At 43.8% G+C, this 67,035-nt stretch overlaps 1 protein-coding gene and 1 pseudogene across 2 annotated transcripts; both read left to right on the top strand.

Moving 5' to 3' along the window:
• Positions 1-20,449: 20,449 nt before the first annotated feature.
• rasgrf2a (Ras protein-specific guanine nucleotide-releasing factor 2a) lies at positions 20,450-66,694 on the top strand (the record flags this gene model as incomplete). Its single annotated transcript, XM_083638119.1, has 27 exons — positions 20,450-20,716; positions 33,197-33,303; positions 35,424-35,571; positions 36,393-36,482; positions 36,597-36,850; positions 36,986-37,065; positions 38,349-38,542; positions 38,634-38,743; positions 38,835-38,953; positions 41,254-41,426; positions 42,262-42,328; positions 42,456-42,592; positions 42,799-42,881; positions 43,932-44,180; positions 45,450-45,937; positions 48,071-48,196; positions 53,530-53,619; positions 53,749-53,855; positions 55,719-55,831; positions 56,167-56,227; positions 57,132-57,235; positions 64,860-64,944; positions 65,679-65,876; positions 66,007-66,086; positions 66,188-66,305; positions 66,396-66,464; positions 66,599-66,694. The coding sequence occupies 27 exons, from the start codon at positions 20,450-20,452 to the stop codon at positions 66,692-66,694; spliced, it is 3,813 nt and encodes a 1,270-aa protein (XP_083494245.1).
• LOC310778719 (carbohydrate sulfotransferase 6 pseudogene) lies at positions 59,328-60,551 on the top strand (annotated as a pseudogene). The gene has a single exon. The product of its transcript is annotated as a carbohydrate sulfotransferase 6 pseudogene (transcript).
• Positions 66,695-67,035: the final 341 nt, after the last annotated feature.

The following is a 67,035-nucleotide window of genomic DNA, read 5'->3' as shown; positions in this document are numbered from 1 at the left end:
GAGGGAGAGCAGGGGGATTGTGAGAGAGGAGAGAGCAGGAAAAGGGGGGAGGTGGGGAGGGAATGGGAAATGTGGGGGAGGATATACTGAACAGATAGGATCTACTGTGGGGGAGGAGAGAACAGGGAAAGGAGGAGATGCCAAGCTTTAGAATAGAATGGGTGCCATGCTTTAGAATAGTGGGGGATTCATACTTACATTCTATTGAAACAGAAGAATGGGTAGAGTTTCCCAGTGAAGTTGTATTCAGATACAGTATAGGAGCCGATAAGAGCTGCACCTTCTACATCGTAAAAGACGAGCAGACCCTCCTCATAATCCACAAACACCCCCCATGTTGACATTGTTGGACTAGCGGTATGTAGGGTTGCAGACCAGTGGTCTTTAAATCGACACAGTTTGTTCGTGCACATCAGATTGCACACTCCCCAAAGAACCATTGCACCCTTGACCTCGTAGTAAAATCGTACTGAGTCGACGCTTTGCTTTCCTAACACACAGGCAGTGGGGAAAATGCTAGGTTGCCAAGTCACATTCACTGCATACTGCTGAGCCCTCTTCAGCGAGGGCACAAGTAGACGGCCATAATCAGACAGGATGTAATGAGAATCCCAAATCTTATTCACTGCACACTGCTGGGCCCTCTTCTGCTCAGCCACACGTAGACGGCAATGATCAGGCAGGCTGTAATAAGAATCCCAAGGCACATTCGCTGCAGACTGCTGGACCCTCTTCAGCACAGGCACAAGTAGACAGCCACGTATGATGATGACGACGATGACGATGACGATGACGATGACGATGCTTATTATCTGGCAGGTGCTGGCTTTGATTTGAGCTGACTTTCTCAACTGAGTAGCCATCTCTTTCCTCAGAGTCTCCTCCAGCTGAGCCACAGCTCTCCTCACAGAGCCCTCATATGAGGAGTGGACACTGACCTCTGTCCAGTCCTTGATGTGTGGAGGAATGTTCAGGGATGGGAAACTTTTGAGGAGGTGGAAGTGGTCTTCAGTGCGTGAGAGCTGCTGCATCTCAGCGGTTCTCTTTTCCAGCTCAGAGATTTCCTTTTTCAGCTCTTTTATGTAGCCTTCAGCCTGTTCCTCCGTTGTTTTCTGCTTCTTTTTAATCGTCTCAATGAGCTCAGCCTGGCCTCTCCTCACAGAACGCATCAGAGCAGTCTGTGAAGAGAGGCCTGTCTGCACAGACTGTATCAGATCCAGGAACGACTCGAGCCATTTTGGTCTCTTAGGCGACTGCCTATACGGCCTACGCCTTGAGCCGGCCTTGACCAGAGCGTCGAAGACCTGCACACTCTCTGCTCTCTCTCTGTCTGCACCTTTGTTGCTGAGATTTACTGAGTCGTTGAACTCCTGGATCTTCACTTGTCTCTCATGGATCTTCTGGAGAAATTCAGCCAGCATTTTCTCCACATTAGCCTTCTTTTCTTCGTATTCTTCTTCCAGAGAAACAATATCATGTTGCTTGTGGAGTTTAGTGCAGAGTGGACACACGCAGATCTGGTCAGTCTTGCAAAACAGCTGGAACAGTCTGGCATGCTCTTTACATAGCCTGTCTTCCCAACTGTTCTCAACAGGATCGATCAGCGTGTGTTCTTTCATTTGTTTGATTTTCTGATGACGCTCCAGGTGAGTCTTACAGTAGGAGGCCAGACACACCAGGCAGGACTTCAGTGCCTTCAGTTTGGTCCCAGTGCAGAAGTCACAGGGAACTTCTCCTGCTGTGGCTGTCAGCTCAGCTAACTTCCTGGCCTTAGCAGCCTCCTCATTTATCAAAGTATTGACATAGAGCTCAGGTCTTGTCTGGAAATGGTGATTACACAAGGGACACTGACACTGGACATGAAGATCCCAGTGCTGTGTGATGCAGGCTTTGCAGAAGGTGTGTCCACATGGTATTGTCACTGGAGCAGTGAACACATCCAGACAGATGCAACACAGATACTGGTCTTCGGATTGGAGACTGCTGGCAGCAAACATCTCTAGACACAAAGAGAGACCTGAAGTGGAAGTGGAACATGTCAGCAGTGTAAATACAATTCTTGAATATTACAATATAAAAACATCAAAGTTAGATCATTGGAATACTAGCAGTTAAATTTGTCAATTGCACTTAATGTAAACCTTCATTTGACTATCAGTTCAAAATTAAAACGGGGAAACATCCTATCTCTGCTTAAACACAATCAATATTATTTGCGGTACTCACCTGTGTAACCCTAGTTTTTTTTTTCAAGAGAAAGAAAGAGTCTTCTGCATCAGCTGACAGAGGGTGACGGAGGGTAATGAAGTGTTCAGGCCTGCTGAAAAAAAACAGAAAGAGAGAGCAGTGTTACTTTCAAGGTCCACTTCAGAAATGTGACGTTGAAACTGCTCTGCCGGTTGTCACGATACTAGAATTTCTAACTTTGATAGCGATATTCAGGAAAACATCGATACTCTATACCGGTTCACAAACCTTTCCATTAAGGCCCCCCAAATAAAAAGGTCTGATGAAGGTCTAAGGCCATGTTCAGACTAGGAGGCCAAATCCGATGTGTGAACTTTAGTGACCTATTAATGACTTTATCCAGATTGGTTTTATGAGTCTGGACGCTCCAAGTCTGATTTGTGTCACTTTGTCCCAAACCACATATGGAGGTAGTTTCCAATCTGCTTCAAATGTGCTTTCGACTGATGTGTCTTCAGTCCGGACGAGCAGATCCACCAAATCTGATTTGAATGTCACTCACAACTTGTCATCAAATGCTTCTGCGCAGGAAAACCACGTCACCAACGTACGTATTTACTGACATAGCAACCCATGCAGATAGGCTGTTTAGGTCTGGACACACAGATCCGACTTGAGAATCAGATTTGTGGCAGTGCGGACACACTCCCAAATCAGATTTGGGAAACCAATCAAGATAATGATGATTAATGACTTTAGCAGCAAATCGGATTTGCCTGTAATGTGAACATGGCCTAAGAGACTGAAAGCTCACCAAATAAAAGTGAGTCTTTTGCACAAATTTAATTTTCTTTTTATTACTTATTGCTTCCACCTTAACAAAGACTAAGGCGGGTGGAGCGGTAGTTTTTCCCTGCATTAGCCTACAGGGGATTTTTAACAGGTTTAGTTGTTTTTGTCTTTTTTTAGGGATCAAAGTAATTGAATGTGTTGGGTAGGCTATAGATCCAGTTTTGAATGCCTCTAAATATACTTCAGTCAATATATAGGGGAGATTATGTTAATGTATTTCTATTTTTCATAATATTTAATTGGAAAACCATCTACACCTGTAGGCCACGGGGACACCTCGGCATTCCGAAATGTCGGCACTCCGAAATACCGGCATTCCGACAAAATTCTAACCCTAACCTCGCCATTGCGAAAGAACCCTCCCCCAGACCCTAACCCTAAACCTAACCTCTCCCACCCCCCACGCCTAAGCCTAACCTAACCTCTCGGCGAAACATTTTTTGGAGATAAAAAAGGGCCGCCTCTCCGAAAGCATAGAAGTCAATGATCGGAATGCCGACACTTCGGAATGGCGAGGTGTCCCCGTAGGCCACAAGGTGAACCCGTTTTTCGTTTCATCCCGTTCCGACCCATGTGGCACTAAATACTTTTTACTTAATTCGAAAGATCTATTGGTTCTGAGTGTGAGAAAAAAAGTTCTCCACGTGAAATCTGGCACGTTTGCGGTCGGCAATAGTCCTTCCCTCGCGTAGTTACATTGTTGATGAGTGACAAGGCTCGGCGTAATGATCCGTATCACGTGCTTCCCGCTAGACCAATCGGGTGGCCGCTTTTCCGAGGAGTCAAAGTAAATAGACAAGATGGCAGCCCCCTCATCCATGCATTGAACGGGGAAGAAGAGGAATGTCGAGCGCATTCCATTCAGGCTGCTGGAGGGTCGACGTCACGTCCGGACGGGTCGCAGCGGAAATTTTGGAGGGAAATCGGACTGTCACGGTTTCAGTTTAATTCAGGGGCGTATGCAGAAATTGAATTATAGGTGGGCCTGGATCAAATTGGGTGGGCCTGGATAGGAAGGGGTGCAGATGCCCGGCCGAAGGCCGGCCGCCCGAAAAATTTGATGTGTTATTTTACTAAAAATAATGCATTTGACCATCATTTCAAGTAGAATGATACCACCCAAGCAAGAATATTTCAAGTGTTTCAAGTGCTTTACTGAAATATTTGGACCATATAATGATAATACAATTATCTCAACCTTAAAAGGTTACATATAGGTGCCAAATGTTGCATACATGAATGCTTATACTTGTGTGTATACTGTTACTTTATACAGAAATTAGAACCACTGATCCATATACTGCTGTGAGTTTAAAAAATAACAACACTGAGGCTGCTTCAAGTTTGAACAAGACGCCCTCTGGTTTATTTATCCACAGAGAGAACAAAATTCCTAGATGTCATGAAGTTGTCATGCATTAGACTCTGGAGATGATGTGCCCTGCGTTTTTACAAAAGTAACAAAACCATTGGCTAGCAATGCAGCAGCAAGTTTGCCTCTAAAAAACAACCCAAAAAAAAAAAAAAAAAAAAATCTTTTTTTGGGTGGGCCAGGGCAAGAAGTGGGTGGGCGTGTGCCTACCCAGGCCCACCCGTAGATACGCCCCTGGTTTAATTTAAGAGATAGCTATTAAACAAAGGACGCGAACTGCTGTTTTGTTAATGGAAGAAGATGATGAAGGTGGGGGGAGTGGGGAAAATATGAAAAGTAAAGGGAAAGGAAGGAAGCTTTCGAGCGATTCAGAAGGAGGGGCAGAAGGGGGGAAATCTAGTAAGATGATGAGAAGGGAAAACAGCCAGGCAGAAGAGACTGAGTTTAAAGTTATCTTTAAATTAAAGGAAGGGCAGTCAGGGTTTTGTTCCTTCAACCCTACCCTATTAAGCTTTCTAAAGCATTGAAGGGAATGCTGCCACTGTTAAAACTATAAGTTCCTGGAGGAACCTTTAGGGGTTCTTCAGCTTGTCACTGTGGAGGAACCCCTAGGTGCTTTGAGGAACCTTCAAGAAAAGGTTCTTCGAAGAACCCATTATTGGGGTTACTTGAGGAACCTTTTGAAGCTCTTTGAAGAACCTTTAAAATTTCTGCTGTAATGTTCTTAATATATTATTATTATTATTATTATTATTATTATTATTATTATTATTATTATTATTATTATTAATAATAATAATAATAACAATAATAATAATCATCATCATAATAATAATCATCATAATAATATAATTGATGGTGATGAAACAACAGCTGTCTTTTAAGCAAGGTTTTATTTTTTAGAATTGTAATAAACTCAATAAATACACATTACACAGGGATAAGACACTAACAATTATGTCGGGGATAAAATACAATAAATTATTTTGTCAACAGAAACATTCCAAAGTGACACTTTGTATAGATTTTGTATGTAACAGGGTGGTTAAATGAAGGGTTAAGTCAACCAATGAAGCACAGCTGTTGGTGACCATAACAACACTACTGTATAACCTTATCATGGTTATAGTATGCCTTATATGCACCAGTTCCCAGGGAAGGGTAAAGCAAGTGGACAGTTAAGCTTTGTGCAGATACTTTCATCAAAACCACTTCAAAACCCAGTTTACACCAGGTGCAAAAATATACAAACATTGCACACTGTAAACATAAATAACCACTTTAGAACACATTTTAAACTCATGTCTAGCTCCCAAATCACATCATTTGAGTCTCTCATGGGTCTTGCTGAGAAGAATGCAGATGGTGGTGGAAACAAATGGCAAACAGGACTTGCCATTCAAGTGAATTTTTCAACCAGTAGCTTCTTTCTCAAATGACCCCGCAAGCCCCCCCCCCCCCCCCCCCCTTCCCAACACACACACACACACTTCCTCTGGTGCAACATTAGAGTCTTTCTCACAGTCTCTGGATACTTCACTCCAAAGATGAAGTAGATCCCCAGTAGGGCACCAACTCCTTTTGAGATGTCATCTGGCCTTGCAAAGTCAACTCCATCCATGTGGAGAGAGATTTCATATTCGGCACTGAAGGGGTTCCCACTCAGCAGCAGCACAGGTGTAGGAGCCTTCACCACCTATGAAAAGAACACAACAAATACAGTATGTGACATGTGATTTAACAATGTGGTGTTCAAGCACCTTTTTGTGTGCAGTTGCAGTTTAAATCTTGTTTCTATTGCATATTAATTGTGCAACCGTGCAATAATTGTAAGTCAGTACAAAGATACAAAATTGTACACCAGTGACTGTATGCACGTTAAATAATTGTAAGCTAGCCTACCCATCTTATATATATATATATATATATATATATATATATATATATATATGTATATATATACATATATATATATATACATATATATGCGTGTGTGTGTGTGTGTGTGTGTATGTGTATACACTATACAGTATATATATATATATATATATATATATATATATATATATATATATATATATATATATATATATATATATATATATATATATATATATATATATATATGCTATATATCGTTTACTAACAACTCTGGGAGCATTATAAGTAGAGAATTGTTTGATGGTGCAGAAAGTTGGGACATATTTGCTTGAGGGAGACGTTTGGCTGGGAGGTACAGTAATGCAGGGGACAAGTAGGGAACTTTAGCTAGATAGATTAACCTCGCGTCACCAGGCTCTTCTCGGCGAGAAAGAGCCTGGCTCCCGCCCACAATTGATTTTGTCACCCTACTGGTTCCAGCCTAGAGCCCGCCCTAGACCGGATGGCAGCGTTTCTAGCTCGTCAACTTTCACGTTAACTTGACAATTTGACCCAAGTATCAGAATCCTCTTTCACCGTGTGTCAGGCGGTGGTGGCAGAGATGCGATATTGCATGAACGTTTTGTTTTATGTAACGCTAGCTTTGTTTTGATCAGACTCTAGTTTAGGTAACATCACCGCGTCAAGCTAACGGCAACAAAGACGTTGTTAGGCGCATTGCCATCCGGTGTTAATTCTGGGTCCGGGGTTTACGCCCCCATGACAAAAAGCGGGGTGGAAGGTGCCCAGACTAAGATAGATGGCACTACCACTGGCCTAAGCTAGTCCCACCCACATTAAATGGCAAACTAAATTAGCTGCAGAAAAAAGGAATGATAGCAATGTTACCTGCCGGACCAGTCTATACCATGGCCGTAACTAGCTATGAGGACGGGGAGGTCCGGACCTCCCCTAATATTTCAGAGATTTTTTTTTTTTTTTATAAAACAATCTGCATGGAAAAGCATGAAAAACACGGGATCGCTTTTATTTTGAAACGAAAGGCAGGTCAGGCAGGAAGTCATCTGACGCCGCGTCCGCGGTAACTTGATTCCGAGAGAGCAGCAGCATGGTGGTGAGTGATGACTGTCTGTCTGCCTGGCGAGATAATTGAAGGTGAGCGAGCTGCGAGACAGTGAGCGAGTGAACGACAGACAGTGAGTGACACTGACAGATTTTTTAGCAACAACCAAGAAAGTAAGTGTCTAGTCTGTCTCTTAAGTAACGTTACCTGTGTGACACGTTGGGATGCTACTGGCTAATCATGCATGATGCCAAATGCCAAGCTCCCGAAGTCAGGTATGCAGGTGGCTATATGCATGGTTTCAGTTTCATGACCCAATAAGTAACAAAAAGAGGTGGTGTAAAGTTAAAAACAACATAATATATTTTATTTTATTTTTCAATCGTTCCTATCAGGAATAAATAAATGTCCCTCTGTATGTTTTTTTTTATTATCGATGATGACTTTGTGTGTTGTTTACGGCTTGGGTTGTGTACCTGTGTTTGTAGGTGTCATTTTGATATGAATTTGGCTAAAACAGTTTGTGTTTGTTAGTTACAATTATGTTGACAGGAGAGCTGAGCAGGTGGTGACATGAAAGAGAATATACTGAATAATGACATCACAACAGTATAATCCTAATGTTGATTTAAAATGATATATTACTCTAAATATGGCTAAAAAAGGGGGGAAAAACCCTCAAATTTTTTTCGGCAGCGCCCTTGCGGGCGCCACCGAATCCGCCTCCCCTTGCTGGACCTCCCCTATTTCGGGACCCTGGTTACGGCCCTGGTCTATACATTAGCCTTTTCAACTTAAAAGGGAAGCTAGATAGCTAATGTTAGCGTTAGCTAGCTAGCTAACGTTAGTTAGCTAATGTCCATTAATTTAGCAAACAAGTGGGGGTTATTTTGCGACCAAACGTGTGGGCGACGTAACGTTTTATCCCCATGAAGGTATTGTTTCAGACGGAATGAAGACAAAACTCAACTTCAAACGTTTTAAATTAACCTCTGCCTGTCTTACCGTCCTGCCTTGTCTGCTCTGCTCTTCAGTGCTGCAAAAGTGAGAGAGAAAAATACATCCATGGCTGGCTCGCGCTGCTTTCATCCAGAAGCTATGCGCTTCTTCTTCTTTTGATTTGATTGGCAGCCACTTACCGGACTGACAGAAAGAAAAGCCATGTCTGAAAGCCAGATCAGTCCCCATTAATCGAGGAAATATACTGTAGTTCCTTCACATTTGCCAGTTTCATGACCAAACCAACTAGTGTATATGGCAGTGTTGGGGGTAACAAAAGTAACACATTACATGTAATATATAACTTTTAGCAGTGACTCAGTAATATAACTTATTACTTATAGGATTTCAGTAATATTATATAGCCTACAAGTTACTTTGTCAACTAACTCAAGTTACAAATTGATTAACATTTTATTCAATCAAAGCACATATAAAAAAAAGATGCAATCATTTCCTAATCAAACTGTGTTTTTATTCAAATAACCACTATAGATTACATAATAATAATTATTTTTATTTTTATTAGTTTGTATAGTGTTTTTCAATGACCCGAAGACATGCTTGGGAGACGAAAGCCTTTTCAGAGCAAAGTTTGATTTCAGTGAGATAAATTCAAAAACATCCTCACAGTATGACAAAGATGGGGACTAGTCACATGACTTGAGACTTGGCTTGAGACTTGTCCTCAAAGACTTGTGACTTGACTTGGACTTGCAGAAATTACTTGTGAGCATCTCTGGTATATATACCATCATCTACCATCTCTGGTATATATACTATCATCTACCACCATCTCTGGTATATATACCAGAGATACTCACAAGTCAATATACATAGCCTATCTTTAGGCTACTATATTTGGATATCATATGATATCAAAATATAGCCTAAAGAGCCTCCAGGAACCTTAATTCAAGTTGGGTTCTTTGAGGAACCATATTCATACTGCGTAAAAAGTAAAGGTTCTTGCAGGCACCTCTGAGAGCATTGAGGAGCATTGAGGAACTTCTGAGTTCTTGGGGGAACCCCTAGGTTCTTGGAGTAACCTAGAGGTTCCTCAAGGAACTTGTAGTTTTTACAGTGTGGGAGACATTCCAAATGCGAGCATCTTGGCAGATGGGAAACTGCTGGTGTTTTGCAGGTCTGCAGCTCAGTTAACAGGTGCCAAAGCTGTTGCAATGTCGGCGATAGGGAAAAAGCCAGTGGAAAGCTTTATCCCAGGGAGAAGGGCTGTTTGTTTGAAAGGGGTTATATATGGGGTTTCACTTGAAACCAGCATGGAGGAGCTAGTAAGGGATGTTGGGCTTGGGGGTGCGAGGGTCGCTGAGGCGTCTCGCATTAGAGTGTTTAGGGAAGGAGCTAAACGTGATTCAACCACTGTGGTCTTAACTTTTCAGGAAGAGCATCTGCGAGTGTTTCTAGGATGTCTGTCCTTTAAAGTTCATCTGCATAGGAGGCCACCATTGAGGTGTTTTAAATGTCAGAGCAGAGGTATGGCCATATTGCAGCTGCTTGTCGAGGAGTTAGAAGGTGTGGGAAGTGTGGGGGTGAACATGAGATTTTTGACTGTAAGGAAGTGGAATTGAAGTGTGGAAGCTGTGGTGGAGGGCACATTGCTGGGAATCGAGAGTGTGGGCAGTATAAGCAGGCTATGAGGGTGCAGCAGTACAGGGAGGTAAATAAAGGGGTGTATTATGCTGAGGCTCTTAAAAAAACTGAAACATGTGGTGAGGCAGGTGAAATGAGAGAAAAGGCAGTAATAGCGCCTCCTCAGGTTGCATGTGTAGCAGAGGATTCAGTGGTGGTGAGCAGGGTTAATTTCCTGGCGTTCATTGTGGAAGTGATGTGTGAGATGAAGAAGGCCAAAAATAACTCTGATGTGGTGAGATGTGTGGTGCAGGCTGCTGAGAGGGTTCTAGGAATTGGAGAGGTGGATCCATCTGCTCTCCATAACCAGGTGTTCTCAAAAGACAGAAGAGAAAGAGTCAAAGGGAGGATGTGGATGATGTTTAGATTATTAATAATGTTTTATATCCTCCAGTGGAATGCTAGGAGTTTGATAGCGAATGGACAAGAGTTAAAGAGGTTTGTGGATGCGTTTAAAGAAAGGCCAGAGATAATATGTGTTCAGGAGACGTGGTTAAAGCCTATTTTGAGTTTTATAATACTCTAATAATAGTATGCTTGCATAAGGAAAGATCGAAATATTGCTGGGGGAGGGTGTGCAGTGTTTATTAGAGAAGGAATACAGTATAGGGATGTGAATGTAGATTCTGATCTGGAGTGTGTGGCCATAGAGGTATGGAGTGTGGCAGGAAGATTCTCTGGTTAACTTTTATAACCCTTGTCTCCAGTTGGAATTGGAGAAGTTAGATCATATAATGGGTCAAGTTCGCCCCCCAGTGGTGTGGGCAGGGGACTTTAATGCTCACAATCCTTTGTGGGGCAGTAAAAATAAAGATAAGAATGGGGGGATATTAGAAGATTTTTTCGATAAACATATATGCTTGTGGTGTTGAATGATGGGAGGCCAACAAGGTTTCAGGTTGGCAATGGGAGTTTATCATGTTTAGATTTAACTTTTGCTTCAGCTGAGTTAGCTAGATGTGGGGAATGGGATCTTATGGATCGTTACACCATGGGGAGAGATCATTTTCCCATTTTAAGCCGGTTTGTTAGAGTGTTGCAGGTGGAAGAGGAAAACACTGAGAGAAGGTTTAATTATGGAAAAGCAGACTGGGATAAGTTTACAGAAGAGCTCTCGGCAGATTTGGGAAATGTGATGAGTGAGGGTGGTGTGGATGAATGGAATAGGTCATTTTGTTTTGTGGTGTCAGAAGCGGCTGGAAAGGCAATTCAAGTTAAGGAGAGTAGGAAACCGAGGAAAATAGTAGTGAGGGCTCGCAACATTGCATATCGTCAGCTTAGGAGGAGTCCAATTGAGAGTCATGTTATTGAGTATAAGAGGTTGCGAGCAAAGGCTAGGAAGGTTATTAATGGTGCTAAGAGAGAGAGTTGGCGCAGGTTTTGTGGCACTATACTGTAGGTACAGACACAACTGTAGGGCAAGTTTGGGGCATGATTCACAGAATGGCTGGGATCAAAAGGGGAGTGTCCATTCCTGTGTTGGTGGAAGGGAGTAAAGAAGTGGTAGGTAACAGGGAGAAGGCTGATTTACTAGTCAGGACCTTTCAGAAAGTACACAGTGTAAGTAATGTGGGTAGAGAAGGGCAGCTGAGGAGACAATTAATGCTTGAGCAAGAAGGATATAAACTTGAAGTAAACTTTGATAATAGTGATGTAATAAATCTATTTGTTTCTATGCAAGAGCTGAAGAGGGCAATAGGACGAGGGAATAATACCTCGCCTGGGAGAGATGGCCTGGGATATGAGATGTTTAAGCATATGGATGATTTGGCATTGGATGAGATGTTAGCGTTGATAAATACAGTGTGGGCACAATACAGGACACTACTGGCCACTTCCTAGAAACAGGATTTGAGCAGTGCACCTAGACCCCTCCCCCCGGCTGTACAAGGAATTGAGAGTAGTGTCGCAGCTCAAAGCCGGTGAAACATGCACACACGCGCGCAGTCACGCTCACACACATGCACACACACGTACACGTGTACACACACACACACACACACACACACACACACACACACACACACACACACACACACACACACACACATACACACACACACACACACACACACACACACACACACACACACACACACACACACATACACAGTGCCAGAGGGGGTGTGGGGGAGAAGGGTCTGACTTGCGCAAACATGCACCACTTCAATACCTGGGAGTGATTTATCAGACTAAAAGTCATCTGCTTATTTCATGTTTTTATTGAGGGTGGGGGGGCACATGGTGGGTTAATCAAATAGACTACACTATAGCCTACATGACATCCTTGCTCCTTTATGAATAAACATTGGAGAAAGGAAATTTGATGCATTTGATTTTGCATGAAATCTCATAAATCCAGATTTTTATGGGATTTTGGCACTTAAGGGGTTCATATCTAAAAATGCTCAAGGGTGCTCACCGGGCACCCTCCTGTATTTTGAATAGGTAGCCTACCCCCAAGGTACAAGAATCAGCAGAGAAAAAAACTTTATCAGACGAAACAAGGTTCATCAAAAAAACAGCCTTTGGCTCCCGGACTACAGGGGATATAGGCTACTGGTCGGCGGTGCTGGCAGCGAGGGCTGGAGAGCGTGTGGTGACCGAAATGCGTACGGGTCGGACTTCCCTATCTGCCAAGAGCATAGACTGGAGCAGCTGTCCTCCTCTCCTGTGGGCACGGGACACAAGAACGAACTCTCCAGCAACCCCGAACGAATGGCAGGCTCTGCTCGAGTCTCACCCCGGTCCCATCACGTCAATCACCCCAATCAACGTGTCATTGCACATCACCACACACACCATCACCACACACACCATCACCACACACACCATCACCACACACACACACCATCACCACACACACACACACACACACACACACACACACACACACACACACACACACACACACACACACACACACACACACACACACACACACACACACACACACACACACACACACACACACTATTGTAGCCTACAAAAATGGGCAGACAGACAGACAGACAGACAGACAGACAGACAGACAAAACACATAATTTTGGTCCATAAGACCCTGAGTCGACTTACCAACTGTACTAGAAGGTAGAAGCACACAGTCCACTTGCTTGAAGCCGCAGTACTATCATATATGTAAACTTTCTTCACCTGTTTGAAACCAGCGTCACAGACAGTGAGCAGTGTTACTTGTGATGTTGAAAGAATTATTTTCTTGTCTTGGGGGGGGGGGGGGGGGGGGGGCGTTCCTTGGGTTGCTGGCTATCATGCAAGATTTTTTGAAGCATGTCCGGGCCTTCCGATTGAATGTATCAGTTCCTCTCTGCTTGGCCTTGGTCAGAGCAGCTCAACTGAACAGATAAAAACAAGAGCTGATAGAGAGGACTGTGGAGTATCAGAACCAGCCAAGAACTTACTGTATATCCAGCTAGTAGTTTACAACCAACTAGTGATGACAACAAGACTTCAGACTCTTCTGAACCTGAGGACAGTGACGATAAATGGATGGAAACGAGTGAACCTCAGTCAGGTTTAGATTCACAGAGAAACAGTGAAGTTCTTGAGCAGAAACACTTGAGTTGCTCAGTTTGTAGTAAACGTTTTGGTCAGAAAGCAAAGTTGAAAAGACACATGATAGTCCACACAGGAGAGAAACAATTTATTTGCTCATTCTGTGGTAAAGGTTTTGGTTAGATTTCTACTCACTATTTTACAAAAAAGAAAGACACGACAGAGCTGGCTTTGCCTTTCAACGGCATACTGTATACAGTGGAATCTGCTGATAGTGATCACGGTTATAGTGATCAGTGGATCAAAAGGCTTGGTACAGAATCATTCCTATACACATCCTGTTTGAATTATTCGCTTAAGCCTTACAGTAATTAGGAGTCCGCTTACAGTGAGTAAGTCACTTTGGGTCTTCTCATACATGAGAACAATGGAAAAAATGTACAACAGTAATTCTATATCTTTTATAAATTACAAACTGTCAAAAAGGAGCCACTAGCAGTGATATTGGTAGGCTACATGTCTGTCTGTATCGCAGCTTCTCTGTCTTTCTATGCGAGACTGCTGTGTTTGAAACAGCTGGAGACCTATAGGCTAACTTACTGTATAGTGGTAGACCTATAGGCTAACTTACTGTACAGTGGTAGGCCTATAGGCTAACTTACTGTATAGTGGTAGACCTATAGGCTAACTTACTGTACAGTGGTAGACCTATAGGCTAACTTACTGTATAGTGGTAGACCTATAGGCTAACTTACTGTACAGTGGTAGGCCTATAGGCTAACTTACTATAGAGTGGTCGACCTATAGGCTAACTTACTATAGAGTGGTAGACCTATAGGCTAACTTACTATAGAGTGGTAGGCCTATAGGCTAACTTACTGTAGAGTGGTAGGCCTATAGGCTAACTTACTGTAGAGTGGTAGACCTATAGGCTAACTTACTATAGAGTGGTAGGCCTATAGGCTAACTTACTGTAGAGTGGTAGGCCTATAGGCTAACTTACTGTAGAGTGGTAGGCCTATAGGCTAACTTACTGTAGAGTGGTAGGCCTATAGGCTAACTTACTGTAGAGTGGTAGACCTATAGGCTAACTTACTGTACAGTGGTAGACCTATAGGCTAACTTACTGTATAGTGGTAGACCTATAGGCTAACTTACTGTACAGTGGTAGGCCTATAGGCTAACTTACTATAGAGTGGTAGACCTATAGGCTAACTTACTATAGAGTGGTAGACCTATAGGCTAACTTACTATAGAGTGGTAGGCCTATAGGCTAACTTACTGTAGAGTGGTAGGCCTATAGGCTAACTTACTGTAGAGTGGTAGGCCTATAGGCTAACTTACTGTAGAGTGGTAGGCCTATAGGCTAACTTACTGTAGAGTGGTAGACCTATAGGCTAACTTACTGTACAGTGGTAGACCTATAGGCTAACTTACTATAGAGTGGTAGGCCTATAGGCTAACTTACTGTAGAGTGGTAGACCTATAGGCTAACTTACTGTACAGTGGTAGGCCTATAGGCTAACTTACTATAGAGTGGTAGGCCTATAGGCTAACTTACTATAGAGTGGTAGGCATATAGGCTAACTTACTATAGAGTGGTAGGCCTATAGGCTAACTTACTATAGAGTGGTAGGCCTATAGGCTAACTTACTATAGAGTTGTAGGCCTATAGGCTAACTCACTGTAGAGTGGTAGGCCTATAGGCTAACTTACTATACAGTGGTAGACCTATAGGCTAACTTACTATAGAGTGGTAGGCCTATAGGCTAACTTACTGTAGAGTGGTAGGCCTATAGGCTAACTTACTATAGAGTGGTAGGCATATAGGCTAACTTACTATAGAGTGGTAGGCCTATAGGCTAACTTACTATAGAGTGGTAGGCCTATAGGCTAACTTACTATAGAGTGGTAGGCCTATAGGCTAACTCACTGTAGAGTGGTAGGCCTATAGGCTAACTTACTGTAGAGTGGTAGGCCTATAGGCTAACTTACTGTAGAGTGGTAGGCCTATAGGCTAACTTACTATAGAGTGGTAGGCCTATAGGCTAACTTACTATAGAGTGGTAGGCCTATAGGCTAACTTACTATAGAGTGGTAGGCCTATAGGCTAACTTACTATAGAGTGGTAGGCCTATAGGCTAACTTACTGTAGAGTGGTAGGCCTATTAGGCTAACTTACTATATAGTGGTAGGCCTATAGGCTAACTTACTGTACAGTGGTAGACCTATAGGCTAACTTACTGTACAGTGGTAGACCTATAGGCTACTGTAACTTACTGTACAGTGGTAGACCTATAGGCTACTGTAACTTACTGTACAGTGGTAGGCCTATAGGTTAGTAGGAGAAGGAGAGCCAGCACACAAAATGTCCTTTCGTTAGATTTATTCCAGTTTTCACCAGGTACAACACACGGACGTTTCAGCCTGAACGGCCTTCTTCAGCGTGTTGCTGTGTCAGGCGGAAATGACGTTTAAATACACTGAGACCGGAAGTCCATTCAATAAATGAAATATCAAAATTCAGTTACAGTATATAAAGAATTCAAGAACCAAGTAATGCACAACACACAAGTTCCATTATCAAAGAAAAACAAAATGTCTACATACAACAATGTATGCATTTATAAATAACATTAGTTTGGTCAGCCCCACTGTGTGGGAGAGCAGAACCAGGCCTAGGTAGAGGCCCTGCTGTGTTCAAAGTGACAGGTAGGGGGGAGTGTAAGCCAGGTCTGGACTACAGATAGATACAACAAAATACAAAATACAATAGAAATGTTTTAAAAAAAGAATTATGCTTAAATAATTGCATGTTTCCACTATAATGGCCTAGAAAGAGGTCCTGCTGTGTTGTGGTAACAGACAGGATAGATTAAGCTAGGGCTGGAATGCATATTACTAAGTACATAAAAAATAGACAATACAAATATATACAGAATTGTACATTCAAAGAAAGCAGCCTAATAACAGTTCCTCATTAAGTCCTTTCGGATGCTCTGTCTGAAGAGTGTGAATCCAAAAGGCCTCTCTCTGTAGCAAGGCCCTATCTCTATCCCCACCCCTTTTCAATGGACTAACAGTTTCTATGCCCTGGAACCTCAGGGTGCAAACATCATGTCCCATATCGTTGAAATGTCTCGCTACAGAAGATTTTTCATCCTTATTACGAATTTTACTTTTGTGCTCGGAGATGCGGGTTTTGAGTTCTCTACGAGTTTTCCCCACGTAAACATTTGAACAAGGACACTTTAACAAGTACACGACGAATTTAGATCTACAAGAAATTTTACTTTTAATGTTGTACTTCTTGCCAGAGTGTGGGTGAGTGAAGGATTCACCTCTGATCATCGCATTACACTGCAGACAGCTCGAACAAGGAAAATTACCATTAGGCAACTTGGATAAAAAATGTGTAGGGCGTGTATAACAATCTGCCCTCTCAGGTTTCGAGCCCGCTTCTGAGCAAAAATGGGGGAATTTGTAAAAGCGTGTCCCACCAGGGGGTCACTGCACAGAATATGCCAGTGGCTGAGAACAGCGTTTTTTATTTCATGCGACACCGGAGAAAAAGTTGTGGCACATACAATTTTAGTGCCGTGGCCTGAGGGAGATTTGGGAGTGAGCAGGTCATTTCTGTTGAGATCCCTGACCTTCTGAAGGCTCACATCCAGGTCCTGGCTGTTGTAGCCTTTGGCCTGGAAACGGTCACACAGGTCGGAAGCTTGTTGCTCAAAAAGTGTGTCATTACTGCAGATTCTTTTAACTCGAAGGAGCTGGCTATAGGGTAAACCTCTTTTGAGACTGGGGGAGTGAAAGCTGGAAAAATGTAAAAAGCTATTTCTATCCGTCTGTTTTCTAAACAGATTGGTAGTCAGTGGTACAGTGTTGTGGACCAAAACATCCAAAAAAGAAACTGATTCATGACTGTATTCTAAAGAAAACTTAATAGATGGCAGTCTCGAGTTAATGTAATTCTTGAATCCCTCGAGTTCACTGAGAGAGCCCGTGAAAATGAAGAAGATGTCGTCTATAAATCGAAACCAACAAAGTAATGATTCTGAAAAGGGGTTATTATGATATACAAAGTCTTCTTCAAATTTACCCATGAACAAGTTGTCATAATTGGGAGAACAAGGACTTCCCATGCTAACACCCTGACACTGCAAGTAAAATGCATTTTCAAACCTAAAGTAATTGATCTCTAATACCAATCTAGCCAGATCAGTCAAGAAACCAGTAGGGGGTGTCGGAGTGTGTCTTATGTTTAAAAAGTGTGCCAGGGCTTGCAAACCCTCCACATGGGGCACATTTGTATACAGACTATTAACATCCATTGTGCATAGAATGCTGTTTTCTACAGTGTGTTGTAAAGAACTTAACTTATTAAGGAATTCAGTGGTGTCTTTGACAAAAGAAGGAAGTGTGGCCACCATACCTCTGATGTGTCGGTCAATATATTGTGAAATGGGTTCAGTGATGGATTGGCTTCCAGCGACAATGGGCCTCCCAGGGACCGTTTCTGTAAAGCCCTTTGGTGATCTTAGGGAGAGTGTAAAACACAGGGCACACAGGATGTTTCTGTAGCATGAATTATGTTCATCCTGACTAATAAAAGAGGAACTCAAAGCTGAACTTAAAAAAGCATCAACCCTCTGTAGAAATTTAACAGTAGGGTCCTCCATCAAAGGAGTGTAAAATTCAAACATACCAAGCTGTCTCAAAATCTCTGTTCTATAGGATTCTTTATTTTGGACAACATATGGCCCCTCCCTTGTCAGCAGATTTAATAACAATAGAGCAATCACTGGACAGTGCCAACAGCGCTTTCTTCTCTTCTTGTTCAATGTTGGAGTAAAGTCTTTTTTTATTGTTCTCTTGTACCTTCTGCATAACATCCTGCTCGACCAGTCTGCAGAAGGTGGACACAGAAGAGTTCAAAATGGGCGGAACAAATGTACTTTTAGCCCTCAGGCGTGTAGACACAGGGAAGGATTCGGGTTCAACACCCAGAGTCTGTGTGGAGTTAGTCTGTGTGGGGGGGGGGGGGGGGGGGGGGGGGGGGCTTATCAAAAAAAGCGCGAAGCATAATATTTCTAGGCCTATAGGTTAACTTACTGTATGTATTTTGAAAGTTGATAACATTCAATAAGTAAATAGTGAGGCTATCCATTTCATTACTTTATATGTAGTACTGTATTCATGTATACAAATGTTAAGTAGATGATAATCTGTATGAGAAATAAATAAAAATAAAAATAAATCTGTTATAATGATCATCCGCTTATAGTGATACATAAGCGGTCCCAAAGTGATCGCTATAAGAGGAGTCCACTGTATAGCAAATGGAATCACTTTAGATCTATTGTGTTCTTGAACACATGCCTATTTGTGTGGTGGCCATTTGAGGCATTTGCAAGGGCCCCTTCTCTGCCCAATACGGAGAGCCTGTCCTCTCCACGGGCCCCTATATCCCACGGGCCCCAGTGTAACTGCACTGTCTCTGTATTTACGTCGCTGTATCATACTGTACATAGCCTTAGGGCTGTTAGTCCTTTCACGTCATCCACATACTGGCCTTGTAGTGTAAATATCTCCCTTCCTGATGACATGGGGCAGGAATGTAAATTTCCTCTCATTTAGTCTTTTCATTCATGATCTTTCTGTGTGGGCATGTTGGAGTACTGTCTCGTTGGTTACAAAAGCACAGTGATAACATACAACAAAAGAGAAAATATATAGATTCACATAGATTTGTGCAGAGATTTAAAAAGAAGCTGCAAGTGTGTGTTGCCTTCATATGCTTTATAATGGGGATTTGTGTTCAATCTGATCCACTGCACAAAAAATAAAAATGGATCAAAATCAATGTTGCTGCCAACTTTGACCCCCCAAAAAAACACATCAAAATTCTGATTCAAGATATTTATTGTCACTCCATTGTACAGGTACAGTACACTGTGTGAAGTGAAATATTTATGCCAGGGGCTCCATTACAGGACATAGGACATATAGTGCAAGTAAAAAGAAAACACTTGGTCAAGTAAGCAGGTACAAGTAGACAGGTAAACAAGTAAATGCATGTAAAGTAGCCTATGTAAATAAGGTAAACAGTGTAAAACACAATAGAATAGAAATAAGATAGAATAATAAAAATGTGCATTATTTGTCGATAGAAGGTGCAGTCAGCCCAAGTTGTGCAGCAGTAATGTGGAAATGTAGTTCAGACAGAGTGTCTATTTGCACTCAGGTAGCTACACAAATAGACACGCCATCGGGGTTGATTATGCATGTTGTTGGGAGAAAAATAATATAAATTATTAATATTTTAATGCACATTTTATCTTAATTGAAAATAGCACAAAAGAGTGGTTGGATGCAACTTTAATGAGTTAAACTCTTAGCCTATTATTACTATATAGGGCTGAGGTGAGGAGGTTCTCCTGTCTAGTCTTGTATTTGATTTAGCTCTGGAAGGGGAGAGAGGAAAAAAGCGCTCTCGCTCGGAATCGGCGCGCAGTGTGCCAGACAGCAGAGAGAGCGCCCTGTCTCTTTAAATTGGTGTCAAAGCCGATTAACGCTGATCTCGGCCGTGATTCTGTTTTCACCGTCTGTTCCCTGGTCTGGATCTATTTTTGTTTTACGTTGCTGCGCGGCTGCTGATAGGCGTTCTCTTTTTTATATATTGGCTACACTTTTACCGCTATTCGTGCGTCGATCAGCTGTCGATGCGAGCGCCTGGTAACCCTGTCAAAGTTTGGACCGAGACGTGGTGAACTAGGAGGATAGCCTAGTTGTGCGTAAACCTGGATCACCCTCCCCACAAACCGAGACCATTTTATACAGTGTGACAGATATGATGTGATGCCTCGGGTTAGCCTACTATTTGAAATAGCTAAAGCAGAACAATATTCAGGGTGCACTAACATAAAATGCAGAAGAGCGTACGCTACAATGAGGGACACGCTCTGTATCTGTCGGTGGTGGCGCGTAAAGAGGGCACGAAGCGGGGCGTCCTGGGCAAGAAGACGGCGGAGACCAGCCGCTGGACCGAGCGCTTCTTCGCCCTCTACCAGAACGTGCTCTTCTACTTCGACACCGAGCAGAGCGCGAGGCCCTCCGGGATATACCTGCTGGAGGGATGCACGTGCGAGCGCGCCCCCGCGCCCATCAGCAAGGAGCCCGTGGACAAGCAGCAGGTAGGCCTATAGGACCCACACGCATAGCCTACTCCTGGCACCACTCAGTTGATCCTACACTCCTTTTGAAATAGAGTTTAAACAGTTTCTTAGATTTACATGTGAGGTTTTCAGCACATTAGGCTACCACTGTGCCCATTACATTAGCCTACATTAGGCTACATCAGGGATTTCCAAAGTCTGAGACTGTGGGCCTCCCTGCAGTCAATTAAGTTTGGAAAAAGGAGCCCCCCCCCCAGTCAATTCCTGGGGATCATTATTATGTTATTATAGACACTCAACAATTGAGCCAAAGATAGCGTGATATTGCTGTTTGACATATAGCCTATCAGACTACACCAAATAATTTACATAAAAAGGTCTGTTTGAAGGCATCCCCCTACTGTACCTCCGTACCTTTTTAACCAAATCACACACATTTAGGCTATCCTATGTGATCTCCTTTTGATAAGGTAACAGCTAATGGCATTTTTTTTTCACTTCCATTCACTGGGCCTCCCCTGAAACTGCTTGGAGCCCCCCCTGGGGAGGTCCGCCTCCCACTTTGAAAACCTCTGGGTGACATAATTATATAGTGAGTAGCCCTAGGCTGCAAACGATCATGTAGATAGGTGGGTCTTTAGCCTGATGGGTGTTTGCCTTACAATGATCACTAAACAGGTCAGGTCACACACATTTTAGTCTGACATAAATCTTTGACTTAAATCCAGTAAGAGTTATATATCATTTTAGTAGTATCAAACTTGTGTAAGTTGTTGAGATTATGGTCCTTTACGGATAAAAGCACCTATAGCTATGCTTTTCTTACTGTAGGTTTACATTTGTGGTTTTAAGCCATGGTCCACTGTGTCCCAACATAGCCTACATTCATTGTAGGCTACATATTATAGTGGCATCAGAGAGGATACACGCACATCCAAAAGCCAAGTTGGGCAGGTGCTGAGCTCAAAGGTGAACAATAAGTGAAAAATGAATAAAAAGCTCGCACACTGCAAGGGCTCCTAGTTTGTGTTTTTTATTTCAAACACTCAAAAAAAATGTGACGTTTCGAGCAAAGCTCTGTCTGATGAAGAGCTTTGCTCGAAACGTCACTTTTTTTGCACGGCGATTTTGACGTCATCGCACGGAGCGTGTCGGGGGGCGAGGCCTGAGCGCGGCGCGGCGCTGTCCATGGAGATTTTTCTATCAGCGCGTCAGGTTTTGCTGCCTGTGCCTGTGAGATCTCCGTGGTAGGCTATCAGCGGATATCTGCTATGATTGAGTCCTCACCATCCTCATCGTCGTAAAGTCGCCTTCGAAGCATGACGTTCGATTATAACGAACTAGTTGTGTGGCTTAGCCTTCCCAAATGTTGAGGGTCGTTTTTTAGAATTTAATACATAGAATTGGGAACGTTACATTCAATTTCATTCAGACTGCCTGGCACTAATTGCCGCCATTTTCCCCTGGAGCTTCCACAGGAGGAAGGGGGGTGGGAGGAGCGAGCTGCGCACTGACTATGTTCTGTTTTGGCCCGCGCAGAGTGCGCGCGCCCTCCGCGGAGCCCCGCCTCCAGCGCGTGCACGAAGAGTATGCCAGACGCTTAACGAGTCAGCCCCGGGCCCCGATGCAAGATGGTCAAACCGGGCCCTGATAGGATGGTGCAGCACACCGCAGCGGTGCTGCGAGCCCGACACCCTGCACCCCACCTCGGCGTGCAGCGGAGTCGAGCCCCGGGCCGGCCGTCTGGAGCTCCTGTGGAGTCGAAAACCGGGTTTCTGAAACCGGGCCAGGCACTACTTCACAATTCCCCCCGGAACTGTGTAACACCAGAGAGGCTGACAAGCGCACTCACCCAGTGCGCTACAATATACAGCAAGGGCCCGGCCGACGCTCGGCCGCACACCAGCCGGGCGACCGGGCCCCAAGCACGCCGGGCCCCGATGCAGTCGCGTTCCCTGCATATATGGTAGTTACGCTGCTGGTACTAGTAGTAGTAGTAGTAGTAGTACATCATTGTAAATAGGCTAGTATCAAACTTGTGGAATTTAGCCTATTATGAGGATAGGGTCCTTTATGGATAAAATCACTTATAGCCATACTTTTCAGCCTATAAGGGATTGAGGTTGTTTGAGGTCAGGGGTCATTCACCCACCTTTAACATGACATTACATCTCTGGGTGTACACATGATGTGCGTCTAGACAGCTAGGCTACTTGCAGTCAGTCACATAGTTTTAACAGTAGGACTAGACTAGCCTGGGTAAACCCAGCACATAGAGGTCACATGGAGGCTGGGTTTACCCAGGCTAGGACTAGACAGCCAGGCTACTTGCAGTCAGTCACATAGTTTTAACAGAGTAGAACTAGACAGGTAGGCTACTTGCAGTCAGTCACATAGTTTTAACAGAGTAGAACTAGACAGGTAGGCTACTTGCATTCAGTCACACATAGTTTTAACAGAGTAGGACCCTATAGTGTGTATTATGCCATCTTGAAAAGTACACAGGTGTGTTGAAATAATGACACACAGAGTGTGCCACTGCCCGCTTGTAATGAGGTAGACCCGAGGAGGGTGACGCTGTTGATAATTGAACTGAAAACTTCACTAGTCCGTTATGAAAACATCTGTTCTGTGAAGACTAGGGATGTTCATCAATTATCGAAAATCGATAATTGATCGTTAAGGATTGGAATCGATCCTGTGGCATTTGGATCGATTTTTTAATTATTAAAAAAAAAAAAAAAAAAAAAAAAAAAAAAAATTTGGACTAGGTTTGGGTGGAATTCGTTCCTCCTCGCCCCACTCCATTGCACAGCCGACTAACGTGAGGTGGAGCTTCATATAGTCTCTAGTTTTCTGGCTGGGCACGGGCCTTTGTGCCAACAAAACTGTTTTAAACATGGGAAATTCACACCGGCATGTGCCAGGGACAGCAGTGTTGGAGAGGAGACACATTGAAATAAAGAGTTCATTGAGGAGAACACGTTGTCTTTCGTATTTTCTGCCATAGGCATTCATTTTGTAAAAAAAACAAAAAATGAAAATTTTCTAAGTATTAATATGATCGATAATCGATAATTGATTGTTAATTTTCACCGATTATCGATTTTGGAAAATTTTCAAAATGAACATCCCTAGTGAAGACTATAATGTTCAGTTTAAATGACCCATATTCCTGTGTTGTTGTTGTTGTTGTTGTTGTTGTTGTTGTTGTTGTTGTTGTTGTTGCAGGGTATGGAGATGTCTTCCATCTAGCTGGCATAATGTAGGTTACATCTAAACAAGTTATAAACTGCTGTTCCCCAAGGATAAGCACATCTCCCTCTCAACCACTACACATGTTGGGTGGACAGACAGATCATAGAGAAACACTTTATTTCAGTTTACACTAACTGGACTCTATCAAGGCAGTGAGATCTTCTCATCTTCTCAGCAGTATGCAGGTCAAGGCTTATCTTCTCATCTTCTCAGCAGTATGCAGGCCAAAGAGTTTGCATTTAGTTTCCGTCAAGGCAAAAGGCGGCTCCTTGAATTTCACACTTTTCTGGTCCAATGTATGTGGTGTGTCCAAACGGTTGACTGGTAGTGTATGTACAATGACATTTCAAAAATAATTTGTCATATCTATAACCCTTATAAACAATAAACAATGCTAGCGGTTGTTGTTCATTTCTGAACGCAGTCTGGTTGAACTCCCTCCTCCCTGCTTGCCTGTCTGTCTGATGTACATCTGTGTATTCACACACTCCGCTTGACAGCACTCGCTGTACACAGCCTCAACCAACACCTGGGTCCAATGATGCTCCTGCAGAGAAAACTGAACACCACAGTCATCATCATCATCTAGAAATTAGGACCAGGGGGACTACCAGGGACTGTCTTTAATTGGTTAAAGGGATAGTTCTGTTTGTTTGAAGTTGGGTCCTATGAGGTACTCTCATACAGTCAGTGCACTGGGTAAAGCACTCTGGATGCATCGTGCACCGAGATAGGAGAACTGCACTCCAGCTGCCAACAGGCACAGAGAGCTGTCTGCTGAGTGTGAAGGGGGCCATGAGCAAAAACGTAAAAAACAACAGAAAGAATACATAAAGTGCTTCCATACTGCTCACCTGGCATAATGCAAGTCTCCACAAGCCCTGAGATGCTTTTTTTTTTTTTTTTTTTTAATGAACCAATTTCTCAATCCTGGTTGCTACTCCATCCTCTGCCGATCTGGGGAGAGCCGAGACTGGCTCCATGCTTCCTCCGAGACATGGGCAGTCAGCCAGCCGCTTCTTTTCACCTAACAGAGGAAGCTTCACCGGTAGGACATAGCATCCCATTTTATCCCCCATTAGTGCTCACTTGATTTCTCAATCCTGGTTGCTACTCCATCCTCTGCCGATCTGGGGAGAGCCGAGACTGGCTCCATGCTTCCTCCGAGACATGGGCAGTCAGCCAGCCGCTTCTTTTCACCTAACAGAGGAAGCTTCACCGGTAGGACGTGGGAGGTTCACGCTATTCCAACCAGTTCCCCTCCCTCTGACCAGGTGCCCTTAACGACCAGAGGAGGAACCACATTAGCAACCAGGATATTGCATGTTTTTGTGAAGGGGGTTCCTATATGAAGGAAACCCCCGGGAGGCACGGGGAGAACATGCAAACTCGACACAGAAAGGCCCTTTTGACGACCCCACCCGGGCGGTGGGCACTCGAGGACATGCGGACGGGCACGCATTCCTTCAGCGTTCACATCGTCCCAGGTGGGAATCGAACCCACGACCTTCGAGCTGTGAGGCGATAGTGCTTACCCCTGCACCACCGTACCTCCATGAGATGCTAAGTTGACTTGAAAATATGTAATTTACACCCTGTTTATAGCTAAAATCGTCACTATAGCAAGGTTGTACCCTAGTTGTTGTAATTTCAGCTGCTAGCTCCAGTGACGATTTCAGCTAAAAACAGGGTGTACATGACATCTTTTCAAGTCAACTTGGCATCTCAGGGCTTGTGGAGACTTGGATTATGCCAGGTGAGCAGTATGGAAGCATTTAATGTACTTACGTCTCATCATAGACGCTGGTTTAGCTGGCTCAGCCTGGCTGGGGGCGTGGTCAGGGTGGGGTAAAACCCCCCGTTCTATCCATTCAGCAAAGTTAGAATTTAGCTGATAGCCCAGCCCAGGCAGACACGATCGGGGATTTCTGCACATCTGAGCAGACGTCTTGTGTTCTGCTCTAGAACCCCCAAACCTGTAGTTTAGAGCCACAGCACCGTCTTTTGGTGAGTCAGCCCATGAGATATGTGGCCGGTTTTACCCCACTCGCGCGCCAGCCATTTAACATTTTGTGGGCGTTCCCAGACATGCGGACTGTCTCTATGGGTGTGCCGGTGTTATGCGGAGTTTTGCACCCCCGCCGCCAAATGCATGTATTGTAATGATTTATACAGAAACGCAACTGTTTAAAAATGATATAAGTGTCTGGGTAGACGTGACCTCCAGGCCAGGGGGATCTGTGCTGGCTCATGGAGACCGACTTTGATGCATAAAATCTGCGTCGATGTGACTTCCATCCTTGGGGCCCTCTCCTGGCTCATGGAGGTTGACTTTGGGGCTTAAAATCCGGGTACAGGTCGTGGGAGGTCGCCCCTGGCTTATGGAGGGGGATGCAAATCGCCGTGGTTTGTACCTGCCGAGATTTGCACCTGCCGAGATTTGCAAAATTTTGCATCCCTGTTTTTAAGTTAAAACAGCCCCAAAATTGTGGTGACTTGTCTCTCTATCTGTCTCTAGTCTCTCTCTTATTGTTATCCTCTAGCTTAAAGCAGGTCTGTAGCCGGAGAAGCCGCATTAGCCATGCTAGGAGCCCTACAAGCCCTGATGGTTATGTAAGGCTGCCCCCCCCCCCCCCCACACACACACACACACACACACACACACACAGACAAGCTCTTAAGCCTCTCTCTAGTCGGCACACACTAACTAGTGTCTCTCACCCGCTTATCATTATGTCATTATTATAATAATCATAAAGCCATGTAACAATAAATAAATACATTAAGGTGCGGTCTACATCAATATGTATCTTACTTTTGGTTTGTTTCAAGAGGCACAGTACCAAAGCAAAACATTAGCTCTATCCATATCAGGTAGATCCATCACATTTAGATGATCATGTCTGGTCTTTTTTTTTTAAGGCCATTATATTACAATTAACATTTGATGTATTGATGGAAATAGGGAAACTGTACAGACAACTGTTAGCATACAGTACTTGTGATGCAAGTTTAATTGTCAAACAAACAGCATTATACTGCATACGGATGATACGGCAATATGAACTAGTAATTAAAATGCAACAAAACAAAAAACGAGAGTGCATTATGCTAAGCTAACGTTAGGATACAGATTTCCAATAGCTCACAAGATGGAAGTACCGGAAGTAGGGGTCCACAACGGGGTCCAACCCATGGGTCTAACCCTAACCCTAACCCTAACCCTGATTCATATTTTTAATCTAGTCTATCATGTCTGATAACATCAGTAGTTTAGCGTTAACATTAGCCTTGTTAGATAATCTAAACCTGTCGTCCATTTTGCCCACGTTAATCCCACCACATGCCCGACGTACAGCCAATCAAATGCTTGCCCGAGCTGAAATTGGACCCGAGCAGAAATTGCACCGACACAGGACGTAGCACGTGGGAGGATCACGTTATTCCCACCAGTTACCTTCCGCCCCGAACAGGTGCCCCGACCGACCAGAGGAGGTGCTGCAGCACCATTTTAGTTTCACTTAAAAAAAATCAGATAACTCGCCAAATGAACCACATGTCCGTCCCATGGTGTGGCTCTATTTGCTCATCGTTGATGTGATGATTGATGTTGAAACTGATTGATTGATTGATTGATGATTGATTGATGTTGAAACTGAATGCACTGTTGGTGACTTTGTTGAGTTTCTGATTAATGCCAAACGTGATTATAAAATGAATGTGGGATGCTGGAATTCACTGTGGCAGATATGTCATTGATGTTAATCATAGAGATGAGGAAATGAGGAAAAGTGTTTTGTTTTGTTTTGTTTGCTGCAACAACATAACCAGTTATCCAGTTATCCAGGAAGGAAAACAAACCTAAGTATATACTGTATGTTGTAGTATTTTGCGATGTTGTGGTGACTATAGAAGTCCTGAGGATGTTCTGATATGATGTTCTGCTAAAGTGTCCTCATTATGGTCCATTTCATTTCAATTAATGCGCCCTACACTCATTTGGTAAATGGGAGTAGAGATATATTCTGGCTTATTTTAGGATAATTCTGGTGTGGTGTGCTATTCATGCTGTATTTGCTTAATAACATTTCAGGCTAAAACAGCATTGGCAAATTTTGCTAAATAGGTTAAAGCTAAGTTTAAGCTGTGTTTGCTCAAAACATTTTAGGTCAAACTGGTAATAAATGTATTATAATTCTGAGCAATAATGACATTAAAATTGTACGCTAACACTGAGGCTAAGTTTAGGCTAATTCACACTTTTATTTAGGCTGCAAATATTGTTGAAATGACTGAAGCAGTCTTCATGTAGTGGCGCTGAGCTGCTGAGCTGCTGAAGGAGCCATTCTCTGTGCTACTGTAAAGGTGATGTCATGTTTGGTACTGCTGGAGTTGTTTGGCCTTCGTGGATTCGGCTATCTCCCTGTTCTGGGCGTTAGGCCAATGGATGCAGGGGATGGACGGAGCCACTACGCTGAGCAGCTCTGCAGAAGGGTTTTAGGTAACTTCCAATGTGTGCACTCTGCCGGGCTCCAAAGTGTTAAGGTGATGAATAATCGGCTCCTCGCCCACAGTCAAGGCCATCTTGGTCAGTTGGAGACGGGCGGAGAGTACACAGGAAGATAAGGGTGAAGAATAACGGCACTTTTACGGGACATTACCATTTATCTGTTTAAAATGGCCGCCAGGCTGTGCGAAGCTGTTTGCTTGGTGCTTTAGTTTCTGCTATCTGTGCTGCCTGGCTGCTGGCGGCCGCTCTTTGGGTGAGTCTGGATCGGGCTCGTTCGTTTCTGGGTTTTCGGTTGTGAGCTCAGCTGGAATGAAGCTGCGTGCGATTCTGGGCTTTCTGCTGGTGTTTCAAAGTGTGTTGCACCCAGAATCTATTTTTGGAATGCCCCACCGCCAGCTCCCAGCGCGAAAGCGAAAGCGTTTTCGCCAAATCCATTTTCATGAGAATGGCTTCCTCACGCTGCTGTTTTTGCTTGGCTTCCTCTAGTCTGGAGAACACTGTCGCCACTTAGTGGGTCGGTAAAATAGGTTATACACATTCAATAGCTCCCATATTTTTTATAGGAGATGTAAAAGGGTTTGATCCACGTCCCACCGCCATTTTTTTTTTTTTTTTGACGAGTAGCTAGTAGCTGTTAAATGTGCATGAGCAATTAGCATTAGCTTAACACGTTCACTGCCATTGACGAGTTATCTCAGCTTACAGAATCCGACGGTTCACTGCCAAGGACGAGTTATCTCGGCTTAAAAAAAAAAAAAGAAATTTGACGGTGGGACGTGGATCAACGCTCCCCACGTCTCCTATAAAAATATTGGAGTCAGCGAACGTGTACAACCCATTCCACGGACCCACTAAGTGGCGACAGTGCTCTCCACACTACGAAAAGCAGAGCCAAAACTGTAGGGTAACGCGCGAGGAAACCAAATCTCTACTGTAAAATGGATTGGCGAAAACGCTTTCACTTCCGCGCATTATCGCGCTGGGAGCTGGCGGTGGGGGATTCCAAAAATAGACTGGGTGGAAAACACTTTGAAACACGCAGCATAAAGCCTAGAATCGCACAAAGCTTCATCAAAGCTCTCAAACCCAAGAAACAAGTGAGCCCTATCCACACTCGCTGCCAGGGAGGGAGGCTGCTCAAACTCGCAGCAGCAGCAGCAGCAGCAGAACACTCGCTTGTCACAAACGCTGCGGAGGAGAACGCCCACGGAGGGAGGAGTTGGAAGCAGAGGGGGGTTTCCTGCTGTTATGGAGGAAATTACTGTTCAAAACTATTGTTTAGATGTCTGACGTCTTACTGATGCCAAAAATGAATGGTTAAAGTGACTGTTCTATCGAATTTCACAAAAAGCCGTTTATCTCTGAATAAATTTCCAGACGCTGAAACCATGCTGTATTCAACTGCTAATGCTTACATAACTACTAACTCTACAAACTAACTCTTTTAGACAGAGAAAGCACACATTCTATTAGTTCTTTTGAGATATTGTGTGTTCACAAAATCTTAGCAGAAAAGAATCCTCGGGTCTTGAAAGATGAGCCAGAATCCTCAAAAAAACCCTCTGGCAGAACCTACCTACAGTAAAAAAAAAAAGGCTGGCAGTGAATGTGTTAAATTAGCATTAGAATAATTAGCATTAGCATTAGCATTAGCATTAGCATTAGCATTGCTGTGCTGAGCAGCCCTGCACGGGGTTTTAGGGAGATTCCACTGTGTACGCTCTCTCGGTCGCTGGGGGGTTCTCACGTACCGGCTGAGAGCTTTCTCGTCACGTGTTACAAATACGTGATAGAGTGATAGGTATATTATATTGACACTGTATATCTATTCTCGGTGCCCAAAAGGTCGTTCTCGGGGTACTCCTTTCTACAATGTATGTAGGGGGTACGGTGGCGCAGTCGGTATCGCTGTCGCCTCACAGCTAGAAGGTCCTGAGTTCGATTCTCGCCTGGGACGCTGTGGGCACTGGAGTTGTGACCCCCCCATATCTTCAGTGCCTACAGCCCAGGTGGGCTATCTCGTCGAAAGGGCCTTTCTGTGTGGAGTTTGCATGTTCTCCCCGTACCCCCCAGGGGGTCCTCCGTACATAACCCCCCACTAAAAACATGCAGAAGATCATCATCCGACCAGTGACGACAACAGCTCAAATAATGTATAAATCAAGAAATAATCAAGTACCAGCTAACATCCAAAAAAATTTTTTTGAGAGAGATGGGGGATATAATTTGAGGGGGAAGACCAATTTAAAAACACGAACAACAATGAAATCCTTTTGTATTTCAATCCGTGGGGTGAAGCTCTGGAACAGTATGGATGCTGAGCTCAAACAATGTTTAAGCGTGAACCATTTCAAAAACAAATATAAGGAACATTTATTTAAAAGGTACAAGTTATGTATATGAAGCGATTAATAGCATGGTATGATTATTTATATTGTATATATATTATAATATGCACTATTAGTTAATTGTATTGTACATAATATTACTCTGTAAATACGCAAATTGGTATACATATTATTAATGGTATATTATATTTAACATATTATTAATAATTTATAATTTATACACTAGAACTATAAATTATTATTATTTATTTATTATTATTATTATTATGCAAGGTATGAATGTATTTGTATATATATATATATATATATATATATATATATATGTGTGTGTGTATATATATATATATATATATATATATATATGTGTGTGTATGAACATATATGGTTTATTGAGAATGTAAATAGTATAAAAGTGGAAGTCAATTGATTAAGAATGTGAACTGTGGACTGGGGGTAGGACTAAATAAGTACAGTGTACTTCATCCTACTCCTTTTCGGACCTCGTTGCTGTCACGTATTCTGATTATTATTGTTTATTTTTTTATTTAATTTTTCGTTTTCTTTTCTTTTTTTTTCACTTATAAATATATATATTTTGTAACATTGATACTACTTGTGTATATTACTATTTCTTTTTTTTTGAAAGTCCGAAATAAAGCTTTCATTCATTCATTCATTCATTCATTCATTCATTCATTCATCTGAAGTTGGTCCAATGACAGTGTTTCCCATACATAAAGGAATTTGTGGGGGCCGTCACAAAAGGATTTTGCAAGATATGCAAGACGCAACATGCAAGATACCCGCGGAATAAGTGTCCAATAAATGTTCATGTCATTCTGGCCAATACTTCTGTTATAGCATTTCAGTCTGGAATATGGATTATCTTTCAATAATCTATGATTTAGCTGCTAAATGATCAAATACCACCATCTGCTCGCTACCCAGGCACTTATGTATGTACTTAACCTAACTAACTTAACCTAACTAACTATCCGGTGTGCACAACATTGTCAGCCTAACCTCCAGCTGACACCCCAAAAACCTACAATCCGCTACAGAAAAATGTATATTGTTTGTTTATTAACTGGCCCCTCGCCTTCTATCATTTCACGAAAGTGGCAAAGCAAGTTGAGTATCCCTGACCTATAGGGAGAAATTTAGTTTGTCATTGTAAACCCACAGCACAGTAATGATGACATGTTCTTCATAGATCTAGCCTTTTAATTTTGCTCTTAAGCTTTCTCAAAGTACACCAAATTCATGCATTTTACTTTAAAATGTTTTTAAAAAATCTCGTGGGGGGGCATGCCCCCGCACCCCCCTAGGGGGTCTGCGCTCCCCCACCACAAATACTCTAAATCCTGTGGGAAACACTGAATGATGGTCCAATGATGGTCCCCGGGCGCTGGAAAGAAAAAGCGACCACTGCTCCTGGCCTGCCCCCTGGAGGAAAGGACAAGCCTGGATGGGTCAAATGCAGAGGACATATTTCACCGGCCACCGTCAGCATGAGTGTGTGTTGTGGCCGCATGCATGTGTTGTAGTGTTCGTGTGACAATAAAAGACAGGCTTCCGTCTGAAATCGTGTTTTAATCGTGTTTTTTAATCTATTTAAATTAGTCATTGTTTTGAAACGAACAACACGGGATGGACAAGTCCGTCTTTATTGTCACAAATGACCACCACAATGTCATGCAGGTGCCGGCACACACACACATGTAAGTGACGCCATGACATTTCTCCCATCCTGGCTTCTCCTCCTCGGGAGAGGCCAGGAGAGGTGGGCATCTTTCCTCACAGCCTCCTCGGGAGAGGCCAGGAGAGGTGGGCATCTTTCCTCACAGCGCCCGGGGACCAACTTCCTCTCAGCCGCCATTGGTCAGATGTCGATATTCTGCATGTTTTTCATGGGGGGTTCTTAGATGGAGGAAAACCCAGGGGAGCACGGGGAGAACATGCAAGTTCCACACAGAAAGGCCCTTTTCACGAGATAGCCCACCTGGGCAGTAGGCAATGAAGACATGGGGGGATATCTCAGCAGCGGGAATCGAAACCCAGGACCTTCTTGCTGTGAGGCAACATACCACTGCGCCACTAAGTCTCAAATGCTTGCAAGGGGTGTGTTTCTGCTTGGTATTTTAGTGCTGGACTGCTGAAATGTGAGGATGCAAGATGGGGATCTGAGCCAAATTTAAATGATCATGCACAATATCACAAATATAGAAAAATTATATCAATATTGATTAATGTGTATCTGATGTGTGACTTTTATTGTTCTAGGTACAGCTGGACCTGGGCAGGCTGTGGTGGTAAAGAAAGAGGACCCCTGCTGACTGAAATGTACCCCTGATGATGTTGTGTCTGTTTTCCCTAATGCAGCACTACTTCCTGGTCATCTTCGGCCATGACGGACAGAAGCCTCTGGAGCTGCGGACAGAGGAGGAGGCAGACTGCAACGAGTGGGTGCAGTGCATCCAGCAGGCCAGGTGAGACACTTTTTCACCCTCAAAATCTTTTTATTACTATTCTGCAAACATGTACAATTGTAGGCCCGAATACGAGGGCCTACAATCAGGTTGTTTGTAAGCAAACAGCTTCAGCAGCTTCTGGTGGCAACTGCCTTTAGTTTTAAAAAGCAGCTCAATGTGAAACCATGCCCTCTTTGAACTCTAACTGCTCCTTCATACTTTAAGCTAGACGCTCCATTTAAACTTTAAACAAGTCATCTCCTTTAGGACTCTATCCAATTAAATCAGCTTTAATTTATCTTTTGTACTGTTTGAGAAATCGCAGTTTATGTTCTATGCTTTTTTCAGCCTTTATAATGGGACCAGCCTTGAGTGTGTCTCACTCCAGCAGGCTGTACTTTTTACTAAATCCAAACAAAACTGTGACAGTTCACACAACTTTAACACTACATACATGATATGTGCATATGTCATTTATTTTTTGATTGTTTATGTGCAAAATTATTTTGGATAGAGATAGAAGAGTGTTTCTTCAAGGAGCTGACTGGTCCAACTGTTCACTTAGAAAAAAGAGACATTATATTTTTTTATGAAAAGAGTGATATTGATTGTAAAAGATTATTTATTTTGAACCTTTTTATTTTATATGGGAAATACTATTTACATAAGTGCAAGTGGGCTACCAAGAAACCGCACATACAACAGTTCAAAGTTGAATTTGGACATTAAATTAAAACTTTATGTGATCTCAAGAACAGCAAAGCCTTAAAAACTGTGAATATTTGTAAAGATTTAAATATTTTTTGTTAATGCCTGAGTTTATTCTAACATGATACCCCTGTTTTTTTGTTTTTTTTTTTTTTCTATCGAAGTGGCATACTCTGTATTGATGTTTAATGTATGCTTGTTGACTGTATGCTTTGGAATCAATCAAACTCGTAGGCCTCATCGTGCGTTCCTTTATCGCAAAAGAACTGGGATGTGGAGGCTAAATTACATCACATCTGTTTTGTTAGCATTCCATTTGCAGAAAAGTTGAGCTGGGAAGTTCACTGTTTGTTCACTGGTCAGATCCACTCGCTAGCCAGGCTAGCCATTGTTAGCAATAACAGTTGATAACAAGGCATTTCATGTCATTTTGCGCATACAAACACTGCTGATCATGTCCACACAGATGGAAGTAGGCCGTGCTGTGTGTACAGCTGATTTAATCAGACACAAACAAGACAGAAGTGCTAAATAGCATTTATACGATTATAACTACTGTTGTTGCGCGGATCAGCCATCTTGGATTTTTTACGTCGGGGCATATATATATATAGCCTATATATACGTTTTATTTTCCCCTCCATGTGGGTACAGTAGGTGGGGCGGCGCCCTGGCGCCCTCTAGTGGCCGACCGCCACTGATATTGACTGCTGTTTTTAATCATCTTTTTTTTATTTGCGTATGTATCTCTTTTCCCGCTTATTTTCCAGCATGCAAGTACTTAACCTATGTCTATAATACTTTTCCTGAATTTTGTTGCTTTCGCTGTTGGTTAGCTTGCTGTGGACTGTCATTTCAATAGATAAACTGTTCCCTACCTTGTCTTGCAGTGCACTGTGGTTTGCTCTAAGACAGAGACTCGCTGGTGATGCACATAGCCATTGTGCATTATTCCATATTTATTTGACATCTGAGAGTTTACACATGTATGTTTTTGTTTATTTGTTTGTATGTATGTATGTATGTATGTATGTATGTATGTATGTATGTATGTATGTATGTATGTATGTATTGTATGTATGTATGTATGTATGTATGTATGTATGTATGTATGTATGTATGTATGTATATGTATATGTATGTAGGCTATGCGTGCACAATATGCACACAAGGATGTGTTCTGCTCGCAGCAGTTCACATTTAGGTCACACCCATGGTGCTCTGTTGCTGCTACGCCGGTTACATCACAGACTCGACCTCTCTCTCTCTCTCTCTGCACATCATAAGACATTTGTTTATTCTTGTATAATATTTTATATTATATTTTGCTGTTGGTGATGAACCCAGCCCAGTTAATAATTAGTGTGAATTATCATATCAAGCTGGTTAACTATCTGCGTCTCCTGTCTGTCTTTGATCGCTGCCCATAGTTACTCTGACGTGATCATAGAGCGTGAGGTCCTGATGCAGAAGTACATCCACCTGGTCCAGATCATGGAGACTGAGAAGATAGCAGCCAATCAGCTTCGCACGCAGCTGGAGGACCAGGACACGGAGATAGAGAGGCTTAAAGCTGAGGTATGCATGAAGGCCTCCACATGGACTCTCAAATGCACCCTCCCTGGGATGGTAACGGACATACAATCAATCAATCAATCAACTTTTATTATCAGACACAAGGTCCATAGAAAAACACATACATGAACAACACTTTAGAAAAAAAACCCACATAAGATCTATAATAGAATGCACCTATACCAATAGGACCACATACATACAGTACACATCAACGCATGTGTCTGTATCGGCTGGGACAAGAAAACGCAGCCTATCTTCTAGGGATGCACCATATATCGACAAACATCAGCCGATGTTGGTCATTTTTGGCTGTCGGCATCGATGGGTTCATTGAGCAAAAGATCAGTTCAGTATCGACCGAAATCTTCCACATTGAGATGAAACAATGCGATACATCTATGATTTATGGGCTTTTCCGAAATCTTTTGGAAATAAAGACATTACTTTTTAAAATTCTGCGTTTACATGTGTTTTTCAGTATGTACAAAATGTTAATTTTTGTAGAAAATAGTTTTTTATACAGATCATATCGACATCGGTAAATATTAGTTGTCAACCATAACAGCAATGTTAATATCGATTATTGGTATGGGCCAAAATCTTCATATCTGCGCATCCCTAGTATGTTCCACCATACAGTCAATGGTTCCACCTAAATGTAAACACTGTAACGCTTCAATCAAATGAAGACCATTACTCCTTTGTCATTCTACAAACATATTTGTTGTTTTGAACCTTCACTACTGTTTTCATCAATATTTCATCATCTGTGTCCATATGGTCCATATACTGTATTTACATGGAGACTGTTGTTGTGCCAGATTCTAGTGCTGAACAAATCCAAGGAAAGGATCCTGCCTTACCAGAACAACCAAGACGAGGAAGACCCAGATATTAAAAAGATCAAAAAGGTACATTGGTTCAGTGGATCACTGAATTGCATTTTATGGTTAACTGTAAATTATGTCACTAGATGGATGGATGGATGGATGTTTGCAGAAATCTTTTGTGTTGTGGCTGTGCAGGTGCAGAGTTTAATGCGCGGCTGGCTTTGCCGGAGGAAGTGGAAGATCGTGGTTCAGGACTACATCTGCTCTCCGCACGCCGAGAGCATGAGGAAGAGGAACCAGATCGTCTTCAACATGGTGGAAGCGGAGACGGAGTACGTCCACCAGCTCTCCATCCTCGTTAACTGCTTCCTCAGGCCACTCCGCATGGCTGCCAGCTCCAAGAAACCCCCCATCAGCCACGACGATGTTAGCAGCATATTCCTCAACAGGTAAAATGTGATTTCTTTTTTTTTGTACCACGTTAACAGGACATTTCTTCTTATATTTCAACTTGTAGTTGATACTTGCAGTGTCAGGGCCATGGCTGATGCACAGTGATGTGAGATGAGTTCTCCTTCCCCCAGTGAAACCATAATGTTTCTCCATGAGATCTTCCACCAAGGCCTCAATGCTCGGATAGCCAACTGGCCTACTCTAGTTTTGGGTGAGTATTGTATCACTTATATGTGTTGGGCAAGTTACTCTGGAAAAGTAATTAGTTACTGATTACTGATTACTCCTTAAAAAAGTAATAAAAGTTACTTTAATGATTACTTTTTCAAAAAGTAACTAGGTACGTTACTAGTTACGTTACTAGTTACTAGTTACTTTTCTTTCTTTTTTTTACCCCAAATACCTTACACTTAAGTTGTTACATGTCTAGCATGTCACTGTATTAATTATTTTTGCTTTGGTATTATATAGGCTATGTTAAAAGAAATGCCAAAGGCATTTTACTTTTAAATTCGGTTAGAAATAACAGGAAGTGGTGTGTTAAGACTGGCTAGCTTCACACGAAATGAGAGTCAGACAGTCAGACAGATAACGTGAGTGTAAGAAAGATGCTGTTACTGTTGGAGTGGTAATGAAACAACACAGCCTCAATGCAAACGTTTCAAGCTTCGTTGCTGAAAGAAAAGTGATGATGATCTGTCAACATTCCCTGGGCCGTCTGAAGTAACAAAGTGTACAACACTTACCCAAAGTGTATCTGTTAATCCAGTGAACTGTTACACCACCCAAGTCTACCTCACCCAGCGTCGCCTTCAATTTTGCCTCCATCCCTATCCCGCATATTCTCTCTCGAGGTAGCCAGCAAACGTCTGTCTCTGTGTGGCTGCGGCAGCTTGATATTGTTCTTCGTGGCTATTTTCTCTACGATGCATCGATATGAGGGCGAGTCAATAGTGCAAATAGGTAGCATCTGCCAAGCTGCTCGCACATAGTTTACAAAGGACAATAATGTTCCAGCTTTTGAACGCATATTTCTCTTGCTCGTCTCCTTCTTCTGACTCGGTTTGTTTTGAAAGCCGGCGTGCACGCTCTGACGCTGTCGCGCGCACATACACTATGACGTATATGTGTGCGCGACAGGTCTACCTGAGTCCGTGAAGATAAAATGTTTTCTTTTCTTCTTTTACATAGAAAACACTGCATTCTGGCAGGCAATGATGTAACGCAGTAACGCATGCGTTACTTGGATTAGTAACTGTAATCTAATTACTGTTTTGGAAATTGTAACGCCTTATATTACTTAGTTACTAAAAAAGTAACTAATTACAGTAACGTGTTACTAATAAGTAACGCGTTACTGCCCAACACAATATGTATACTGTGTACATTAAATATGTATGCTGTATACATTCAGATTACACTTATATATTCTATACATTTCAATATCTGCATTTTGTATCTCCATGCTTCCGTGTGTGTGTTTTGCATATCCAGCGGACCTGTTTGACATCCTGCTGCCCATGCTGAACATCTACCAGGAGTTTGTGCGTAACCACCAGTACAGTCTGCAGGTGCTGGCCAACTGTAAGCAGAACAGAGACTTTGACAAGCTGCTGAAACAGTACGAGTCGAACCCTACCTGTGAGGGCCGGATGCTGGAGACTTTCCTCACCTACCCCATGTTCCAGGTGACACGCATTTCATTTGACCCCACTCCCCATTCATACCTTGGGCATACTATAGCATCCATGTTTCATGTATGTTCTGTTGGTATTTCAGATTCCACGGTACATCATCACTCTCCACGAGCTGCTTGCACACACGCCTCACGAGCATGTGGAGCGCAAGAGTCTGGAGTTTGCAAAGTCCAAACTAGAGGAGCTGTCAAAGTAAGTGTGTGTGCACGTTCCTGCAGAATGGAAAGTGGCACGCAGCGGCGAAGGCGGTCGTGACGATGATGCCGATTTGTTGTCTGGTTAGGATGATGCACGACGAGGTGAGCGACACGGAGAACATCAGGAAGAACCTGGCCATCGAAAGGATGATCGTAGAGGGGTGTGACATCCTGCTGGACACCAGTCAGACCTTCGTTAGACAAGGTGAGCTGTCTCTACGACATCTCTCTCTCTCTGACTTTTCACTCACTCCCGAGTCTCTCCAAATATTATAAGAATATTATAGTGATATCATAGACGATAAAATAAATAGCATAAACTCACCATTGAGTACCAAAGATACACTATAATAAGTCCCTATAGGAGTATTAGAGGACATAAAACATGCCTTAAAGAACATTATTGTTATTATAAACATACTATTAAGTACCAAAGAAACACATAATTCCATATAAGATTATTATAGGAGATAAAACATACTATAAAGTACTACAGTATAAGGTCACTAAAAGTACCACAGTCACAATAGTCCCTGTAATAATATAACAGCAATATTATACGGAATGGGATATTATAGTGATACCATAGTAGGGTATAAAAAAATATAATAAAGAACTATAAGGTCGATATCAACTCATTATTGAGGAGCAGGGACTCTATTTGACCCAGTGGGAATATTATAGTCTGGGTAGATGGGTGGATCTCTATCACTGTCACTGTGTGTGTGTGTGTGTGTGTGTGTGTGTGTGTGTGTGTGTGTGTGTGTGTGTGTGTGTGTGTGTGTGTGTGTGTGTGTGTGTGTGTGTGTGTGTGTGTGTGTATGTGCGTGAGCGTGAGCGTGACTGCGCGCGTGTGTGCATGTTTCACCGGCTTTGAGCTGCGACACTACTCTCAATTCCTTGTACAGCCGGGGGGAGGGGTCTAGGTGCACTGCTCAAATCCTGTTTCTAGGAAGTGGCCAGGGGTAGCACTGGCCATCCCTGAAATCTAATTGGCCACCCAAAAATCCTGAGGATCCTGGCATCTGTGTCCAACAATACTGTCTTTCAGGCTTAATTTTAATCTAGAGTGAAGTTAGGCAAAATTTTGGTGAGGGAAAACTTTCTACATCCTTCCTAAATGTCACAATCAGTGGTACCCTTGCTTGAGTCTGTGCCCCATGGGCCACCCCGGTCAGCCAAAGACAGGCAAGAAGCACAAAGACTACTTAAGGTTATAAATGCTTTTAATTCAGTTCAATATCAAATGCTCTTGTTGCCTATCTGCCGGGTCACTAAACGTTTTCTGCGGTCTACAGGCTCATAAATAATGTAGCTAAATAAAAAGATACAGCACACTGGGAAATTGAATAGCCGACAATTGCAATACAAGTGGAATTTGCTGATCTTATTTGGGACGCTTTCAGCATTAGTCTGTTTTTTTGATGAACCTTGTTTCGTCTGATAAAGTTTTTTTCTCTGCTGATTCTTGTACCTTGGGGGTACCTATTCAAAATACAGGAGGGTGCCCGGTGAGCACCCTTGAGCATTTTTAGATATTAACCCCTTAAGTGCCAAAATCGCATAAAAATCGGGATTTATGAGATTTCATGCAAAATACTCATCAAATGCATCAAATTTGCTTTCTCCAATGTTTATTCATAAAGGAGCAAGGATGTCATGTATAGTGTAGTCTATTTGATTAACCCACCATGTGCCCCCCCACCCTCAATAAAAACATGAAATAAGCAGATGACTTTTAGTCTGATAAATCACTCCCAGGTATTGAAGTGGTGCATGTTTGCGCAAGTCAAACCCTTCTCCCCCACACCCCCTCTGGCACTGTGTGTGTGTGTGTGTGTGTGTGTGTGTGTGTGTGTGTGTGTGTGTGTGTGTGTGTGTGTGTGTGTGTGTGTGTGTGTGTGTGTGTGTGTGTGTGTGTGTGTGTGTGTGTGTGTGTGGGTGTGTGGGTGTGTTTGTGGGGGGGGGAAGTGTCTACAAAGTTATTTTCACTAGTCAGGTGGTCTACAGGACAAATTGTACAGACAGATACTGTAGGCTTGACTTGCAGATGAACTTCCACCCTGGATACTTGCTTGCGCAATATATCAGAAGATCACCATGTGATGAAATATCAAGGGATTGGAAGTAATGGGTTTGGAAACAAAAGTTTCAATGTAGGACACAATTTTTACACTTCCCTGTCATCTACCAGTAAAATGGACAGATGGAGAAGTGGATATACTAGGAATTCATGATATCCCCATGACAAAAAACATGATCTGGCTCAATTTAATTTCAATAGAAAAATTTAGAAAATCGACAAAGTGTTGCAACCATGGAGACGGCAACATCTGACCATCTATGGGAAAATAGCAATGATTAAATCATTGGTGATCATGCACCTCACTCATTTATTCATGGCATTACCAACCCCAAGATGTCAGCATTTTAAAATATTTTCTGTAACCACCTTTACGCACGTGCGTGACTTTTCACTCACTCCTGAGTCTCTCCCATGAGCAGGCTCGCTCATCCAGCTGCCGTCCAGCAGTGAGCGGGGCATGCTCAGTAAGGTGCGCCTGGGCAACCTGGGCTCCCTGTCGCTTCGGAAGGAAGGAGAGAGACAGTGCTTCCTGTTCACCAAACACTTCCTCATCTGCACCCGCACCTCTGGGGGCAAGCTGCACCTGCTCAAGGTCAGCCTCACCTGTGCACCCATATGAAAAAAAGAAAAAGAAAAAACATCTTAACAAGTAACTTAAACCAGTGTTTCTCAAAGTGTGGTCTGCGGACTCCCAGGGGTCCTTGAGGGGGTTCAGGGATCCCCAGCAAAAGGGGGGGATCATTTATTTTCACTATGATTCCATCCATAAGTAACACAATGGGGGGGGGGGACCTTGGGACAAAATCTCATCAAATAGGGGTCTGTAGTCTAATTTGTGTCAGTTTAGGGCAGGGATACTCAACTTGCTTTACCCGGGGGCCACTTTCGTGAAATGATAGAAGGCCAGGGGCCAGTTAATAAACAATCAATATACATTTTTCTGTAGCGGATTGTAGGTTTTTGGGGTGTCAGCCGGAGTTTAGTCTGACAATGTTGTGCACACCGGATAGTTAGTTAGGTTAAGTACATACATAAGTGCCTGGGTAGCGAGCAGACGGCGGTATTTGACAATTTAGCAGCTAAATCATAGATTATTGAAAGATATTCCATATTCCAGACTGAAATGCTGTAACAGAAGTGGAGTATTGGCCAGAATGACATGAACATTTGGACACTTATTCAGCAGGTATCTTGCATGTTGCGTTCAGGTGCACTGTAAAAAAAAAAATTGCAATTCCATCGTGGGCCGCACAGGGCCGCCAGTTGAGTATCACTGGTTTAGGGTTTGAGAACCACTTAAACAATTGGCTAAGTGACATGTTGGATGGATATTTATTTGCAATTTGTACATATAAGAAGCATAGACACACTAACCTCTTTACTAGATCTAACCTATAAGTCACGCCTCTGTTCTCTTTCCCCCACAGCAGGGAGGCGCATTGTCTCTGATAGAGTGCACTCTCATTGAAGAACTGGAGGCCAGTGATGAGGACTGTGAGTATCAATTGTCTTTGAACCAAAGTTGATCCAGCTCAGATTCTTTATCCAATCCAATTCCAGTGATTTAGCTTTGAACTAATGTTGTTCATTCAGGCATGGCCCATGTGTTTATTTTTTGCAGACAATGCAGCCGGCCAAGGCTTCAACCATCTGGAGTTTAAGGTTGTGGTGGAGCCACCTGACGGTCAGCCCTTTTCTGTCGTCTTACTGGCCCCGTCCCGCCAGGAGAAGGCTGCCTGGACCAGTGACATCAGTCAGGTAAGCCTGTCTCCATAAAGGCGTTGGATTATCATTAGAGGGACGGTAATGACAGATTTGAATAGAGTTTAATCAGTATAATCAAATTCATTATGTTACTTATTATAATCAAAGCTATTTCACGATTCCAGATTAAGGGGAATTAGTGGAATTAACGGGAAGTGACGTTTCTCATGTTTCTCTCCCTCTACTTTTCTGTTCTCTAGTGTATCGATAATATCCGCTCCAACGGCCTGATGACCAGCGTGTTTGAGGAGAACTCCAAGGTTACTGTGCCGCACATGATCAAGTAAGAAAGCAAGAGGTCCGAAGGTCCTATACGGGTGGGGGCAGATTGTAGCTGTGAAGATTACGTACAGTACCAAATCTTATTGGTCTCATCATCTGAATATATTGGATGTGCTGTGCATAGTAACATAGTAAACAGTGACTTCCTTTCTGTTTTCACATGCAGTGGATTATTACGCTCAGGCAGTCCACTGCCCTGTCCTTAACAAAGGCAAATGTTGAACAATCACCATGTTTAATGGGTAAAGGAAACTGGATATTGGAGGGTTTTTTTGTTTTTTCGATTTTTGATTTTTCAGTTGCTAAATTACTGTTGTGTTCCAACAAATGGTGACAGAAACAAACAAAGAGAAACTATAACTATAAATGCAATATCGGAACAAACGATGTCTCTGCTTCTAAACCCACAAAGTGTATACCATAGTTTATTCTTTTATGCTGCAGCACAGGCATGTGTAAATATAAATTCAATTGTTAACTTGTTTTTTGCCTGTACAACTCAGGAAGTCAAGCATAATGGCACTGTGCACTCGGATGCGTGGGAAATGAAAATCAGATCTGAAACCTGACCTCTGATGACACCTACTGTACAGCGTGGGCAGGACACTCACATAAAGATGTGTTGGTTGAACTTTTGCGCCGATGCCTCAAAACCAACACATTCTCTACATTCATAAATCTTTCAATGTAGTTTCTATAAAGTATCGATACAACTATACACAAACGGACTAGAGAAGATTTATATTTCGCTTTTATGGCAACTGTTTAATTGTTGAGCTACTGTATCTTAATTTTGCTTTTGCAGACCAGACCTCACTAAATATTCAACAGCCAACAACTGATTGAACGGAATCATATCATTTCTGTTCAACACTTTCCAGTTTTAGTGCAAAAAGTGTTTTTTTTAATGTGTTCCATCATTATGTTAATTGGATTTCAAAACATTGATAAACATTTGTCATACCAACATGATACTCCTTCAGACTATTGCCACTCATGTCGGATAAGTCCAAAGAAACCTGCCTATCGATGATCTTCTTTCTTCCCTAAGGTCTGACGCCCGGCTGCACAAAGATGACGTGGACATTTGCTTCAGCAAGACGCTCAACTCGTGCAAGGTCCCGCAGATACGCTACGCCAGCGTGGAGCGTCTGCTGGAGCGGCTGACCGACCTGCGCTTCCTCTCCATAGACTTCCTCAACACCTTCCTCCACACGTACCGGATCTTCACCACAGCAGCCGTGGTCATGGACAAGCTGGCTGACATCTACAAGAAGCCATTCACCTCTATACCTGTCAGGTACACATGCAACTATTTCTAATACAACTATCACTTTAGTGGGGCGTCCGGGTAGTGCGGCGGTAGATTTCCCTGCCTACCGACACGAGGGTCGCAGGTTTGAGCCCCTGTTACCTCTGGCTTGGTCGGGCGTCCGTACAGGCACGATTGGCTGCGGGTGGGAAGCCCGATTAAGGGTATGTGTATGTGGCATTAGAGCCTCCTCTGGTCAGGAGGGGAACTGGGGGGGAATATCGTGATCCTCCCATGTGCTACGTCCTGCCGGTAAAACCCCTCACTGTCAGGTGAAAAGAAGTGGCTGGAGACTACACATGTATCGGAGGAAGCATGTTATCAATACTGTAACAGTTTCTGTCTGTTTACTATTATACATTTTCATCCATCTTCACTCTCCCTCCCTCAGACTCATGCATGGCTGTCTCTGTCTCTGTCTCTGTCTCTGTCTCTGTCTCTGTCTCTGTCTCTGTCTCTCCGTGTTCTCTCTCGCTCCCTCGTGCTTCACCTCCTCTCTTCATCCGCCGGCCTCTCTCCTCTTCCTCTCCACTCCTCCGCTGCCTCTTCCTGTCGCTGTCCCTCTCAGGGTCCAGTACCACTCCTCTGACCGTCTGTCCATCACATCCCTCTGTCCCGACTACAGTCTGAAGATCACGCAGCTCGCATTGGACCAGTCCAAGTAAATACATCAGTATCTCTACCTGCCATTGGTTGTTCATCACTGTCTCTACCTGCCATTGGTTACTCATCTCATGCACACTGTAATCTGCCTTCACCACGTGCCTACATACATTACCTTGCAGGTTGGACTTTTAGTTGTATCACCATTTCTCGCAGGCAGAGCTGCCCTGGAGGCAGAAAGCATATTTGTTCGAGTAAAACACTTGATTTGCCTGAGTTTGTCGCTACTCACAAAAATGACGAGTGACAACTCGAGTGACTTCTTGGGCCATGGGGAGAATCTTTTATATGTTGTTTCCTAAAGCAGAGGTTTTCAAAGTGGGAGGCGGGTCCCCCCCCCCCCCCCCCCCCAGTGGGGCCCCAAACAGTTTCAGGGGAGGCTCCGGGAATGGAAGTGAAAAAATATGACATTAGTTATTACATTGGTTACAAAAGGAGATCACATAGACTAGCCCAAATGTGTGTGATTTGGTTAAAGAGATGGTTCAGAGATACAGTAGTTTTTTTTCTCCCTTTCCCAGAGTCAGAAACAAATAAATGATTAGTCGCATCCCTCTTGTGTTCCTCTTTCCCTCCAACTCTCCTTGCTCTCAGGTCTCTGGAGCTCTTCTTTGCGACCAACCAGGGTGCCTGGGGAGCGGACGCCCTGACCAGCAAATCTCCCCGCCTGTGCCGGAAGTTCTCCTCTCCTCCTCCTCTCTCCATTCCCTCTCGCACCTCCTCCCCCGTCCACTCCCGGAAGCTCTCCCTCAGTTCCCCCAACTGCACGAAAGCAGGAGCCTTAGACCTCTCCCCAAACTCCCCCACCTCCAGAGAGTGCCCCTCCATCTCCTCTCCTCCCCCCGGCTCGCCGAGGGCCTCCTCCAGCTTCTCCTATTCGCCGCCCACCGCCCCTCGCTCTCCCAGCCTTCCCCAGGCCTCCGGGGTGTCCTCCCCGCCCCCCACATCCACCAAGGCCCCTCTGGACCTCAGCCGCGGGCCCAGCTCCCCAGAGCTCAGCCCCGCCGCGGGGGACGACGTCAGCGGAGAGCTGCCTCGCCTCGACGCCTTCTGCGGAAAGCTGAGGCGCAGCATCCGCAGGGGTAGAGCTGGAGCACAGAAACATATGATTCACACTCTGCCGGTCACACACACACGCACACACGCGCACACGCACACCCATCAGAGCAAGTGTAGACACATGTCCTTGGTGTGGCGGTGCAAATACTGTTATATGCCTACATGGAATTGAGGTTTAAGTGTTTATTCATTTTCAGCAGTGAGATGGTCGTCTCACATATGTCATAGAAAATCCTCCAACATCATTTTGAGTATTAGTGCCGTTTACCGCAAGAGCTTTATTGTCTTGCATTATCATTTATTAGCATTTACAACAAACATTTTGACTCCCATGTGACACAGAGCTGATAGTGGCCGACCAAGCCAATGGAGCAGGCAAAGAGACAGATGTAAATGGGTCATCATTATCATTACCCCGCCGGAATAATAATCTTGCTCTTAGATCAGACGCTGTGTTTGACCCCGTGGGGCCACCGTCACCATCTGCCCAGGGCAGACAGCTTGCACACTGTAAAACAGCAGTACTAGAGTACTAGGGCAAAAAAAAAGGAGGAGATAAATAGAGCTCTTCCATGGCAGGCTGAGTGCCACACAAGACAACACGTTGTGTATATTTGATATTTTTTCTTAATTCAAGTTATATTTTATATTTGTTCTATTTGTGTTTTTGTATTTCTAGTTATTTATCATTATTAAATCCCCAGTTAAGTTTACTGTTTCATTGCATTGATGTCATTTTGGACAATAAAGTTTATTGATAAGCTGGAAATTACATCTTATTAACCCATTGATACCTGATGCAGCATTTGCATGTATGTCCCTCATTTGTGTGTGTATCCCTTTATCACACACTCACACACACACACACACACACACACACACACACACACACACTAGATGGGTGCATACTCATCCCCAGGTTTAAAAAACACACACACTAGCTGGATGCATACTCATCCCCAGGTAAAAATAAATAAATAAAAGGGATACACACACAAATGCTGCATCAGGTATCAATGGGTTAAATGGATGAAAATGGAGAGCCCTCTCAGAATCCTCAGAAATACTGTTTCCTATCCGCATCGACAAATTTACCTGAGTCAGGTAATCGACAAATGGAGCTAAGCAGAAAAAGCTTGGACAAAAACACACACTAGCTGGGTGCATACTCATCCCCAGGAACACACTAGCTGGGTGCATACTCATCCCCAGGAACACACTAGCTGGGTGCATACTCATCCCCAGGAACACACTAGCTGGGTGCATACTCATCCCCAGGAACACACTAGCTGGGTGCATACTCATCCCCAGGAACACACTAGCTGGGTGCATACTCATCCCCAGGAACACACTAGCTGGGTGCATACTCATCCCCAGGAACACACTAGCTGGGTGCATACTCATCCCCAGGAACACACTAGCTGGGTGCATACTCATCCCCAGGAACACACTAGCTGGGTGCATACTCATCCCCAGGAACACACTAGCAGGGTGCATACTCATCCCCAGGAACACACTAGCTGGGTGCATACACATCCCCAGGAACACACTAGCAGGGTGCATACTCATCCCCAGGAACAGACTAGCTGGGTGCATACTCATCCCCAGGAACACACTAGCTGGGTGCATACTCATCCCCAGGAACACACTAGCTGGGTGCATACTCATCCCCAGGTAAAAACACACACACACACACACACACACACTAGATGGGTGCATACTCATCCCCAGGTAAAACACACACACACACACACACACACACACACACACACACACACACACACACACACACTAGATGAGTGCATACTCATCCCCAGGTTTAAAAAACACACACATACACACTAGCTGGATGCATACTCATCCCCAGGTAAAAATAAATGAATAAAAATAGCTGGGTGCATACTCATCCCCAGGTAAACACACACACACACAAGCTCTTAAGCCTCTCTCTAGTCGGCACACACTAACTAGTGTCTCTCACCCGCTTATCATTATGTCATGTCAACTCCATGTTTGATTGTTTTTTCCCTAACAGCTGTCCTGGAGTCAGTATCTCTGGACAATACAACACGTTTGATTGTGTGTGTTTTCTAACAGCTGTCCTGGAGTATCTCTGGGCAATAAAACACATTTGATTGTGGTTTTTTTCCTAACAGCTGTCCTGGAGTCAGTATCTCTGGACAAGTTCCTTCCTGAATCGCCAGCCACCAGCGAACCAGGGGACATGTCTCCCTGTCGCTCACCCTCAACACCAAGACACCTACGCTACAGACAGGCAGGAGGTACACATACACACACACACACACACACACACACACACACACACACACACACACACACACACACAGAGCTGTGGTGTGTTTCTGCCATAGACTGTATATAAATATGCATGTGGCCACTATGACGTGTGGCCATAGACTGGATAAACAGGTGAGTTATATGTGTGGGAGAACTCTTCACATGTCGCTGTTGCACATTGTTGGTAATGAGCCAAAGAAGGTCGAACATACATTTTGAGTTATTTGGTTACTTTCATCTCCATAGTACATCATGGTGAATAATTATTTCCATAAAACAAAAGGTATAAAGTATTTATTTTTTATGGTTTTGGTGGAATGCCACTGTAGAAAATAGACTGTTGTGGCATGTTTAAAGCCATTTTTCCCATGTTTTACTTTTAGACACATAACAGATTAAAATACTCTTTTTATACAGTTTTTTTTATATATATATATTAAAATACATAACCTTTGATCTGAGAGAGCTATCTCAGTCATTAAAAAAGTTGTGTAGGCCTATAGGGGAGAGTTTCTAATTTACAGAAATATCAAAAAATGAAAATGTAAATTTTTCACCATGTGAAGTTTTCCTCCAGGGGAGCACGGGGAGAACATGCAAACTCCACGTTGTGCAGTTGAAACGCGGCCACGCCCCCCAGAAGAAGAGTCTCTGAAAAGGGAAAGTACCGTTTCTGGCTACACAAATAAGCATCGTACTCGTAAACTGAAAGTTAACAAACACCGTTGCCAGTCCGTTATGAGGGAAGACACCCGTGGCTACGCGTGAGTACCTTTGTCTTTGTGATTCGTGCATGTTTGAAGCCCGTCGAGCTTGTTTTGGGGCTGACTTCCATGGAGAAGCGCAAGCCGTGCGCAAATCTAAAGGAGAATCCATTTAGAGTTGCGTGTCGCGGCTAGGGGGTGAGTAGCTATATAACTGAATTTTCATTTTTGGGTGAACTCATTTCATTGGCTGAAGCGAAGGTTGGACGCAAAAAAAAAGTCTGGCTAGCTAGCTTAGTTTTGACACGTTATCGCGACGCTATGAATTTCCGATGAGAGTGGAACCCGCCGTTTCTATTGGCCACTCGTTTGATGTCATTTCTGACGTCATAATCGCTATCACGTCGGCGGGCCGTAGGCCTATATAAGAGCCCCTCCTTGCGGCCCAGCTATTTATTGTAGCTGACTCTTTGAGCGCTTGAAAGTGACGATGGAAGAATCACACGCCAAGGGAATTAAAGACACCCCTGCCTCCACAGATGTGTCCACCACACCCCAATCTACCATGGCACAATCCGCCTGGCTCCTCCAGAGTCTGAAGACATTCAGGGACTACACGGTGCAGGAGGAGAGCACAGGCACAGCACCCACATCCAGCTCCCTGTCTGAGACCCCAGTGACGCCCCCGTCTGTGGGACTGCCTCCAGGCCCAACAATTAAGGAAACCCGCCGTGCAAAAGAGACTCAAGAGAGAGAGGTAGCCAGAATCATGGCCAGAATGAGGCGCACAGACAAGCAGTCCCCCGCAAGAAAAAGGCTCGTCTTCAACGATGTTTTTCCAGAGAACCAGAAGAACAAGGCCGTGACTGAAGCACTGACATGGGATCAGCTGAAGAATGCCCTCAATAATATTGTCTCATCTGTGGGATGAGAGTGAAGGACCTTCACCCCTAACACACACACACACTACTAACATCTTCACTTTAGCATTGTCTGCATCAATAAAATCTTTAAATTGACTTACTGTCGTTTGCATTTGGATTTTTTGTATCTGTATAGTGTATACTGGGGGCAGAGTGACAGTGATCACAATGTCCAGTGAACTGATGTCAACTGAGGCAGGGGTTATGTTTTTATGTCGAGCACATGTCTGTTAGCTATATGATATAACAGACATCGGAAAAACAAGCAAATATACAGATATAACTTACAGTATATCTGTATATTTGCTTGTTTTTCAATAAAGATTAAAAAAAGAAACTGAAGCAGGGGCACTCAGTGATTTATGATATCATTGATGGATGATGTCATAATGTCAACAACAGCTATGCTGAAGTGAGATCAGGCAGATTATTATTCTTCCAACTGCTCAGTGCTTGAGCTTGCCTTGAGTAATGTCCAACTTGTTGGTAATGTGAATGCAATGCTAGAGTGTCTCTAGATCAGTGGGCCTCAAACTTCTTTTTGGCTTCAGTACCCCCTTTCCCTGATTTCTGAATCCCAATCACTTTATCCCTTGCACACCTGACGGTTGGTACTGTACTTGACATAGGCCTAGTCACTGATGTAAAATAAGGAAAGTAAACGTCCTTGAGTCAGAGGTACGGCTTACTTGAATATTATTTCATGTGATTTAAGGTCTCATGAGAGGAAGAGGTGTAACAAGTATCAAGGGTGCATGAGTTCTTCAAAGAGGAAGAGAGATTGATACAGCATTTTATGTGGTGCTATGACACACACAGAGAGCTGACATACTAGATATGTGCTGATACAGAGTAGAGCCTGACCGATATATCGGTCCACCGATATTATCGGCTGATAACCGATATATCGGTATCGGCCGATATGCAGATATTTTTTTATTTTGTATTTTTTAAGTCATAGACAACACGTTGTGTATATTTTATATTTTTTCTTAATTCAAGTTATATTTTATATTTGTTCTATTTGTGTTTTTGTATTTCTAGTTATTTATAATTATTAAATCCCCAGTTAAGTTTACTGTTTCATTGCATTGATGTCATTTTGGACAATAAAGTTTATTGATATGCTGTAAAATATCCTGCCTACATTACATATCTCAAGTCATGTCAAGTCATATCTTTGTCAAGTGTTTGATATTTGAGGGATCATTGCAAAAACATTGTGTAATATAATGTGTATATTTAATATAAGAATATCGGCCGATATATCGATTTCGGAATTGTTTTACTCCCTAATATCGGCATCAGCCTCAAAAATCCAGTATCGGTCGGGGTCTAATACAGAGCATTGTACTGTACATTAAGCTGTGCTACAGAGATGACATGTGTGATTCAGTAGCGTAGCCAGACTTGGCTCATTGGGTGTGCCACAGAAAGCCAGGGTATGCCAGGGGGCGGACCATTTTTTGCCAGGGGGCGGACCAAATTTTTTTGGGTCTTTTCAAACCAGATTTAGAGGAATATTTGTGTGTTGTTTGCTCCTTTTCACACTCATTATTAGCAGGTAGAAGCAGTCAATTAAATTGTATTTTTTGGCAACATGTAAAACCACTTTGTTTAGTATCTCAAAAAAGTCTCACCTACTTTTTCCAATGAGTGTTCTAGTCGGGAAAGAACGCAAATTTGGTTGGCATGAAGGTTCGTCTACTGCAGAGAGATCTGTAGCGTTCTCAGTGTCCTCTGGCTCTGCACAAACCTCCAGTGTGTTGTTGGCTGCGTTCCCCGCTGTTAACGTCATTGTTTCGGCTGCATCATCTTCTTCATAATCGTCTCTCTTCTCCACTGTACACCACCAATACAGGTGCGGGAAGGGTGCACTACAATCCGCACTTGTTGAGGGGGAGGGTGACAACGAGTCATCTTCTTCCTCGTCGTCAAAGCGACGTTTCTTGCCTTTGCCGAAAAAGCTTAAAAGCGAGCTTTGTTTCATGTCTTCTTGATTTGGGCTGCTGCTGCTGCTACAGCTGTGGGTGCATTTGTTTACTTTACGTGGACGACAGCTTAACTATTCCCATGATGCTCTGGGGCACATAGGTCAGCGGAGCGTGATTTCTATTCGCACATAGGATAAGTTGGACACAGTGCATGACAGCGTTGATGTGTTTTGCAGACAAAACAAAAAACCTTTTTTACCCCATTTTTTTTGGGGTGTGCCAGCGGCCTGTCTGGGTGGCATTGGCACACCCTAGCACACCCGTGGCTACGCGCCTGGTGTGATTACATGTGTGATGATACTTTGCTGACATGGCAGGACATCAACACACTTTCTGATAGATTAGGATTCCTGTGGTTGAGATCAAATGGTGTACAGAGTTGGAAAAAGTGTGTGAATGTTAAGGAGAGATGTGCTTATAAAAGTATATTGTGTTTATGTATTTAAGTAAATGATTGAGGGTCTGATGGTGAAATTTTTACTTGTTAGCCTACTGTTGATTTCACATTATTCTGAATAAGAGATTATGTAATTGCCCACAGATGTCTATGTACTAGAGAGCTGCGCGGGCCTGAAATCTCGGCCCGAGCCCTCCCCGGCCCGTGACATGCAGACCCGTGCCCGATCCGGCCCGGAGGAGTTATGAAATTAATTGGCCCGAGCCCGTTGCGAGGCCCGAAGCCAATATTACGATATAATGACACATCTCTCCCCCTCTCTGTTCCTCAGCTGCTGCGGTGCTCCTGCAGCCTCTCTCTCTCTCTCTCTCTCTCTCTCTCTCTCTCTCTCTCTCTCTCTCTCTCTCTCTCTCTCTCTCTCTGTCCGCTCCGCTGCTGTAGCCTACACGGACGCACACAAGGCTTGTTTCTCTCTCTTTCTCTTTCTCTCTCTCTCTCTCTCTCTGTTCGGGAGCTGTCTGCGCTGTACAGCGACGGACACGCGGCACACGGCTTGTTTCGTTGTTTTTTACATACTGACAGCACGCTGTCTGTTGCTGACTGAGCAGAAAGCTACATGTCATGACATGAGTCCTGGCAGACTAACGTCACGTGAGGGTCTGTGTGTGACTGTGGCTGGGGGAGTGTCTGTGCACTCCTCCTCTTTGTCTGACTGCTCTGCTGTGTCAAATCAAGCGAGTAACACAACGTTATTTTATTTAATTATTGAAACGGCCCGACCCCGGCCTGGCCCGGACCTATTAATTAAAAATAAATAAAAAACAAGCCCGGCCTCGGCCCGTATTGGCAGGCCCGAGGGCCCCGCGAGGGTACCCTCGGGTTTGCAGCTCTCTACTATGTACCTGCTGTTGAATGCCCAATCCTACTGTATATTGTAGAGCCGCAGCACTGTCCTTTGGTGAGTCAGCCCGTTGAGATATATGGGTTAACGGGATGATTACACCGGAAGAAGCACCCATATTTCACATAAGGCATCATGGCATCTAGAAATAAGGTGGATAGGGACCAGATTTTTTTTTTTTTTTACCAGGCTGTAAACATATTTATTTCTGCTGTAAAGTTGGGCATTTTAACATTGGGGGTCTATGGGGAATGACTCGCTTTTGCAGGCAGCCTCAGGTGGCCATTCGAGGAACTGCAGTTTTTTTGTACTTCCACGTTGGTTTCATTCTTCATTTTGGGGCTTAGTTCCTCCATGTGTCCTCATACGCCCCCTGTCTCTCTCTGTGCCCCCTGCAGTCACATCGGGGGAAAATTCCCGCTGCACCATGTCACCAGCTTCAGCTTTCGCCATCGCCACTGCCGCCGCTGGGCACAGCAGCTCGCAGGGTGAGAGCTCCCTCCGGAGGCCAAATCTATCACTACTCTAACGCCAAGAATGACGTCAAAAAGCCTTGACAGTAAATAGTCAACGCTGTCGTGTGGCGCTCTGCGCTCATCTTCTGTGTTTTTCCCCAGCTTTCAATAACGCTGAGCGGACCTGTGACAAAGAATTCATCATACGCAGAGCTGCTACCAACAGAGTGCTCAACGTGCTGCGTCACTGGGTTTCCAAGCACTCGCAGGTGAGTCGACCACTTTTATATCCCCACTCCTCTTAACCCATTGATACCTGATGCAGCATTTGCGTGTATATCCCTCATTTGTGTGCGTATCCCTTTAAGACCGCGAACCGCGTTAACGCGGTTCTTAAAGGGATACACACACAAAATGCTGCATCAGGTATCAATGGGTTAAAGAGACAGCTCACCCAAAAACTCAGAATTCTCTCATCATCTACTCACCCTCATTGCCAGTTGAAACACAGGTGAAGCTTGTCCATGTTACGCACAGGGAGGTTGCCAACAAAACTCGAGAGAAAACCAGTCACCATTGACTTCAGTTTAATTAGGGCCATTTAGTTGGCCCTAATTGCCTACTTAAAAATCCAGCCCTGTCACCACCTGCTTGGGACCCCTGCTGGTACCCGTGCCAAATATGAATGCTGTCATGCCGACGGTGTGGAGGAAAATGAAACAGAGACACATAGATATATACAGAGAAACATACATAGGTTTTCTCATTCATGTATAAGATCTGTAAGATTATGTGTAAGATTTCTGGCCTTGGGAAACTGAAGCTCTGAGCCTTGTTTGGTTTATTGAAGGATATCATTTTGTCCTCTAGTGGGCGTTGCCAGGTGGCGCTCCTCTTGAGGTGAGAGGAGGGCATTTGAATGGCTAGGATAGAGAACCCCCCCCCCCTTCCTCCCCCCCGTGGGGAATTCTTTGGGAGTCGAGACTCGTTGGTGGTGGACTGGGGAGGTGGGTGGGGCCAAACGACAGCTTCAGAGGAGATGATGAACAGCCGTGATGCCAGCTGCTGCTATGATTCGCCAGAGAGGGAGGTGACCCTCGCTATTCACCTTATGTTCAGACCTTACAGTGGGCCAAATTCTTCCGGGTCCGTCTAACACTTCCGGCGGTCACGGCGCCAAATATGAAAGAACGTCATGAAGAAGAGAGTTGTTTTTGTAGCGGACAGCGCAGGGTGTAAAACAAAAACGTAGCCTACTACTTTGAGCTCGGTACACAGCCAGCAAGCGGAGTATCCACTGTTAGCCAGGTCAGATAACGTTATCGTCGACAATGACGAGCACTTTCTTGTAAAACATACCTGGACTCCAACAAAGAAAGCTTCAGAAGGTTTTCTCTCCTCCGAGCGCAGCTCGAGCCACTTACGTCTATAAGACCCGCACACGTTAATGTAATTCCCTGGAATGCGAGAAATAACGAGCCAGTTACATGGCATTGCATTCTTAGACATTGCCGTTTGCTTTTATTTGGTATGTTACATACAATTGGCTAAAGTATTAGTTAATTCAGAGTTAGATTATATTGGAGCAGCCAGCCATTTTTTTTTCTTTTTTTTTTGCCGGAAGTCGTAGGACGGCCACAGAACCGGGTCAAATGGGCGTGGCTACATAAGGTGAATATGTACTAGGATGAACTATCGTCATAACTGATGTCATATTTAAACTTGACTGACGTCACAGGCTGATCAGGTTATGCGATTATGGCGGCCTTCTGATTGAAATTTGGTATGAAACCTCACTTCTTGGCAACTACTTTGGCGTATGACTCCCTTGCCAGGTGGCGCTCCTCTTGAGGTGAGAGGAGGGCATCTGAATAGGCTAGGATAGAGAATCCCACATGTACTACAGTCTGTGTGCCACCACACAGTAGTGGTTATACAGTAGGCATGATATTGAAGACTCGGAGTGTGTGTGTGTGTGTGTGTGTGTGTGTGTGTGTGTGTGTGTGTGTGTGTGTGTGTGTGTGTGTGTGTGTGTGCGTGTGTGCGTGTGCGTGTGCGTGTGCATGTGCGTGCATGTGTATGTGTGCGTGCATGTGTATGTGTATGTGTGTGTGTGTGTGTGTATTCACCAGGACTTTGACATGAACAGTGAGCTGAAGATGGGGGTGATGTGTCTCTTAGAAGAGGTGCTACGAGATCCGGACCTGCTGCCACAAGAGAGGAAGGCCGCGGCAAACTTATTAAGGTACACACATGCACGCAAACAGCACATTAAGTCGGCAATTAGAAGTATGTATACTTGTTGTATATTCAGTATATATATATATATATATGAATTTTGTACAAATATATGTGTGTACATTCCAAAATTTAAAAATATCAATTTGCGCACAGTGTGAAGTCGTGGACCCATTATAAAAATAAAATCTCATTAGTGTGAAAACTGAAGTAGCAGGTAGCCTTCGTGATTTTACCGCGATATACATGGTGTGCAAGTGTGTGTAATATTCACACACATACACACGGAAATGAAACACCAATGGAGACACATTTGGTCACCGTGTCTGTCTGGCTTTGCAGTGCACTTTCTCAAGAAGAACAAGATGATGCCCAGCTGAAGATAGAGGACATCTTACAGATGGTCAGTATGGCTATCATGCATGTTCAACACAAGGGGTGTCATGGCTCACTTGTGTTTGTGCTGAGAGCTTTTAAGCAAATCCTGAAATCATGCATCTCCTGTTTATGGCACAGAAAAGCGGTCCTCTACTACACTTCATTGTGGTAAGATTGTTGTTCTGTTGGTGAAGAAGTGTTTCCCCTTATTGAAAGGTGTAATGTGGTGACCAGTGTTGGGCAAGTTACTTTCAAAATGTAATATACTACATATTACTAGTTACTTTCATTTGAAAGTAATGTTACTTTACAACATATTAGTGTCTGAGTAGAGTAACTTGTTACTTATTACACTACTACTTACACTACTTTTGCATTACTTTCACCAAAATAACTGCAGTAGCAGAATGACATCACTGCCCTGGAAATCATCCCGAAAAACAATTTAAACCTGTCTTGAAGTCAGTGTAAACCATCCAAAATTTAAATGTTATCCTTTTCCTTTGTAATTGTCATTTATAGTGGTAATTTGCATAAAAACACACCATTTGATTAGGAAATGATTGTATCTTTATTTAAATATATGCTTTAATTTAAAAAGAAAAATGTAACTCAATTTGTAACTTGTGCTACTTGACAAAGTAACTGGTATAATATTACTGAAATCCTTTGGGTTATAGTAGTTATATTACTGAGTTACTGCTAAAAGTAACATATTACATGTAATATGTTACTTTTGTAATGAGTTACCCCCAACACTGGTGGTGAGTGACAACCCTTATCAAACTTCCATAGCCATAGCCGGATTCCCAACATGTGAACTCAAGTGACTGTGTACTGCAGAAGTCTATGAAATTCATGATGACATGATGACACATGATCATATAAACATACACTGCATGCATTAGTGTTTCTTCTTGTGTGTGCAGGCGGAGACTCCTAAGGTGGAGTGTTTCGAGTCTCTCTCAGCCATGGAGCTAGCAGAGCAGATCACCTTGCTGGACCACATAGTGTTCAGGAGTATTCCTTACGAGTAAGTAGATGAGTAAGCTGCAGATTGTTGAAACTAGGGGTCCCCAACCTTTTTTTAGGGTGAGAAAAAAATAAAACTAGTCGCAAGCTGTACTACATACTAATCAGTGGCGGCTGGTGGTCGCCGCCGAAAAGAATTTGGGCGTTTTTTTTTTCTCTTTTGCAGTTTGAAGACAGATTTTAACAACATACAAACAAAATAAAAGCTCAGACACAGCTGGAAAACAAAGCAAAGCATACTATTGATTGACAATTATAATATGGTGCTACCACCCATATAAGGGTGCTTACATGCTTATAAAAGCATATGGGTTCCCATACAAGGGGCCAAGACAAACCAGCTGAGCAAGTCACCCACCGCCCTAACCTCTACCTGACAGGCTACCTGTATGTGTCCACAGTGTTTATATCGATCTACACTACAGGTAGCCTACTCTATGTGTCCACAGTGTTTATATCTATCTACACTACAGGTAGGCTACTGTATGTGTCCACAGTGTTTATATCTATCTACAGTACAGGTAGCCTACTGTATGTGTCCACAGTGTTTATATCTATCTACACTCCAGGTAGCCTACTGTATGTGTCCACAGTGTTTATATCTATCTACACTCCAGGTAGCCTACTGTATGTGTCCACAGTGTTTATATCTATCTACACTACAGGTAGCCTACTCTATGTGTCCACAGTGTTTATTATGCCTCCGCCGGCGATAGCCAGGCCGGAGGCATTATGGATCCGGGTTGTCCGTCCGTACGGCCGTACGAGGTTCGTTAACGCGATATCTGAGGAACGCCTGGATGGAATTTCATCAAATTTGCCTCAAACATCGACTTAGACTCAAGGATGATCTGATTAGGTTTTGGTGGTCAAAGGTCAAAGGTCAAGGTCACTGTGACCTCTCGAACGCCATTTTCAAGCTTGTTAACGCGATATCTCAGGAATGCCTTGACGGAATTTAATCAAACTTGTCTCAAACATCGACTTGGACTCAAGGATGAACTGATTCGATTTTGGTGGTCAAAGGTCAAAGGTCAAGGTCACTGTGACCTCTCGAACGCCATTTTCAAGCTTGTTAACGCGATATCTCAGGAATGCCTTGACGGAATTGAATCAAACTTGTCTCAAACATCGACTTGGACTCAAGGATGAACTGATTAGGTGGCCAAAGGTCAAAGGTCAAGGTCACTGACCTCTCGATCGCCATTTTCAAGCTTGTTAGTGCAACATCTCAGAAATGCCTTGACGGAGTTTCATCAAATTTGTCTCAAACATCGACTTGGACTCAAGGATGAACTGATTCGATTTTCATGGTCAAAGGTCAAGGTCACTGTGACCTCACGAATGCCATTCCCAAGTTCGTTAAAGCGATATCTCAAGAACGGCTTGATGGAATTTCTGCCAATTTGGCTCAAACGTCGACTTGGACTCAAGGATGAACTGATTACATTTTGGTGGTCAAAGTTCAAGGTCACTGTGACCTCACACACCCAATTTCCAAGCTCTGTAACGCAACATCTCAGTAGCGCCTTGACAGAATTTCTACCAATTTGCCTCAAATGGCGATTTGGACTCAAGAATTAACTAATGGCGGAGGCATAAGTCCGCGTTGCGGTCGTTCTAGTTACATTTTACAAAGATACCACTCATGCAAGGATTCTCTTCACAAAATGAAATGTCACAGACACGTCACAAGTTGTGAGCTTCGAGTCGACACCACATGAGAGGGCCGCCGTTCAAGTGGATTTATGTCGTATTCACGGTAAACACGAGCCCAATTGAACGCAGCATTAGTGCGTTGCATCACGAGTGATGCCATAGCACTGATGATGTCATAGACAAAGCACTGATGCCATCACAATTGCTTGAGTGACATCACTGATGACATCATTAGTGATGTCATAAAGGTCAGTCTATATAAGTCGTGGGAGTATACTGTCCAGCACATATACTGTCCAGAGCACCAAAAGGAAGAAGCCATAAAACACCACCAAGTTGTCCGGATAGCACCGAGAGAGCTCCACAGACAGCACCCTGCAGAGAGAGAGAGAGGGAGAGAGAGCTCCACAGACAGCACCCTGCGTGACCCCGACATGCTGCGCCTCAGAGCCAGCATGACTCCTCGCTGCAAGCTGAAGGCGAGGATGCTGGCATTGTTGGTGGTGCTGCTGTTGTGCGCTGGGTTGTACGTCTGCATGTACCAGCTGCATGTAGCAGGCACACAGCTACCCTGCTGCCCCGCCCCCTCCGAGCACAAAGTCCACGTGCTGCTTCTGTCCTCGTGGCGCTCGGGCTCCTCCTTCCTGGGCCAGGCGTTCAGCCAGCACCCATCCGTCTTCTACCTGATGGAGCCTGGCTGGCACGTGTGGACCGCGCTGCGCGGGTTGGGTGCCGGGGTGCTCAGGTTGGCGGTGAGGGACCTGTTTCGGAGCGTGTTTCAGTGTGACCTGTCGTTCATGGAGGCCTACTTGCCGGAGCACCATGACATGTCCTCCCTGTTCATGTGGAGTGGCAGTCGAGCGCTGTGCTCGCCGCCCGCCTGCCCTCTCACGCCCCGCGGCCACTTCAGCAACAACAGCGAGTGCCTCCGGCAGTGCAAGGGCCGCAGCCTGCACGGTGCCGAGGAGGCCTGTCGCTCCTACAGCCACGTGGTGCTGAAAGAGGTGCGCTTCTTGGAGCTGGAGTCCCTCTACCCACTCCTCCAGGTCCCCAGCCTGGACCTCCGCATTATCCACCTGGTGCGAGACCCGCGGGCCGTGTTGCAGTCCAGAGAGCACTCAGCCAAACCCTTAATATCCGACAACGCCGTCCTCCTGGGGCAAAAAAGCGTGCAGGCGAGTGACGTGCAGTACCGCGTCATGCAGGAGATCTGCCACAGCCACGTGCGCATCCAACAGAGTGCCGTCCTCAAGCCCCCGGACTTCCTGAAAGGCCGCTACAAGATGGTGCGCTTCGAGGACATGGTGCGCAACCCGCTGTTCGAGATCAACGCCATGTACGAGTTTGTCGGTCTGGAGATGACCACGCCGCTGCAGGAATGGATCTACGATGTTACACATGGGAAAGGCAAAGGCACCGAGGCCTTTAAAGTCACCTCGCGAAATGCCACCGAAGTGATGCAGGCGTGGCGTATCTCGCTGGCCCACAACAAGGTCAAGCGTATCCAGGACGTGTGTAAGGGTGCCATGTCATTGCTAGGTTACAGGATGGTCAACAGCGACAAACAGCAGAAGAGACTTGACTTGGACCTCCTGGTGCCAAGGGAACATTCGTTCAGCTGGCTCCCACCCAAAACAGAACATCCCAATATTGTTTAGAACATAACTGACTGACTGATGATGATGATGATGATTATGATTATGATGATGTAATGTAATGACAGAGACATTATTACTAATTACTAATTATTAAAGTCTGTATTCAATAAAAGCTGTACTGGGTATATGAGTATTAAATCATAGTACTATTGGACAGGTCTTGCTCAACTGAAGAAAAAATTGGCGTGATGTCCTGAGCTGCAACTGTATCATCAGGCAATGTGTATGTAGGCTTTTTTTTTAACCTGATGAAGGTCGATAGACCGAAACGTTGTGTTTATTAAAAGTTTTTTTTGCAAGTAATTGACAGTGTGCGGGACTCCTCTTTATCTCTCATATGTAGGCTAACAGAAAAACATTGCTAACCACATGATATGAACCTGGATGGTGCCAGTGTCCCCAAGGCTCTGGTCCCACAGAGGAGGGGGGAACGTCTGGGATCGAGACAGGATGCTCGCTAATGTCATGGATTTACATGGGAGGTTAGGCAGCATAGTTACAGCTAGGAAGCTGTTTGCCTATAGCTCCATGTATGGCATTTGAACCACTAAAACTACAGTTGAACACACTGCAAAATCTTTATCTAAACATACACTTACACACACATACACACACCTCTATCACACACAATTCAAACTATTATCTCTCGCTGCCACGTGGGGCCGACAAAGTGTGAAGTTGCCTAATGCAGGTATGAAAAGCATCACTGAGGATGCCACAATGTCTATGACATCACTGATGATGTCACAAGGCCTATGACATCATCAGTGCCTATGACATCATCAGTGATGTCATAAAATAATTTTGGTCAATAGTGATGTCACTGATTACATCGCTGATGATGCCATAGACATTGTGACATCATTAGTCATCACTGACATCATTATTGAGCAAAATCATCTTATGACATTACTGATGATGTCATAGGCACTGATGATGTCATAGGCATTGTGACATCATCAGTGGCACAAAAATGTAAACAGACCACTTGCTCACTTTTATATAAATAAAGGATACACAATATACACAAATAAATGAATTGAGATTTATTTGAACAGTCATTTTCTACATTATGTCATGTTAAATAAACTTAAAAAAGCCCCAATCAGTAACTTTTTCACCTTAATATAACAGCTTTTTAATCATTGAAGATGGTACAGTGACTTGTAACAGGGAGAATGTCACCTCTATTGGCCCGCGCTCTGTTTGTTTTGGCCCGCCACGGATTTGGGGTTGTTTTTTTGTTTGTTTTTTTGGGGGGGGGGGCATTAATACTGTGCAGCTGGTATTCTCTCTCCCCGACTCTATCACACGGGTGTGAGGCATTGCTGTCTGAGGATTGATCGCCCCTGATTGATTACAAAGGTGGAAAATACAACTGTTTTTAACTGGGTGTTTACTGATTAAATGTTTAAGCTCCCCACAAATTCAGATGTTTTTTTTATATATATAACCAATTGCAAATTATTACAATTACCAAACAGATAAAAAGTAGATTATTATTGAAATGTTATTTTAGATTTAGAATGTTAATTTTCTATAAAACACAATACATTTTAATGTAATTCCACAATGTATATTTTTGGCCCTCGGCCCTCCACCCAGATTGAGTTTTTTTGGGAAAGAATTTGGGCACCCCTGGACTAAGCAGTTTTGTGCCTGCGCCCCGGAGGCAAGATGCGCGCATGCGCTGTGCAGCGGAAGCGGTGTGTTCATGAAAACAAGGAAGTAACTTGCTACGAAAATGACGTTTCACGTAACTATGGATTATTATTTCATCACGTGGTGAGTACCCGATGTCACAACATGTACATAGAGCTTTCTGGCGCTGTGTTTTGTTGGCTTTGAACGGCGATATCGTTACTGATACTATTGCACCCAGAGGGCGCAGTTTCCCCAATAGCAAAACTTGGAAAAGTTTCTGAATGGGGCTTTAAGCATGTTATAATGTTAAATAGCTCTCTATCTGATAGAGTTATAGTAATGTAGATATAGGCCCCTATCGTTGCATCGGCGCAGTTTCTAGGCCGAGCGGCAGGCGCAGATCAAAGCAGTGGGCGTGGACAGGCGCACTTGATATCGTCGTGCTGGCGCTAGATGCAGCCCAAAGCATTACAACCACGCCTTTTAGGCGTAAAATTATGCACCGTCATGCTCATTGGATAAGTGCAATAAACGAATGGCACGCTTGCCTTTTTAGCTCCAATTCCACTGGTCCCGCAAAACCAGACGAAACCCAAGCCTCTGATCCCCCCCCCCCCCCCCCCACCTCCCTTCATCCCGTCTGTCTCCATATATCGGCTATTATTCCATATTATGATGCTTCTCAAACCAATCTAACTGCAGTTTAAATAGCCTACTGCAAGCATGTAAATACGCTACACTATAGCAAGATCAAAGTGAAAATAATGTTCTATGCATCAGCTAGAAAAATATAGCCTATTAGATTGGTGAAAGTTTGTCCAGAAAGATATCATTTTCTCTCGCCTGCTGCAGGAAGGATGATGCACATAAATATACCCTACATTATGTCAAGTCATTGCATAAATGTGTTTTTATTGTAAAACTAAATGTGAAATAGGGCCAAGTTATTGGAGGGACATCACAGTATAGCAGATGCCATTAGAAGCGCGTTCCGAAGCGCGTTCCGCTGTTACTTCTCTAAATCACGTTAACTCGACAAGGGGTATATATAGGCCCAGGAGGACATATATGTTTCACATAGGGTGGTGTTTTCATTTCGATGTTTTATTTGGTCCAATATTGAAATGTTGACAATGGCAGGCTGTGTTACCATTACACATTAATTTAGAACTACCTTTTATATCTATTTTGGCTCATTTGGTGGCTATTTAGTAGCGAAATGAAGAAACACAATGCATGCTGGGAACTCAGAGAGAGAGAGAGAGAAGGGTGACAGAGAAGAAGCAGTGAAGGCACAGAATAGGCCTGCTTTTCAAAAGCGCAAAGCGCTAAATGTAGGCCAGGTCCCAAGATATCACTAGGCTGGTATTTAGCGCCGACACGCCCACTTTGGGACTGCGCCACGCCCATTCGGCCTAAAGCGCATTTGGCAGCCTAAAGCCTATTGCTATCTTGCCGAAACAGGCGCAAGGCACGTTTTTTTGCGGTTAAGGCCCGTAATAGCGCCGATGGCCTGTGGGAGAATAGAGCCCATAGTTAGCTATATACATGAGTGGGATTTCGTTTCTGCATTAAAAAAACATTTTGGATTTCTTTGCTGAGCTACTTATTGATGGGCACCCCGGGTTTTGATCATCTTTCCATGATCTGCACACATTACGAGACATAACAGCTTCATCAGTTCAGTCCTCATCGAGCCACAGGCACCTGTTGCGGAGAGCTATAGCGCAGCAGTGCCGAGTGCAAATGGTGGGAGCCAGCGCATCTGTTTTAAGAGACTAGTCAATCGCCCCTTTTTTATATCGTCAAATAATGAATTAAAAACAGGACCTGAACGTACGTCAGCGTGATAAGAACTACCTAAAATGACAGAAACCATTTTTGGTCAAATAAATAAATGAAAAAATTACGTGTACTTTGATTATTTTTTTTGGCTCATGTCGCATCCGCTAACATGACGGGACTTATGACCTATACTGGAATATACTGTAGGTCACAGGAATATATATATATATATATATATATATATATATGTATACACACACACACACACACATATTAAGGGTGCACCGATCGATCGGCAAGCAATCTGTACCGGCCGATTTTGACCTCAAATATGCGATCGGCTGATTGCCAATATTTTGGCTGATTGCCGATGTTTTTTAATATAAAAAAATAATAAAAAAAAGCCCTATCACTAATCAGGCTTTCCAACGATATAAAATACAATGCCAATTGGTATTATTAAAGGGGAGAAATAATCGACCGAAATAACGTTTCCAAACTTTTTTTGAGGAGTTTGTATATCGGTGATCGGTAATCGGTGATCGGTCGATGATCGGTTGGTCAGATATTTCCCATAAGCGATCGGCAATCGGTGATCGGTGGCAAAAAACGTGATCGGTGCACCCCTAACACATATGCATATATATATATATCCCTGTGATCAAGATGTTTTGGCTTCACTTTTGGGGAGCTGTCATGATGTCCATATTTTACACAGTCTATGCTCACAGTCTGCATTAAAGAAATCCAAGAATTGCTGTAGTAGCTGCTGTGGAAGGGTGCATTCTTTGGGAGGGTCTTGACATCATATGGACTCAGGACATATAGTGGAGCCTGTAATACTGTATCGTCTTGTTGTGAATGTGTCCTGTCCTCCAGGGAGTTCTTGGGTCAGGGCTGGATGAAGGGGAACAGGACAGAGAGGACTCCGTACATCATGAAGACCAGTCAGCACTTTAACGACGTAAGTCTGGCCCGCCCGCCTGGGACTGCTCTTCTCCCCTAAGACCGCCATCAACTTGTTCAGAGACCAGGGAGCGGGGGGGGGGGGGAGAGGAGGAGCGGGGGGGAGAGGAGGAGGAGCGGGGGGGAGAGGAGGAAGACTTTATCAGTTGTGTTGCCACAGATGGTGCTTTGAAAGTGGTGCGGTTGCAGGTTGCATATTATTGCAGAGGGGTGGAGGAGGGATTGTTCAGGGATATTTGATGGTATCATTGGTTGGAATCTTTTATGTATGTGAACTGGTATGCCATGAAGTAAGCAATAACAGGGTTCCCATGGGTCCTTGAAATCCTTGAAAGTTTAAAAAATCAAAGGCCTTGAAGGCTTTTGAAAATAGACATGAATAGACGTGGGTAATGGAAAGTGCTTGAATTTATATACTGTACAATACAGTAGGAATTGGAGTACTTTCGATATATTTTTACTTAACGTTAGGAAATGTATTTAACACAGCACAGTTTAGAAGTGTTCAAGCTTCTCTATTTTTAATTGTTGTTCTCCACTAGTTCTCATTATAACAATTCTCAGTGTTGTGACAGTAATTAACCTTCATCCATGTCTCACACTATGCTGTGTTGGGTTGTTGAATCTGAGGGAATTGTTTGTTTATTTTTTTATTTCTTCATGTGAAATAGGTGTACAGTACATGGCAGATCAGCTAACAAGATGTGTCATTTCCCCCTCCCCTCCCCACAGATGAGTAACCTGGTGGCGTCTCAGATAATGACCCACACGGACGTGGGCTCCAGGGCCACCTCCATAGAGAAGTGGCTAGCGGTGGCCGATATCTGCCGCTGTCTCAACAACTACAACGGCGTGCTGGAGATCACCTCCGCGCTCAACCGCAGCGCCATCTACAGGCTGAAGAAGACGTGGGCCAAAGTCTGCAAACAGGTTGAAGCTCACCTTCCTGTAGAATCCATTCCTTACGCCATTTCAATGAAAGCTCTAATACAGAACAAGCCTCCCCAAGTATTGCATGAATGTTCTTTGTCTCTGTGTTCGTCTGTTCTCTGGCTCCTAGACGAAAGCACTCATGGACAGGCTGCAGAAAACGGTGTCATCGGAAGGGAGGTTCAAGAATCTGAGAGAGACGCTTAAAAAGTAAATAGAATAGAAGCAATCACCTGAAAGCAAGCACAGCGATGAACGTCATGTAAATCCACAAACTCCTATATCAATCCTCTGATGCTTTGTCTGTGCAGCTGTAACCCGCCGTGCGTCCCCTACCTGGGCATGTACCTCACTGACCTGGCCTTCATCGAGGAGGGAACGCCGAATTTCACCGAGGAGGGCCTGGTTAACTTCTCAAAGATGAGGATGGTAAAGAAAGACTTCATTACCCGTTGAACTGCTTCCATCCTCCTTACTAAGGAATGAAGCGTTTTCCATTTCTTTTCTCTCCTCCCTCAGATCTCCCACATCATCCGAGAGATTCGGCAGTTCCAGCAAGCCCCGTACCGGATAGAGCACCAAGCCAAGGTGCGTCTAGTGAAGTGGACACCAGCGCTATGAAGTGTCTTCATGCCGTGTGAAGCAATTAGAATGTGATTGTTTCAACGAAATGTCTTGTCCCGCCTCCTTCAAACAAAGTGTTTTGTCCCGCCTCCTTCCAGGTGACCCAGTTCCTACTGGACAAGACGTTGGTGATGGACGAAGATACCCTGTATGAGCTCTCGCTGAAGATTGAGCCCCGCGTACCACCCAGCTAATCACACACACATGCACATACACGTGCGCACACAGGCACACACACACACACACACACACACTTCGCAGTTAACTACATTTTTACGAGGAAAACACAAGCAGGGAGCGTTATATCAAGCATCGCCAATTGTGCTTGGCAAACTCAGGTGAAAATGTGCCTTTTTATGTGCATATCTAATGCATCAGCCAAGAGAACAAACTATACTAGAAACATTTCCAACAAGTACACTGTGCACCAGTGTTTCCCAAAGACTGGGTCGGGACCCACACGTGGGTCGCAGGAGATTTTGTTTGGGTCGCAAAATACATTTTCAGAATTTCTTCCATAGTCTTTGATTTAAAA

Source organism: Poromitra crassiceps, assembly GCF_964638095.1.
Source record: "Poromitra crassiceps genome assembly, chromosome: 6".
Classification (NCBI taxonomy): Eukaryota; Metazoa; Chordata; class Actinopteri; order Beryciformes; family Melamphaidae; genus Poromitra; species Poromitra crassiceps.
Note: the sequence above shows the minus strand (reverse complement) of the source record. Positions and strands in the feature narration are given on the sequence as shown.